This window comes from Epinephelus lanceolatus, chromosome 15, assembly GCF_041903045.1.
Source record: "Epinephelus lanceolatus isolate andai-2023 chromosome 15, ASM4190304v1, whole genome shotgun sequence".
NCBI lineage: Eukaryota > Metazoa > Chordata > Actinopteri > Perciformes > Serranidae > Epinephelus > Epinephelus lanceolatus.
In genome coordinates, this window is record NC_135748.1 from 29,396,452 (window position 1) to 29,457,329 (window position 60,878).

A 60,878-nucleotide genomic window follows, 5' to 3' on the forward strand; every position below is an offset into this window, starting at 1 on the left:
TCTTGCACCAACGTTTGTCGTTATCTAATTTGAAATGTACTAATTCCTTATTCTTGCGGAGGGAGGGCGAACCACTGACTTGAACAGCTGCTTCATGACCCAAAAAACTGTCAGTCTTTCCCTGGAATAAATTGTGGAATATACCATCTTTGGGTACAGAGGGGAGCTGGAAACGTGCATTTCCGGGAACGCGGGTGTCGCCGACAACTCCGCCCTTGTCAGCTACATTTAAATTAGCAAGCTAACATTTTAAACTTTAAATCTGTAAACGTGTGTTGTTAAAAGTGTCAGAAGAGGTGTGTTTGAGGGATAAACTGGAGCCGGGCTCACCCGTGTTTCGGCGCCGTGTTTCTGGAGGACCCATAGTAGAATCAATTCAGCGAGAGGGGAGCTTGAAACCGTCGACTCATGCTTTCCTCCGAGTCTGAGAGAAACACAGTTGAAGTGAACACACAGACCAGTCGGCCGCACTACATGCTCACAACAGGCAAGCTCCCGATCACTAACGCAAAACAACAGCAGCCTCTCTGCGTTTAATTATCACGATACTTTACCAAACATCATGCAAACACCTCCAGGAAGCTGCATGTCCCTGCACTGTGACGGAGGACCCTCATGCTACAGCATGTTTAAAAGTATAAGGTCACTGTGAGCTCACTGTGGAGTGACACAGACACACTGCAAACGTTAGAGTATATTTTTATATGTTCAGTCAGTGTCTAACATGTGACATGTTTTATGACACATGCATATGTTTTGCATCATTGCAGATGTCATGGATGCAGATGATACTTTAACCTTCATCAGGCAGAAGCGCCTCTCAATGTGATGCTCAAGATCAGGAGTGAGCTTCAGCAGTCCCGCGCACGTGTTTGAGCGTGCGTGTGAGTGCGTGCGCGTGCACCTGTGTGTGCCACAGAGGTCCCATATTCAAGTACAACTTTATTGTTTTGAATTTATCGTGTAAAATATGGAGCAACACAGATAAAGAAAACAGGATCAATGGTCTAACGTCAAGATGATGTCATATAACAGTTTGTCCTGTAGTGTTAAATAGTGTGTGGTTGTTTTCTGTATTTATTGATTAGTTATTTGGGCTATAAAATATCAGAAAATGGAGAAAAATGTCAATCGGTATAGGTGAAGAAGCAACGTCCATTCCAATAGAAACATGAAAGTTGCAGAGGACTTTTATTTTGACACAATATAAGACATTTCCACCATAAATTGGTGCAGGAAAGGCAAAAATTGATGCACAAAAATTCACTAAAATGCAACAAATTAGTGAGTTTGAAGTGTTTGAAGCTCAAACATTACCTGGGGACAGACCCCAAATTCCCAGTTTCATATGTGTCCCCTCCAAATGTTGAAACCTGATCTCTGCTCTTGTCAAAGAGTGTGTCCTGAAGCCCAAGACAGCACCTTCAAATGTCTAATTAGGTCGACAACCCCAAATATACTCATTTTTTGGTCACAAAGGAGTAAAGGAAACAGTTGATATTCACCGGCACACCTGTGCAACTGCTCGTTAATACAAATAGCTAATCGGCCAATCATGAGGCAGCAACTCAATGCACTGAGGCATGTCGACATGGTCAAGACGACCTGCTGAAGATCAAACCGAGCATCAGAATGGGGAAGAAAGGTGATTTAAGTGAGTTTGAATGTGGCATGGTTGTTGGTGCCAGACAGGCTGATCTACTGGGATTTCCACACACAACCATCTCCAGGGTTTACAGAGGATGGTCCGAAAGTGAGCAGCAGTTCTCTGGGTGAAAATGCCTTGTTGATGCCAGAGGTCAGAGGAGAATGGCCAGACTGGTTCAAGATGACAGAAAGGCAACAGGAAGTCAAATAACCACTGGTTACAACCAAGGTCTGCAGAAGACCATCTCTGAACCAACAACACGTCCAACCTTGAAGCAGATGGGCTACAGCAGCAGAAGACCACACCAGGTGCCACTCCTGTCAGCTAACAACAGGAAACTGAGGCTACAGTTCACACAGGCTCACCAAAACTGGACAATAGAAGATTGGAAAAATGTTGCCTGGTCTGATGAGTCTGGATTTCTGCTGCGACATTCAGATGGTAGGGTCAGAATTTGGTGTCATGAATCCATCCTGCCTTGTATCAACGGTTCAGGCTGGTGGTGGTGGTGTAATGGTGTGTGGGATATTTTCTTGGCACACTTTGGGCCCCTTAGTACCAACTGAGCATGGTTTAAACACCACAGCCTACCTGAGTATTGTTGCTGACCGTGTCCATCCCTTTATGACCACAGTGTACCCATCTTCTGATGGCTACTTCCAGCAGGATAACACACCATGTCACAAAGCTCAAATCATCTCAAACTGGTTTCTTGAACATGACAATGAGTTCACTGTACTCCAATGGCCTCCACAGTCACCAGATCTCAATCCAATAGAGCACCTTTGGGATGTGGTGGAACGGGAGATTCACATCATGGATGTGCAGCTGACACATCTGCAGCAACTGTGTGACGCTATCATGTCAATATGGACCAAAATCTCTGAGAAATGTTTCCAGCACCTTGTTGAATCTATAACACCAAGAATTAAGGTGAAGGCAAAAGGGGTCCAACCTGGTACTGACAAGGTGTACCTAATAAAGTGGCCAGTATTTAAGAAGCTGGAATCAGATAATTTTGACTTTTTTGTCTTAAAAAAAAAAGACTCAATCTGATTGATCAACTATGAAATTAGCTGTTGGTTAATTTCCACCTAACAGATGAATCGTTGCAGCTTTAGAGTGTGGCGTTCAAGTGCTTCTAAAACCTATGCAACGGCACATTGGCGGAGCACATATGCTCTGCTTCCCACTCATTTCGCTTGCAAACATTCAGCCGTCTGTCTCCTGTTGCTCCTCGCTGATCGGCTCCTGTGCATCAGCTGGACGTGCCTTGCTCAGGGGCGTCTGTTGACAGAGATTGCACGCACACAGTATAAACTGAAACCGTCATACATGTTAGCATCATTGGTAACAGTTAATCCAGGGCAGCAGCAGCAGCAGCAGCTCTGGGGGTGAAGAACCCCACACACCCACTGCTCAGCATATATGAGTCAAACTGGTGCATATGAATGAGAAAGTTAACATTCCCTGGAAAATATAAATGTAGAGAATGTGTTTGATGCATCGGCAGCAGAGCAGAAATCTGGTATTATTTAGGGTCAGATTAGAGAAAGCATCCTGACCTTTAACCACCATCGGGCTGCAACACCTGCTGCAGGCATCTGGGTGATCAGCTGATGTAAACCAAAGGGTTTTACATAAACTTCCCTGTAGTGACAGCACGTCATCGTGACAGCGTGCATGCATCGCAGTGTCTATGTCAGTATTTGCATGCACGTACAGTACTCACACGCATCCTCATCTGAATGTGCTTCGTCGAGGGGGGGGTGCGCTTCCACGCCACCAAGCCCCACTCGCCAATGTCACCTTCATGGGTGGCTCCATCGTAGGAGCATCCTTCAGAATGTAACAGATTAGCTTTGCAGGCAGGGATGTTGATGAGGTCATCACTTCCCAAGGTCACACCTACACAAACCCAGCTATAGGCCCACTGGCATTAAACCCCCCCCCTCTCTCTTCAGATCCTATAGAGGCTCCACTGTACCTCCCGCCTGCGTGCACATCTGAATAAGGCAGAATAAGCCATATCCAACAGGATAAGCCTTATTGTGATAGGCTGCTTCGGCCGCTTCAGGCTTCCTTCACCCTGCGAAGACTTGAGAAAGGGCCGGACAGCTCTGCGTTACAACACTGAACATCACATGTAGTGTGACTCCTCTCACAGTGTCAGTTCCTTTGAGTTGCAACATGTAAATGAATCAAACATTTTGAGTTCTGATGCAAAACATGGTGTCACTTTCTCCGATATACCTCTTTATAGTACATGCCAGTCGACAGCGAGTGCTTCCTGACCCTTGAAACTTCTCTTCAAAGCATCATCAATCATCAATTTTACATTAATTAAGATAAAATATTCACTTTAATGCACTTATTCAGCGCCCAACTTGTGTAGGTCGGCTGTGAAAGCTCAGAATGACGTTACAGAAATGTCACTGACCAACAATCTGTTGTTCTTTGAGGAGCAAGTAGCAGATGTCCCTTTGCAGCCTTGTGGTGCGTTCATGTACTGTCGGAATCATCTGTTACCTTCATGCGCCGCCTGCTTCGTCTTGCCAACAGGAGATCGGCCTCCTCATCTGAACTCTGTTCCCAAACTCACCTGTATTTTTCAGCAGTATTTCTCCACCAGCCAAGACCAGTGGTGCGTTCAGGTGCTATTTGGATGCCTGTCCATCTACTTTCAGCAGGTTTTTACAAGCTAATGAGGAAACAACATGGACACTAAAAGAAGATGTGTTATATTCAACATGTTGATAACAAAGAGCACAGGAAGTGGACTGGGTGAGCCATGAAATTAGATCAGGAACCAAAGCCCCGTTTCCACCAAATGCTTTCGGTATGGTATCTTTGGAACCAATAGTACCCCTTCAGATGTGGTACCTAGACACTAGCGTGTCCACCACAAACAGTACCCTCATATGCAGACATGCCTGCAGCCTTTCATCAAACAGAGCTCGCCTCCGTCTTGTGATAAACAGCCACATGATGAGAAAGACATCAAAAGGTTCGATGTTTTCCATAGTTACATGTTTGACGCACCTACAACCAGCCAGTAACAACCACACAGCTTGTTTTAGCGTCCATGTTGTTTCCTCATTACACTCCAAAGAGTCCCTGAATGCACCAGCGGTCTTGGCTGGTGGAGGTCTTGACTCAAGTCTGATTTAATCGATCCTGGTTTGTTTATTCAGTCGTGTTGCTGCACTGTGTTAACGATTCATGAGATGTTCGACAGGCTGACCCGGTACATACCGGACACTTTTTGTGTTTGTGTCACTCAAAAAGAATTGTTGGTTCATTTTCACCCATCACCGCTTTTTCTTTTTAATCCTGACATGCACATTTCAGCATGCTGCATAGTTTCAAGCTCTATGTTGCAACAAGTGAAGATCAGATCAGCTCTTTTAGATTCTATCACTTCCTGTGGTCATATATTTCAATGTGACATCCAAGAAGTAAAGTATGAAAGAAAAAGCTAAGTTCCTGTTACGCTGAAGGTCTCAGGCTTAAATCTTTCCCTCTGCCCGTCTGCTAGTGTAACTTTGCAACACTGTGCACCAAAGTTAAGACATTGTTCACATAGAAAACATAAAGAATTGAACACAAACAGGGATTACAGTTCTTATAGATGGCATCAGCCCATGGGTGAATTATGAGACAGTGGGCCCCTGGGCACAGACATGTGAAGGGCCCCACCACCTCCTCTACATGTAGTCATTCTGTGTCCCTTTTTGTACCCATTTTGTATTTTTTTTTTTAAGTCAGGTTTGTTTGAGTAATTTTGTTGGGGTTTTTTTGTGTTTTGTGTCTCTTTGTGTTTGTTTTGTGTTTCACTGTCGTTTTGTGCCTTTTTAGGGAATGTTTTTTTTGGTCATTTAGTATCTCTTTACAGTCATTTTATGTCTCTGTTTCTTTTGCCCCTTTTGTAGTTATTTTGTGTCTCTTTGTACCTGTTTCATGTTTCTTTGTGATTTTGTGCTTTATTTTAGGTAATTTTGTGTCTTTTTGGGTAATTTCGTATCTCTTTGTGTTTGTTTTGCCCCTTTTGTAGTTATTTTGCGCCTCTTTGTACCTTTTTTGTGTTTCTTTGAGGACATTTTGTGTCTTTTTTAGCCATTTTGTATCTCTCTATGGTAATTTCGTGTCTCTTTGTGTTTCGTTGTCATTTTGTGCATTTTTTTAGGTAATTTTGTGTCTTTTTTGGTCATTTAGTATCTCTTTACAGTCATTTTGTGTCTCTTTGTACCCGTTTTGTGTTATTTTGTCCTGTTTTTTTTTTTTTTTTTTTTAAGGAAATTTCTGGTCTTTTATGGTAGTTTTTATCTCTTTACAGTCATTTGGTGTCTGTTTGTGTTTGTTTTGCCCCTTTTGTAGTTATTTTTTGCCTCTTTGTACTGGTTTTATGTTTCTTTGAGGTCATTTTGTGCCTTTTTTTTGGCCGTTTTGTATCTCTTCACGGTAATTTTGTGTCTCTTTGTGTTTCCTTGTTCTTTTGTGCCTTTTTTTTTTAAGCTAATTTTGTGTCTTTTTTGGTCATTTAGTATCTCTTTACAGTTATTTTGTTTCTTGTACCTGTTTCGTGTTACTTTGTCATTTTGTGCTTTGTGCTGGTCGTTTTTCTCTCTTTACAGTCATTTTGTCTGTGTTTGTTTTGCCTCTTTTGTAGTTATTTTGTGTCTCTTTGTACCGGTTTTGTGTTTCTTTGAGGTCATTTTGTGCCTTTTTTAGATCATTTTGTGTCTTTTTTGGCCATTATGTATCTCTGTACTGTAATATAGTGTCACTTTGTGTTTCTTTGTTTCCTTGTACCTGTTTTGTATCTCTCCGAGATCATTTTGTGATTTTTTGGTAATTTTGTGTCTCTTTTTGGATGTTTTGCCCCTTTTTGTACCCGTTTCATGTTTCTTTGAGGTCATTTTGTGTCTCTTTTTTGTTTGTTTGTCCCCTTTGTAGTTATTTTGTGTTTCTTTAAGGTCATTTTGTGCCGTTTCCGTTCACGTGTCAATTTGAGTTACATTTTGCAGGTGAAGGCCAGCGAGGGCCCCTAACACTTTGGGCCCCGCGGCCTGTGCCCGACAGGCCCGTTCAGTAAACCATCCATCCTTCAGCCTCTCTCAGTTTCTCCATCTCTGCTGCTCTATCAGAGGAAGATTCTCTCCTCCATCAGGTCCTCTTGGGGTTGTGCAACTGTTCAGCATTAGCGCAGCGAGCATGCAGAAGACGGACTTGTACAACAGCTACATCTGTATGTGTACTAATTTTCCTCCGCTGATTCTCCATAGAAGGCGAACCTCCCCGCTGTACAGTGCTTCATCTCTTTCTGTATTCCTCTCCCCTCATGAGACAATGAAAGCATTCAGGCAAATCTGTTTCCACAGCCTGCGAATGAGAGACAGCCAGCTTTGTTTTGCACACACACATATGCGTGTGTGGCAGATAAAGAGCAAATGTGTTTGCGTACGGACGCGTTTGTGTATCCATGTACGATTGTGTGTGTGTTGTGTGTGAGATGCCTGCGTCATGCGTTCGCCATGTGAGTCACTTGCTCTTGTGTGGGGCTTTAAGTAGTGAGTAAGAGCCCTCTACTCCCTCGTCCGTCTCCGCTCTCCGGGGCCCCGAAACACACAACCAGAGCTCCGCCGCTTCCTCCTCTGCCTCTACTTCATCTCTGCTCATCGCCCAACAGGTTGCTCTGTCAATAATGGACGCTCACAAAGCACTGGGTGTGCACTAGTTCTGAAATCTGAGATGCATTCAAATGGAGACAAACACGAGAGCACAATCACCTGCCTTTCTATTATTCCACATAAAACATACATTTTTTTCCCTCCTCTCTGTCAGAAATCTCAGCACGCATTTGAATAATTGTTCTGTCCAGAACTGTCTTCTTTGGTGGCCTGCTGGGATAATTGCAGGTGAGCCATGGAGGAGATGGAGAGCAGCAGTGCACAGAGAGATAAGTAAACACACACAAGTGACGTCTGCGGTTGATGACTAACACAGTAGTGACTCCACTACTCTCTTTCTCTCCTCACAACTGCTGGAATAAAGGCTGCTCTGCTCACTATGGCTCTAATTATTCTCTCTGAGCTGTAAAACAGTTTTTATCTAAACAGGACTGTTGGTAGTGTGTGCACAGTCCCTGCTCATATTATTGTAGTAGCTATCATGATGTGAGCAGATTTAGAGCCTTTATTCTGTTGCTTTGTCATTTTTAAGTTCTTTTATGGTGCTTTAACACTGCAAAACGAAAAACAGAAACATTCTGATGTTGCTGCGTGCAGCTGTTTTTGGACTTATCCCACCATCTAGTGGTAAAGCATGTGCTGGTACATACTGGGGCTGCACACTGGTGTGGATGCAGCCTAATAAGTGATGGAGCTGGAACAGTGGGAGGAAGTTTTGGCATGGAAAAGGAAAATATGGCATTGAAAAAGGAAACGTTAGTGCTGACAAAGTTCAACAGAGAAAAATATTAAAAATGATTTCATTTTGATTTTTTTTTTTGTATTCTGATGTGTTCTGATTTTTGTCCTTCACGTCACTCTTGAAAGAATGTGAGTCCAGAAAAGAAATGCTCTCCTTGGATATGTAAATCACGCTGTCCTTGCAACTCCCCTCAAACCCTTTCTCTCTACACCAAAACTGTGACAGGAGTTGAAACCAAGGGGCATGTGCAATATTATGCAATATTGTAGTGCAGTATCATTTTCTCAGTCACAATACTTACTTGCATTCTTGTTGTTATATTTTAGTTCATTTTTAGTAACTCTTGTACTTACTCGTATTGTTACTCTATGAGGCACTGGTTTTTGCTTCTGCTCCTTGAGAACACATCCTAACTTGTATATTTGTATAGTTTGCCAGATATTTAATACTCTATTGTTCTAAAACTGGGCCCACTCAGTGACCCAGACCCCGGGAACCCACTGTTGTCTGGTTGTTACTGGTTGTGAACGCTAAATTGTGGTTACTGTACTTAGTCGTACTGTAATTTGAAGCGTTCGATGGCACAAGAATTTCCTTAGAGATAAATAAAGTTCAATTGAATTAAATTCAATTGAAAAAAGAGTGAAAAAAAGAGTGTAAAACAAACAAGCATAAAAAGATTTTCACTAAAAAACACATCAAAATACAAAAAATATCAAAATAAAATTAAATGATTAAGGGAATACAGTTCTTACAGGTGGCATCAGCCCATGGGCGGATAATGAGACAGTGGGCCCCTGGGCACAGACATTTAAAGGGCCCCACCACCTCTCTTACATGTAGTCACTCTTGTGTCTCTTCATAGTTGTTTTGTGTCATTTTGTTGTTGTTTTGCCCCTTTTGTAGTTATTTTGTGTCTCTTTGTACCTGTTTTGACTTTCTTTGTTATTTTGTGCTTTTTTTGTAATTTTTTTGGTAGTTTTGTGTCTTTTTAGTCATTTTGTGTCTCTCTGTGTTTGTTTGTCTGCTTATTTTGAGCCTATTTTAGGTAATTTTCTGTCTTTTTTTGGTCATTTTGTATCTCAATATAGACATTCTTTGTCTCTTAGTGTTTGTATTGCCCCGTTTTGTAGTTATTTTGTGTGTTTCTTTGTACCCGTTTTGTGCGTTTTTTTGGGGGAATTTTGGGTCTTTTTTGGTCATTTTGTATCTTTTTACAGTCATTTTGTGTCTCTTTGTACCCACTTTGTGTTTTTGTTTTTTTTTAGGTCATTTTCTTTATTTTTTGGCCGTTATGTATCTTTTTATTGTATTTTCGTGTCTCTTTGTGTTTGATTTGCCCCGTTTTGTAGTTATTTTGTGTGTTTCTTTGTACCCGTTTTGTTTTTGTTTTTTTTAAAGGAAATTTTGTGTCTTTTTTGGCCTTGATGTGTCTTTTTGTGTCTCTTTGTACCCACTTTGTGTGTTGTTGTTTTTTTGAGGTCATTTTCTTTATTTTTTGGCTGTTATGTATCTTTTTATTGTATTTTCGTGGAGATGGACCTTCTCAGGAGTAGGTCCAAAAGCCAGTTGCCTGCCCTCAAACGGGTAGTGGTGACATCTTGCCGACTGCAGCCAACCCCCAACGACCCCCCAAACAAGCCTTAAGTGTCACTGTTCCAGCCCTTTGATAAATGAAATCACAAGAGGTCAGTAAAGATAAAATGATGAACATACGGGGCAGATATACACTTGATTAACTTTATTTCCTGAAACACAAGTTATGGTGAGTACACACACACACACACACACACACACACACACAAAAATCAATAAAATAAAATAAAAAATTGGCAGTTCTGGGTGAAACTATATTGGCACAAACAGAAAAGTGCTCATTTGGACAGAGACACAGATAGAGGTAGAGATACAACACAGAGGAATTAGAAATCAGGATGCTGAAGGCCATTCATTCATTAAATTTACAAAAATAACACTTAGAGATTATAAACTTCTGAGGAACAACAGTAATTAAATAGTACCATTATTTGGGATTACTTCTGTAGCACCTTGTTGTTTTCTGTATCACGTGTCCCCGGAGCTGATGTAGAAATCTTCTCCTTCAGTGTTTCCACACAAACTTTACCTGCAGTTCTCCGCGGGGCGACACCAACCAGATCCACGAGAGCGGGGACGTAAATTGGAATGTTTACTTTATTGAATGCACTTCACCCCTCTCTTGAAAAGCAGCACCACGTAGAACCATAACCACACCGATTTTATCCTCCTCCTCCTCATGTGGCTCCTTCCTCATCCTCCTCTTGTTCAGGCAGGCTGCCGGGACAGGGCTCCATGGTAACAGCGACGCCCATGCCGCTGCGTCCAACGGGCATGTCGGTGACGCACGTCCATTCGTTTCTGTCTGGACAGTAAAACTCGACACTGGACAGGAAGCCGTGCTGGTTAAAGCCTCCTGGATGGACACACACACACACACACACACACACACACTCATTTAATAAGGTTGTTAATACACCAGTTAGTGAACTGTTAAATGATTCTGTCTTTAAGTTATGTATCTGTCAATTAATAAATGGATTAGTGGAATTGTTTTTTAAAAATGGAGATTATTACATTATGATTTTCAATTGATTTTATTCACTAACGCGATTTATTTCTTCCTGATGTGACATCTCATTTGCTGCTGCTCGTCTGTTTACTCTTCACATTTGAACCATGCTTTACTCTAATTAACAACACTGAGTCACTGAGCCACACTGAGCCTCCTGACCTCCTGTCGACCAGTTAATCAGAATTATCTAATCACTTCGCAGGTCTGTACTATTATTGCCTCTACCTGCATGAATGTTGTCTAAAAGAACATTTCTTCCTGGGCTCGGCGGCGTCACAACTGCAAGTCTCGTAACCAGACATAATAATACCACAGATATGAAAGGTTTTTCTACTCTACGATGACGACTAACTGAAACTTCTTTTAACTCATAAGACTCAAACATAAGTGTTTGTGGAAGTGGCTGCACACTCAGCCCACAAAAATAAGACGGTACAACAGGCTTAGATACATGAAACTGAAAATGTACTTATTAGTGATGGCACACAAGACAGGCTTGACTTCAAGCAAGCAACAGTCATCAATACAAGCATCAATAAAAACTGTAAACTAAAATACACGGGTGGAACATACAATAAAATATAACTACGAAAAAAAGTTTAAAGAATTAAAAAAAAATATAAATTTTTAAAAAAAAAAATCTAAGAAAAAGGAAAAAAACAGAAAAAGCCAATAATGAAAAATATAAAATAAATAAAAACACTTAAACATACATAAAAAAAAGACCATCTAGCGATAGAATCACTCCAGCCAAGATGCAGCAATCGGCAATCTAAAGCAAATGTCCAACAAAGGCGTAAAGTGGTTGGGCCAATGGTCCCTCCCCTGCGCCCTTGCTTGCACCACACCCATCTTCGAACTCAGCCGCCAGTGTGTTTTCAGCAACACACCTGTCGTTAGCCAGGGGTATAAGGCGTGCAGCCAGTGGCCCCTTCCCTACTTCCTACGTCCCTACATCCAGCTCCCTTGCTTGGACCACGGCCATCTTTAAACTGGCCTTCATTTTGGTCTCAACTACACACCTGTAAAATTTCGTGACTGCATGTTGCACAGTTGCGATGTAACTGCAGTGAAAAAATCTGCCCACAGACAGACAGACATATAAGCACCTGGCAAAGTACTCAAAATGGCTTCTGTGGTAGTTACCGCTACAATTATGTCACCTGGACCACATTTCGCCATGACGACACACACACACACAGACTCATGAGGTTAAAACAATACCAGCCAACACAGGTAATCATTGATCAAATATTTTTGTGAGTGTGTAATCACTAACACTGTTTGAATTTTCAATTTGTTATTTTTTGAGCAGTGATACAACTGACCGAGGACAAAGATGCGCCCCTGGTGGACCGTGACTCCGTGTGCGCTGCGGCAGTACTGCATGGAGGCCCTGGGCTCCCATTGGTTCCTGGCTATATTGTAACGCTCCACCGAACACAGCTGGTTCCGCCCATCGTAGCCTCCTATGGCGTACAAGTGAGAGTTCACACACACCAATCCTGCAAAGACACACAGAGAGGGAACTTAAAGGAACATTTTGACATAATGGTGACAAAATGGCTTCTTGGCTTTCTTGCTGAGAGTTAGATGAGAAGATTGGTACAGCTTTGTTTGGTAAATACGCAGCTAAAACCAGCAGTCCGTTAGCTTAGCTTAGCATACAAACTTAATACTTTAATAATTAAGATTAGCCTTGCTGAAAGTCAGATGACAAGACTGACACCACACCACAAATATGAAGCTACAGTCAGGAGATGTTAGCTTAGCTTAGCATAAAGCCTGAAGTTAGGGGGAAACAGCTAGCATTGCTCCATCTGAAGGTGACATAATCGGGTCCATGTCATTGGTTCGACAGCCCATTGGTTCGACATCCCATTAGTCCGACTGTCCGCGGTGCTGAACGGCTCGCGGCGGGCGTATGGTGCGGAGCAGGCTCACGGCTTATGTGTTTATCACTTTCTTTTTCATTTTAACCCACACCATGATCTTTTCCTAACCCTAACCAAATGGTTTTTGTGCCTAAACCTAACCAGACCTTAACCACAGGGCATCATGATGATTTCGGAACGGACTTCGGAACAATGAGTTTAATATGGTCAGAACAATGTGATGTCGGACCAATGGGCTGTTGAACCAATGGGCAGTTCCCAAATAATCTGCCTACGAGCACATCTAAAGCTCATTAATCAATACATAACATCTTATTTACTTAATCAGATTGGCTCTCATGAAGACAGGAGTACAGACACACTCACCCAGTCCGCTGCGTATAGTGTTCATAGGTGCCAGCTGGTTCCAGGTGTTCGTGTCCGGCTGGTATTTCTCAGCAGTGTTCCAGCGGCTCTGCCCATCGTATCCCCCGACCACATACAGAACCCCCCCACACGCCGCCACTCCGGCACCCAGACGAGCCACCGACATCGGGCAAACAAAGGACCAGCGATTAGACTCGGGATCCCACCTGTAAACCACACAGAGGATGTGCCGTGCGTGTAGTCAGTGTGATAATCTGTTGACAGTTCCTAATGTCGGTACATATCAGTCAATTAAAATAATCACATCAGTGTATCTATCGGTGCTGCAGAACGTGAGATGATCCACGGGGCAGCGGCTGTGTGAAGCGGCCTTCTCAATCTACACGAGCCAGTCACCTTTAAGTGGATTAGGTTAAGCTGGCAACCATGTTTGGCAACTATTGACAAGCTTTATTTGAAGCCAAAGAGTTTGTAACACCGCTGAGAGCAGACAGAGACAAGAAAGTCTACATGATCGGGGAGTCCAACAGACGTCTCTGAACAGACTGTTAAATTTTAACTCTTTGTCCATGGTGTCTTTGAATAAAGGTCAAACTGATCTCATCTCATACAGTAAGATAAATGACTTATTTAACATATTCTTTTAAAGGAATAGCCTGCCCTTTTTTTAAAGTAGGCTTTTCCATTTGCTGAGAGTTAGATGAGAAGATTGATACCACACTCACTTCTGTTAACTGAATAGAGTCAGGAGACGGTTAGCTTAGCTTAGCATAAAGACGGAATGGAGGGGGAAACAGCTAGCTTGGCTCTGTCCAAAGGTATATACAGTTTATATGCAGTATGCAGTTTATATACAGTTTATATGCACGTTTCTGTCTGTGGAATGTTTCTGTGTGGCTGCAGCATGGGGGTGAAAAGTTCAAGACAAAAGGTCCCACTCTGGAGAACAATAAAGTTCTTATGGGGCCTGTTTGGGTTCTAGTGCACGGTGGCTAAGTAGTGCCAATAATTCCCGGGTAATTTTATACACAGCAGTTGAACCATTTTGGCTTTGTGCACCACTAAGGCCCCGTTTCCACCAAACTCTTTCGGTATGGTACCTTTGGAACCAAAAGTAACCCTTCAGACATGGTACCTAGACCCTAACATTTCCAGTCTTAAATGTGGGCGGGGTTGTTAGCACTCACTGTATTTCCTCAAATAATGTTGACGCAGAGGGAAGTCTGCACCTCGTTTATCGTTCACAGAACGAGGCTGCACGTTGACATTTTCAGGACAAAATAAAACAGGCTGCAGTGAGTGTCTCTCTCCATGGGATATTTAAAAATAGCAGGTTTGTGTATTTAGTCCTTCTCAGACAAGCTCAGGGGTTTAGAGTTGCCCACAGGAACAATGCTCCACGACACTTCATATAGTCATATAAAAACTAAAGTGATGGTCACAGTTGTCATATAGAGTGCTGATTGAGTCACGTCATCAACTCATGCATTGAGCAACATTACAAGTTAACATTCCACCTTAAAAGTCGCTGGCAATCAGCCCAGTGAATTAAGTTGTTTTTTTCCCCGACTCCAGCTGCTTATTTTACAGTTATAGTTTACTAATAAAACTCCACGGTATGAACAGTGGTTACATGAGCCTCAAAACCAGCCACAAGTCAGCCCTGAGCAGAGTGACCGTCCTCTATTGACCAATCAACAGACTGCAGTGTTCACAGCTCCACCTTTTAGTACCAGATCTGTGTGCTAGGTACCCCAACAGAGGGGGGACCGAAAATGGGGACGGGAAGGAACAGTTCCATTGGTACCATCCACAACTTTTCACAGTGGAAACAGAAAAAAAGCGCTTTTGTCTTTATGCTTAAGACAAAAGCACTTGCCTCCTCCAAGCTGTGGCTCCATATTTAATGGGCAGATGTGACAGTGGTATTCGTCCTCTCATCTTGGCAAGAAAGCAAGCATTTCCTAAAATGCTGAACTGCTCCTTTAATACTGGAATAACAACAGATAATGATAGAATGATAAAAACTTTCTTGTTGTGAATCTTCGTATTATTTGCATTTTACAAAGTACTGAGTCATGATGAGGCAGGTCGGACTACATGTTTTCAATGGTTAATGATTAAATCAGTTCTCAGCACTGGGTGTATTCTACCTGTGAACTGCTGATAGGGTGACTGACATTACATGACCTGGCAAAGTGCCTTTGAGAAAATCACTAAATGCAAGTCCCTTCTTGAGACACTGACCCCGTGCTCTGACCCCTAAAATCACAACACACAGCGAGGCACATTCAAAGAAGTATAACTCCCTGTTGAATGTCTTACATGTTGCTTGGATTCATTTGGGAGACATCCTTAAGCGCAAAGCCTTTTTTTTTTTTTTTTTTTTTGTGCCAACCATTGTTACTATAAATGCTCTAATCTCCTTTGATGCGTTTCACATTGAATTTTCATTTCAATAGTTTTATCAGCTTTCATTATATTTAGCAGCTTCTCATGAAGACACTTCCAAGTAGCGTCTGATGAGTTCTTATAATTCTCTTGTGACCGCCATCTTTTAGAAATCTATACCCTTCAATATAAAAAGGAGGTTACGTCTGAAGCACTTTTTCAAAAACAGCTAATAGTATCAAAAGAAACTTTCATGTGGCTCTGTTATTAATTGACTGAAAGTGATTTATAACAGCATGAACAACTCCTCCCTGCTTGGCGGTGGCAGCAACAAAGATGTGAAGCATTCCCGACCAGATCGACATTCCTGGGAAGTGTGTCTCGACATGTTTTTGAAAGAGCCCGTGTTGTTGTCTAATTAGGCTAAGAGGAATACCTGCGAACTTCTTGACTGCTCTTTAGGTTGAATGGCAGCTATTCATTTCATCCCTCTCTGGTGCCATTATCCATACTTACACTGAGGTAAATGCACTTAATCTAGGAATGTGTGCATAGTGGGGGAGGAAATCCACGCTCATTACATTCATCCCCATAAATAAGATGTCATTAAAATCAAATTACCTCTCAAGTGCCTAGTTAAATAAATAAATCCTTGCACACTTCTCACCTCTCCACCGTGTTGTGATGCGTGGAGCCCTGGGAGCCCCCGATGGCGTAGATGCAGCCGTCCACTACGCCCACGCCGACCCTGTTCCTGGGGATGTTGAGGGAGGCTCGCTGGCTCCACTGGTTGGTCATCGGGTTGTAGCAGCACAGGGCGTTGGACTCGGTGTTGTTTTGGAGCGACAGGTTCCTGCCTCCGACCTGAACAGAGATTACGTTGATCTCTTAAACTTGTCAGAACAAACATGAGTCCACTCAGGACTGACAGGTGGAAGAAGAAAAGCGAGAAGAGGAAAGTGGGTAAAATAATTACAGGATTAGACATTATATTTATGCAGAAATGTGCCAGTACAGTGACACCACACCCGTGTTAGCTTACAGTTTTTAGCTTCCCAGTTTTGTATTCCTCGTATCATAACATATAATTATGTCTTTACTCAGAAATTAAAACTCTCATTTCATTGGTGGTATGACACAACTGGTGCAACCTACAGTGTAGAGCAGTCCAAACAGCGTACAGGCTCCCAGGCCACTGCACGCAGACCCCATGTCAGTCAGTTTTAGCCACACATTCCTTCTGGGATCATAAGCCTCCATGGTTGCCAGTGAATGCTGCCGGTATCTGGACAGAGATGAGAAAATGGTACAGTCACTCTATATGCATACTCGATTATTGATGCATTCTTTAAGAAGTACACGACCAAGGCCGATGACTTAAAGGTCCAGTGTGTAGGATTTAGGGAGATATATTGACGGAAATGATATACAATACAATAAGTTGTTTTCTTTAGTGTATAACCACCTGAAAATAAGAATCCTTATGTTTCGTTACCATAGAATGAGCCGTTTATATCTACAAAGGGAGCAGGTTCTCATCTACAGAGTCTGCTATGTTGAACCCTGATGTTTCTACAGTAGCCAAGAATGGACAAACCAAACACTGGCTCTGGATAAGGCCATTTGTGTTTACACGTAGTTAGAAGCCCCTCAGTGATGAGCAGCATCGGAAAAACACTGATTTTTTATTCAGTGTCTTTACCAGTTTAAATCACTTGGTCCGTTTGTTTTGGAGAGGAAGAGACCTTTGTGGATAATTCAACTCACGGTAAAAACCTCCCGAACATTAAACACTGAAGGACTCCTAAACAGGAATTTATGCTTGGCACATGGGAGAAGTTTCAGCGAGCCCGGTCTCATTCCAAAATTGTTGAAATCTATCGCTTGGGCAGTGACTTGCAGCGTCAGACACTGATGAAAAAAGCCGTCCTTTAACGTTGGCATGATACGTGGCCGTTTGCTATTATAGTTTAATTGTGCTCTGCAGCGTCAGGGGGAAACGCAGTGGGACAAGAATTAAAGTCAGGGTGGTGGATTGGTCCAACAAACACCAGCTTTCACCCGGGAGAGTGGTTCTTTGCGACCCAGCCTCCATGTTTAAAACAGTGGAGCAAAAACTAAGCATCTCCCACCAGTTGGAGCAAACTTTCTCACTCTACAGCTAAACAGTACACTAAAATATGTTTCTGAAAAAAAACTGAGGTGAGAAATTGTCAATGCGGTTACAGAATCTTAATTCATATGATAGACAGTTTGTCTGCTGTTCACGAGCAGTGATCGACATGACTGATTGCGTTAGAGACTCCTCCACTCTGATTAGTTGTTCTCCAACAGCGCGTAGATTCTGCTGATACATGTGTGCATGTAGGCTGAAGCCAGAACCTGCTGTCATGTTTTCTGCTACCTTTTCTTCACTATCATTTTCTGTTAACCTATAACTTACGCCATCACAAGTTGATACGATCATCCCCAACTCAGGGCCAAAAACCCGATTTTTCAGACATGTTTCTGGCGGCATTATGTAAATACAAATATCGAGGTGCTACAATTGAATAAAAAGTCATACAAGTATGAAATCTGGCATGGAGTATCCTGAAACATTGGGGAAAGTAGCAAAATAAAGCCTTTTTAAAACAGGAATTGTGCAGGAAAGCCCAATCAGTCTTCTTCAGCATTACCAGTATAAAAACAAAATCGGGGAGTGCAGCAAAATGATGCCTACCTACTTTTGTTCATACAGAACACGCCTTTTTCAGGGCAATGAGGGGCGTGAGCAAGTAACAAAATGTGTAACTCAGTGTGTGACGTAAACAGTAACGTGGGAGGGAAGCTGCAGCTGGTCAGTCCTGTGATTCTCTCGTAAGTCGTTCTTCATCGTTCCTGTCATCTGGCCTCTTCGTTTGCGAGGGCAAGGAGGGCGCGCAATTCTTTGTCTCCTCAGTTGGTCATCTTTACAGTGTCTGCTACTCGCTGCTCGCTAATTCCCGCCATCAGCTGTTTCCTGTTTATCCACCGCCAGTGGGTCGCACGTGCATCGTCATCAACACAAGTCTTCAACAGCCCCTCCCGTTGCGGAAGGCCGCCTCGGTCTTTTTAAACTTAAAAGGTTCCGCCAATATGACTACCCTTCGAGGTGGAAAATTGGGCACCTCGAATCAACTCGCCAATCTGGCTCTGTGTGTATAAATGCTTGCAGCTTGCCGGCAAAACGGCCCAACATTCACGGAAAATCTGGCAGTGTGAAAGGGGCTTGCTGCCATTCTGAAATACTGTCTGCTTGACACATTCTCGTAAAAAAAATGTTTTTCAGCACTTTATGCTAAATGTCACTTCCTCACTTGTACATGGAAAACTTCCCAAGCTCATAAGCTTCAATTTGAGGCCAAGATGACCTTTCTATCTTAATAATTACACTTGCTGTGGCCTGAATGCATGGTGAAACTTTAATTTTAGACTGGCCGTCTTGGTTAAAAACTCACCTGTGCTTTAAAAAATAAGAAAATAAGTCAACATACAGTATGCCACTATAAACAAAGGGCTTATGAAATAGGAGGGTGGCGTGCATGCATGAACTCAGAGAGCAGGGCACCTCTGTAAGCAGCACAGAGTGGATGACCTCCTAACAGCCACTGGGTGGCAGACTTTTTTCTGAATCTATGAGGCACTTTCATGGACCTCTATACTGTGAACACAGCTCACTCACTTTAATATATCTCATAAAGTGTGAGAAATGACATCACTAACACAAACTGTTGTCTCATAATCAGTTTCTGATGGCCAATGTCAGAAATAGGTCCCAGAGTGTGTGTTGCTACCTTCAGAGTATCTGTGCAACCAAAGCAATGCTGTCAAGGAAACTGTAGGAGATAAATACCCGCCAGCCACATAGATGAGTTGAGTTCCACGGTTAGGTGCAGGAGGCAGCTTCCTTATTGTCATATCCTGGAAGATTTTAGACAGGAAGTCCTTACAGGAGTTGGCCTGAAATCAAAAGAATGGTCAAAAGATAAAACATTTAAAGAGACAGTAAGTGAATGAAGAAAAAAAAAGACTTCTGGAATAAATACTAATACAGAACAATATTTAAAGATATGCTATGCAGGATTTTTCTGATGTATAGCCTCAAATATACACAAGTAATCCCTCTTCATCATCAATTGTGACCTATTAGAAGTGTGTGACGGTATATTTATCTGCCCTCTGCCTGTATTTTCTTCTTATTCTGCTGTGTTCGGGAGGTTCCTGGGCAGAGTGTGCAGGTGACGTTGGGATCTTATAAAAAGGTAGCGACCAAGTGACAGACCGTGAGCAGCATACAAGAAGAAGCTACAAATATTACAGTAAAGTGAAACAGGGAGTGGACAAAGCTCGTCTCATAACAAGAGTGAATCTGCGGTTGGCTTTCACTTTCACTAGCGATACTGTTTATGATCAGTAACTGACAATCCCTGCATATTCTTATCCATCCACTCATTTCCATAACAAGAGAACATAAATTGAGGCTGTAGTTTACCTTGCTGAGGATGGGGCAGGACAGGAGCTGGTTCTTTAGGAACTTAGGAGGCAGGGCGTAGATATGAACCGCATTCAGGAGGGCGTGCAGGTACTGGGCTCTGCCCTCCATATCCCAGCGCACCCAGTCAGTGCAGGCCTTATACACCTGACAAGGATTTATTGAGACATATCAGTTGTGGTTTGCTATGTTCATTAAGAAACACTCCTCAGAACTTCAACCAACAGCATCTGTGCAGATTTCTCAAGGTATGTCGAACCTTTTTAGCATGAGCTGACTGTTGTGTGAGACATAAAACACAAACAAACAACAAACAAGTTCATAACTCTGACTTTACAGACCAAAGTTACTGCAAAGGTCCAGTGTGTAGGATTAGGGGGATGCACTGTCAGAAATGGAATATAAGAAGCACGTTTTCTTTAGTGTATAATCACCAATTTTTGTTACCTTAGAACGAGCTGTTTATATCTACATAGGGAGTCGGCCCTCATCTACAGAGTGCACCATGTTTTCAGTACCCAGAACAGACAGACCAAACACTGGCTCTAGATAGGGCCATTCGCATTTTCACGTCGGCCACAACCAACACACCTACATTTTTAGCATGGATCCTACGAACTGTTTTGTAAGAAACCTTGTTTCTTTTGTGGACAACTTGGCTCTTGGATAAAACCTCCTGAACATATCGATATTAAGTTATCAGAGAAAAAAGGTGAGCACACATTAGCAGGTGCTGTGACATGCCGAACAACGTCCTAGAAACACTGATTTGTAACGTCAAACTGCTTTATTGAGTGTTTTTACAGGTTTAAATCGCCAGGTCTGTTTGTTTGGGAGGGAAAAAGCCTCTGTGGATAATTCGGCTCCTGGTATAAAAAACTGAACACTGAAGAAATTCTAACCGGGAGAAGTTTCAGCTGGTTGCAATGTGAAATCCTCACCACTAGATGCCACTAAACCCCCCCTACACTTACACACTGTTCTTTTACGTTTCTTCAACTTCTACATTTTATGGTAAAACTTCAGGTGTGCACAGTCAGAACATCTTACAATATGCAGTACTGTTCTTATGCTTTGACCCAAATAATGCATGCATTTCACGGATGCAGTTCAACAACTATTAGGAAAAAAATGAGCTTCATAAAAGACAGAACATTCACTGAATGTTCCTTACGTGGCTGTCTGTCATTTTTTAATTAGTCCTTTTAAAGCTACTCACCTCAGACTCACAGAGCACCTTGAGACTGTCCTGACTGATGAGCTCCAACAGCTGGCAGTGAGACAGGCTGAAGAACTCATCTTCTTTAGTCACCTGGGACAGAGGGACACAAGAGCACAGCCACATAAAGACACGCTGACAACTGAATATGCATATTCTAGTCATTTTTCAGATTGGATTTACTTACTGTATGTGGATATCATTTGAAGTTAAAATATTCAGTGGTTCATATGAGCTGGTGGGCAGGTGTTAAAAGACACAAGGAGCATTCACACACTCACCAAAGGTAGTTTCCATCATTTAAAAAAAGCTACAGGGAAAGAGTGCACAAGTTTAAGCCTGAAATACTGATGCTGTCATCAAACCAAAGTGCCAAATTACCTGACCTTGGCTCAGGTAGCCATGAAACAGTGCAGCTGTACTGTTCCCAAAGATATCATATCACATGAGCACAGCATTTAATAAAACTTAATCAGTGTCAAGGACATTAAGCAGAGTACTAACCAATGAGATGTGCTGATGCTAGGGCGTGACTTACTGGTATGCATACAAAATGCATATAAACTGTAATGTTCTGTAGCTTCTTTGGTGACTTACCGCCTGCTATGTACAGTTCATGTAAAATCAATCAACAACTTTAAGATCTAAAGACAGAATGAAGCGTGCTCCAGTGTTGCTGCTGACCCTGTGCCTGTCAGGGGCTTTGGTTCGGGCAGAGACGGCCTCTGAGTCTGACATCAGAGCTGAGCTGGGGGCACTGAGAGCCACGGTGGAGGAGCTGAGGTTGATGGAGAGCAGACTGGCAGCGAGTGAAAACAAAGTACAAGCTCAGGAGAACTCAGCTGAAGATCTACGAGCAGAGCTGATTGCGACCAAGATGGAGTTACGTCACTTCAAAGAGCGGGCAGAGGAGATGGAAAAAAAGATGGCAGGTAACAATGGAAGGAATAGGAAATTATAATCTCATGGACATTCATCTGATTCTCTTTTATTTAATTCACACCAAGCCATCAGTAGTGCCCCCAAGGGTGGTGGGCGGGCAGGGCCTCCCTGATACAGTTGCTCCACTGGCCCCCTGTCAAAAATAATTAGAGGCCGATGTTACTGTCTTTAAGAAGTTGTGGTGCACTGACTTTTTAATCCAGCATGAAGATACTGGTAACTTGTGAAACTAGACAACCTAAGGCATCCATTGGTACCAACCATGGTGGCATAGCTTGTTGGGAAGGGGGTTGAATGACGCTCCAAACAACTGGCATGGCCATTTTCTAAGGGGTCCCTTGAACTCTCACGTCAAGATATCTGAATGAAAACGTGTTTTATGGGTACCTACGAGTCTCGCCTTAACTTGAAAAGGCTTGTTCCCAGTAAATATTCTGTCCCTTCAGCCTCTGCACACTGAGTCCATTTTTTTCGTCCGAAATTGTTACACATCTAAAAATATATACGACCCCACATTGTGTCAATCGTGTTTACACACTGAGTCTGAAACTTTCGTCCGTCATTAAAATTTTTGGAACAGGTTCGATTTTTCTGCGTTTTTTGCATCCATCAGAGCCTTTAGTGACGTTTGATCAAGAATCAGTGAAGAAAATATGGCGGCGGGACACAGCCGTGACAAGACAGAGGAACGGGGATCACAGAATCATTTCATAACTCTGACAGCTCACGCTCAACAGGACAGATAGTAATATTCAGGTGCATGATGATGAAGAGGAGGAGGATGTGGACCGCACACAGATTACACACACAGACATCAGATTACTAGTGATGTTAAATGTAAAATAAGAAAACAAAGTATATCAGTGTGCATTTTCTTAACTCTCATATTGACACAGCATCAAAGAATTCATGCAATTCAGTTGTCACTTTTGGTTTTGGTAAGCCACCCAAAGATTTTCAGTCGCCCCATCTGGCCACCCCTGTGAAAAATTCCGAGGGTGCCACTGTCAAATCCAGCTGTCAGCTACAGGAGCATATCTATCACCTGGTGTGAGCCAACTTGAACAGATGATAAATAAAGAACGGGCGCCACATGTACGTTTCATGCTCTGTTTTCACAGGTGGACCCAAAGTGGCCTTCTCTGTGGCTTTGACTGGAACAGTGGGAACCTTCAATGCTGAAACTACACTGATATACCCGCAAGTCATCACTAACATCGGCAATGCTTACAACGTCTACACAGGTATGTGTTTGTGTGAGTGTTTACTATTTAACGTAGGTTTAGATATGTTGTTTTCATGAAGCTCTTTGTTTGTGCTCCACTGCAGGTTTCTTCACAGCCCCCGTCAGTGGCGTCTACTTCTTCAGGTTTAATACCATGGATGGACGGAAAGGCTACCACATGGGCGCAGCATTGCACAAGAACAACCAAAGAGTTCTTTTAAACATCGCCTGGAATCACCAAGATGACCACGAGCATGTGTCCAATGGAGTTGTCCTGGAGCTCTCTCAGGGCGATGTCGTGCACATGCGTCTTCCTGCGTGGTACAGAGTCACTGACTGGGTTGGACATCACTACAACATTTTCAGTGGCTTCCTTCTTTTTGCCATGTGAGAACAACGTGGCAGGAGTGTGTGCATGTGTCATGTGGTTGTGTCACGTAAAGTAAAGCACAAATGAAAATAAAGTAACCTTCATAAATACCTGATGTGACTGTATTTCAAAGGAAAACTTGTGTTTGCCCCTTCTGTATTTGCACCTCACCTCACTGAAGTGTGTGTTGATGTACTCTCGACTCCGCTGGTGCAGCTCCGTGCAGCCGATCTCCTCAGCAAAGCGGGCGATGCCGATGACATTGGCAGGCTCCAGGTGCTTAGTGAGGAAGTCGCAGCACGCTTTGGCCACATCCTCCATCTGATACCTTGTATAAAACAAAGAAGAAGAAAAAGAAGAACATTTAACTGGTGAATCCTGAAAGATAAAAAAAAAGTCAGGGTAAAGAGGTCTTGTCTGTGTGCTTACCTCATGGCAGCCAAAAGAACGTGCAGCACACACTTCTCTCCCACTGTGATGCGGGAGGTGTAGGCAAAGTCAATAAGTCTTCCCACCACCTCGGGGCAGACGTCGCGCAGGGTGACCTCCGAGGCGCGACACTCTTTGAAGCTGCTGGTGAACATGGCTCTGAAGTAGGGGCTACAGGAGGCCAGCACCACCTTGTGCACCTAAAAAAAACATGTATTGAATGAAACGGAAACAAAGTGTTGCAGGAACAAGTCGTAAAAAGCAGAGATTAGTTAGCATGTTAGCACTCCCTGTTCCCTCGTGTTGAAGTCAGTGGGGTCTGGTTTACACAAGCTTAAGGGATTTTCACGTTTTGTTTTACTACATAAAACGTGTCGATAAAATTCCCCACTCCCCACTTTTTTTTTTATTTGCCATAGATCTTATTTTCGCAATAATCCAAATACCACTGGCTTTTTGTCAGGGGAACCAAGGTCCATGCACCGCCCTATACTTGGCCAGTGGCTGAATGATAACCAGTGCTGAGGAAGGTTGTTGAGTCTGAGGGGGCCAGTGCTGTCCTGTTTGCTGTTGTGTGCTGGGGCAGCGGGTTGAGGGTACCAGGCGCCAACAGACTCAAGAAACCGATTGGCAAGGCCAGTAACATCGTGGGGTCGGAGCTGGACTCTCTGGTGGCAGTGTCATAGAGTGGGATGCTGTCTAAGATACGTGTCATCTTGGACAATGTCTCCCACCCACTCCACGAAGTGCTGGGCAGACACAGGAGCACATTCAGTGACAGACTCATTCCCCCAAGATGCACCACAGAGCGCCACAGGAAGTCATCCCTGCCTGTATAACTCCTCCCTCAGGGTGTCAGCCGCTCTGGGTCAGTAGACTGGCATCTGGACTTCATTTCTGCATTCATAATTCATAATTATCTACTGGATGCAATTATTCAAATGTGCAATATTTTTCAGTATATGACTTCTCATGCACATAACTGTACATATTTCTTGTGTTAACATTTACTCTATTGATGTATTTATCATAGTTAAATTTCACATTTACAACCTCAGCACAGTGATGATATACAGTTATTTTTTAATATTTTAATATCTTAAGTACCAGTGTTAAACACTGTAGCATAATGCACATATTATTTTAATTTTAACAAACACCAATTTAAAAACATTAGTACTGGCTAATGGTACAATTGTTATTTTAAATGTTGGTATCAGTAAATCGGTGCATCCCTTGTTCAATTAGAAAGTTAATTTGTACATTTTATTATTGTTTATACTTCTGAACTAATTAATTTTAATTATCATTATTATTATTTTTTAACTTAATTAATTTTTGGTTTATTTATATTTTGGTAATAAACACGCAGTACTTTGACTGCTGAGCTGCAGCAAACAACATGGTGGGAGAGGCCTGCCTAGGGCACCAAATGTGCTAGGACCGCCACTAATGCTATTAAACTTTGTCTTTAATTGTATTTTTGGTTCAGATCTTCTGAGCTTGTACTTTAATTTTACTACATTTAGTCCGTTTCAGGGCTTCCATACTCTGCTTGTACCTTATAAGCTTATAAACTTTTACTTCTAAACAAATTTTGAAACAAAAATTCCACAAAATTGCGCAGAACAGATCGTTTATTTCAAAAAGTGCCTCACCTTGAAGTCCACTGTCCTCTCCTTGTATGTGATGTGCAGCACGAGATCGCACAACATCTCCTGCCGCCTGAACTCCTCCATGACCTCGAGGGATTTGGAAGCATGCGTCTCAACTGTGTAGTCAAGATATCCAGACCCGTGCATAGAGGGGACTGCGATAGCCGAGAAATCAGAGTCACGTGTGGGGCGTTTCTTCCTCATAGGGCAATGCATTCTGGGAGAAAGGTATTCCAATTTTTTTTCTCAGTAATTACCTGTTCAGTCTAACTGTCTTGTTCAGTTCAGAGTTGCTAGTTCTTATCCCATTGGGGTCAGACTTTCAGCAGAGGAAATTCCTTTGGTCTTTGTACAGGCTCCAGTGAGCAGATGTCCTGAGTTCCTCCATTTTGCCTCAAATTTAACACAAAAGTCCATTCAGTAAGTAGACATTTCCCAGGGTATTAGGAATGTGGACAGCGTAATGGTACTGTCCATTCCCCGCCACAGCCAGCAGGCAGAGCAAGAAGTCCAGAGAAGAAGCCAGTTGCCACATAAAATACGTTCAACTCATATGTTTCTCTGCACAAAAATGGCAGGTAAACAAACTCGCAGACTGATGGTGAACCACATAATACTCCCTCATCCACAGATCCGGGCTCCAACATGACTGACAGCCTTTGAATCAGGATCAGACAGTTCCAAAAGTACAAGTCAAACCATGATGATTAAATCGCTGCTGGTCCAGATTTTACAGGTTTCAGGTTTTTGAAAGTGATCCATTCTGACATTTCAGAGAGTCCTCTACAATTTCCACAGGAAAAAGGGGGAAGTGGTTGGCAAATGTGTGTAGCTGCACAATCAGATGTATCCTGGCAGAGATTCCTTCTGTTGTGATGCTTATCCTGCAAAAAAAAACAAAACAAAACAGATTGAGTTAAGAGAGATGGGGGACTTTTAGTGGTTAGAAAAGAAACTAATGGAATCAAAATCTCATGTAAATGTGACGTTTTCCCCTCGAGTATGAATGCGTGTGGGTGTGTAAGTGTCACACACCCAGTGTTTCACTTCCTTGCCGCTGAAACAGAAAAGACGTACTCTGTTGAGCTGCTCTCAACCGCAGCTTTCGCCTTGAGGAAATGGCTTTCTGTATTTTTAGTCTGGTTTATTCAAGAAAAGATTCTCTTAAAGTGAAATATTCACATGTTCAGACTGTAAATGGATAATCTGGAATTAATGCTCCTCCATTTTTTATGTTATTTCATTTCTAAAGAGCTGCTTGAATAGATTTATTTTATTTTAAACTAAATAAGATATATAAAAGTTTAGGCTGAACTTTGGCAATATGGTCCCTCTTTAAAATACTGACATATATCATTTCACAGAGTTTATTCTGATATAAGGGAAACCTGTTGGTGGCGGTGGTAGAAAAATCAATCAATCAATTGAAAGAAAGTTAATCTACAACTATTTTGATAATCATTTAAGCAAAAAAACGCCAAACTTTTGATGATTCCAAGTTCTCAAATGTGAGAATTAGCCACTTTTATAAGTCTTACGTTGTAGTAAATTAAAAAAATTGTGGGTTTGGGATTATTAGTTGGACAAAACAAGACATTTGATGATGTCAGTTTGTTGGGGTTTTTGCATCAGGCACCCGGTATCCGAGGACACTTGATCCCCAAGTCCAGTTTATTTGATTAGTGTAAACACTGCATTAGTGTGCCAGGGCACAGAACGCTGATCCACCAACTGTATCAAAACACCTAAGTGGACTGCTGTTTAACATGACTACAAGGTGTTTTTAGGCGATTATGAAACAGTATCTATGCACAAGAGTTGTTGAATGGTAAAAACAGACATAATGAGAGTGGAAGCATCAGACGAATATCCAAGATCTTCTGGCCAAACAAAATCTCCAACCTTCAACTGTGCAAGAAAACAGGTAGCCGGAGCATCACCAAGGAAATCACACACAGATGTCTGAGATGGCAAGGTCATGTGCTAAGAATGGAACAGGGCCAGATCAAGAGAGTCATCTTAAAGGCCAAAACACACCAGCAGCGTACGATGCGTGTCAAAACAGCTGCCCCCATTATTTTCTATTTACAAACCCACATCGGCAGCGCCGCAGCACTTTACGCTATTGTCCTATTTTTCCAGTGTCGCTGCCCATGAAAAAGCGCTATTTTGTACTTCCCAGCCTAGTTGACTGGAGTGTGCAATAGAAATCCGGTTGACGCCCCGCAGCGCAACGCTTTTTGTGCGTGTTGGAGGCGGCACTTGGCGGTGTGTTTTGGCCTAAAGATGGACACCACCAGGCAAAAGAAAATCCAAAAGGACCAAAACCACCTGGTGCAGAATTGTGACAGTGGAGTTGTAAAAGATGAACGTGTCATGGGGAGAGGCGCAACATGCTGCCAGTGATCGAATGCAATGGAAAGAGTTCACTGAAGCCTTATGTCCTATAGGGGATGAAGAGGCGTAAGTATGACACAGTATCAATTTAACACTGATTCCGCTATATCAGATGGCAGTACAGCCCAGATCCGGCTTCATTGCCACCACCAGGTCATGTCCACAGGTGTGTCATTTCCAAGATTCCCAGTCAGAGTCTATGTAAGCAGCAGCGCAATGCATTCTGGTGGTGCCCTGTTGCATTTCCAGAAACAGGGCATCCACTCTGCATTTCCATGAAGTCGAAATAAGGCTACTTCATACAAATCAGGGGCGTCTGGTGCAACTCGCCACCTCTGGAAACTCCTAAAAAACTTTTAAACTAACCGTACTGATCTAAAAATGAAGACAGATTTGGCAACTGCATGGCTCTGCCCTCAAATGTTTAGAAACACACTTTGTTGAACTATTTTCGTAACGTAAAAGACGGCTGGCTAACAAGCCACCATGTTTGTTTGGTTGAAATCCAGTGGCAGACAGCCCTCATGCCTTGTGGCACATCCATCGTCCAATGCTGGTAAGTGCTGCAACTCCTCGTGTCTAAAAAAATACCCCTGTGGACTTGTAGTATTTGACCGGCAGTTAGAGGCTCTGGCATGAGGTGAAGAGCTCTGCACTTGACAGCAGTGGCTCCTTCAGCCAGGAGCAGAACTTTTCCTCACTGCTATAGTGGTCCCCGCCGGGGCAGCAGTGTCCATCTGCAGTGTCCTATTCTACACTGTACAACAACAAAAATGTCACGAAGATGATGACACAATTCAGGTATGGAACAACATTACTAATGTGAAAGGTGAGTGACGGTTAAGTGGAGAGGGGGCAATCATACTCAGGTATGGTACTAATCAATCCTACCTGATATGAAACCACCCTTAGAGGCCAATGATTGGTTGATTAATCAAGAAAACAGCTGTCAGATAACTCAACAATGAAAATAATCAGTAGTTGCAGCCTTAGATCACAAGACCTTAAAGAGCTGGTTCAGTCCTTCGAAAATAAGCTTGACAATTCGTCAGTCAGAACCAGCTGAAACTCTCTTTCCTTCCTCACTTCTTTAAAAAGCTCAGCTGAACGGCAGGCTGTAAATAGTCACAATCAAAGTGTGTGAGTCACAGCAGAGGGACTGAGAGTCTGCAGTCGGCAGCCGGCTAACAAACATATCCAGAACATACATTCACACTATTTAAAGCAACACAAGGTATGAATGAATTCCTACCAGACACCAGACGCTGTCGCTGACCAACCGCTCTGCTGTTTCCTTAAATCACATTCACTTCATCTTAAAGGAGTAAAGAAATGAAACCACTCCCTTGTGTCATCTGTGATCCGACTGGAACCTGTTTGACCGTCTATCTTAACTTAATGAATGTCAAGAAAGGAACACACTAATACAATTACCTGCCTCTTACATAATGCGAGATCCACAAATTAAAAGTACACAAACCCTCAGACACTGACTGATCTTGGCATTTCTGATTAAATCTTCAAGGCTGTGTTTGCATATTCATTGATGATAACCCTATAATGTAAATATAGAACAGGCATCAGTGAGTTATGTTTTCATTAGTCTCGCTCACCAGACCTTTCTTAAGAAAAGAAAGGTCTGGCTGGGCCGACTCTCACTGTGAGATTGGAGAAAAAAACGCCCCGGCTGCTTGTAATTCTTTCAACCAATCACAATCGTTCTGGGCGGTGCCACAGCAACGGTGCGCTTGCAAAAATATTGCCGGGGGGAAACAGGTTTTGGTGTAACACGCCCATAAAAATATCGCCTACAGGATGCGAACCATGGCAGAAAAATGGCTACATCCCCGCAAGATCAAACACCGCAAAAGTTAGTAAAAGGCGTGTTGAAAACGGTTGAAAACTGCTACACAACCGGAGTTGGTAGGGCGGGACTTCAGCGGGTGGCTTGTTCCGCCCAATAAGAGGCTGATCTCTGCAGCAAACTTCTGCCCACTCAGACTATGTTTTCATTTAAAGATCTTTTGACCAGCAGAAGACGTGATGTAATCACTGTATGTGGGTATTATGGTGCGTTTGTCTCTAATAAAGCACTGATTGTGGGTCTCATTAGATTTTTGTCAGTCAAAGGTCCAGTGTGTAGGGTTTAGTTTGGATCTGTCAGCAGAGATGGAATTTAATATTAATAATTATGTTTCATTAGCGTATAATCACCTGACACAAAAAAAGCCCTTCCTATCTACATAGGGAGCGCGTCCTTATCCAAGGAGTCCACCATGTTGTTTATACAGTAGCTCGGAACGGACAAACCAAACAGGGATGCACAATATTGGATTTTTTTGCCGATATGCTGAGAAGTAACAACCTAATGAAAATGAGGCAGGGAAGTAAGTGTATATATCGATATCGGTATTAGTTATCTGTCAAAAGGTCAGATTTATGTTATCTGACTCTAAATTGCAGGCTAGCTGTTTCTCCTTGCTTACAGTCTTTATACTATGCTAAGCTAACCATCTCCTGGATGTAGCATTATACATATTTAATGGACAGGTGTGAGAGTGGTATCAATCTCCTTATCTAACTCAAAGCCTTTTTCCCTAAATGCTGAACTACTCCTGAAAGATAAACATGTTTGATAAGGATCCCTTGGTTAGGTTATCAAAAAAATGTCATCACATGCGAGCAGAACGTTTTACAATCTCAGAACCCAGCGGCTATCGTCTAACAATGATAAAGCCACTAGGGCGAGGGCAAATATTTTAGGCTGATCGGGTGTGACAAGCAAATATCCGAGCCCAGACTTCCTCTTCCGTGTGCCAGTAATTTCAGGTAATCTCTATAAACAGATATCTGAATATGAATGCAGAAAAAAAAAAAGAATAAAAAGCTATCGTGTCTTGTGACTATAGCCAGTGGGCTCTGAGAGTGTGCTTCAGCCAATGCGTTCCGCCTCTCCACACGGTCTGTTTACCTGCTGTTCAAACGTGACTGCTCAATACAACTCGACCTACAAACCCACTATAATAATATAATAATATAATAATAATGATATTTATTTAGCACTCATCTAAACAAGGTTACAGAGTGCTTCATGAAGTGTATAAAAATCACAAAAGTACAAATGAGATATTAAAAAGGAAAGTTTTCTTTTTTCTCTTTTTTTTTCACAAATATATTCATTGAGGTTTTTCGTTTTAATACAAGAACAATAAAAACACACACCCGTAATACAACGATAATAATGAGAACATAGAAAGAAAAGAGAAAGAAAAAAAAAGAAAAAGAAAAAAAAATAACAGATAATAATTGAGCCATATGTGGGGAATCAAAAAGAGTGGAGTTACAGTCTACAACAAATAAAACAAAATATATAAAATGGGTAAGCAAAGGTCAATTTTTCTAGGGCTAAGCTGTGAGAAAGTTTTGATAGCAACTGTGTAGTAGAAGGCTTTTCTGTGTTTTTCCAAAAAATGGCTATGGTATATTTGGCATGAAGGAGAGATAGAATAATCATATTTTTTTTAGTGTTATTGAGTTTCAGGGTCATTGGGAACAAACCGAGAATGCAAAGTTTCGGACAGAGTGGTATTGGGGTCAAAGCTATTTTGGATAGTATAAGAAGTACATCCTTCCAAAATTCTTTAATCTTTGGGCAACCCCATATGCAATGAAATAGTGTGCCTTTTTTGGTGTTACATTTCACGCATTGGTCTGGGTTGTTATTATCAAAATGGTGCAGGAGGGCCGGAGTTACATAAGTACGCATTATCCATTTGTATTGCAGGAGTCTAAATGTGGTGTTTGACTCTGTGGTTCATGACAGATGTGTTGCCAGTCATCGTTTGTAATTTCCGAATCTAGATCATTGCACCAAGCTAGTCTCTTCTTTTCTGAGGACTCTTGTGAGTTAGTTTTCAGAGGGTTATATAATAAGGAAATTTGACCACGGCTACTTGAGTGATGAACTACTATTTTTTTCCAGCTCATTGAGGGCGGGGCATATTTGGACTTACTGACGTCATACTGTTACCCACGGCAACAACAAGCATGGCTCAAAGCGAAATTACTACTGACTCCAAAAAGAGGAGCAGCTTCAGTAGTGTGGAATAAACTGTGGCGTCCTGAATATTTTATGAACAGCTCTTCTCAGACACTTTCAGTGAGTTACTGCTCAGAGGGAACTCATTCAGCGGCTCCTCTGGCAGCAGCACAGCGTCTCTCCCTCTCCTCTCCTCTCCTCTCCTCTCTCGCTGTACGCACACAGGAGTCGGTGTCTTCAAGTGATTTCATCATAAACCTTTGGTAATGTCAACCTACGTGATGCTTGTGGCTCGACAAAAAACTCCATATATGTGACTGTGATAGTTGTGGTATCATAACAGCCTGTCACAGGTTACGGCATGATGATTAGAGGAGAAATGTCAGAGCATAAAGGTCCAGGCGGAAAAAAACAACTCAATTATTTAGGATTTTACTTAAAGAAGGAAATCACCTTTTGATTTACATATATAGATCCCAGGGGACATGGTTTGTATTTGGGAGCTGTTTAAATGTGTAATTTGTGGTAGATTTTATTTTGTTGAACTATTAATATTGTATACAGAATCTGAATCTCACTCTGAGTTACTGTTGTTGTTCACAAACTAAATATGAGAGATCATATTTGTTTAGTTTTTACTGAATATTTGAAGACAAACTGTAAAACTATATCACATATTGTGTTGCAATTCTATTTGATTAAATTTATACTAATATATACATATATTTTTACTAATTTGTCATATCATCAAAAATATCTTTATCACAAAAAATACCTTGAAATATTGTGATATCATTTTAGGGCCATATCGCCCATCCCTAATTCTAAATAGATAAATAAATTCTGTGATACTGCCGAGGATCGGACCGCCAAGGCCCCCGCCTTTGTCTGCTGCCCAAGGAGCTCGGACATCCGAGCTCGGACATCCGGGAGGGACTCGGAGTAGAGCTGCTGCTCCTCCACATTGAGAGGAGCCAGTTGAGGTGGTTCGGGCATCTGGTAAGGATGCCTTCCGGACGCCTCCCTTGGGAGGTATTTCGGGCATGTCCAACCGGGAGGAGACCTCTGGGCCGCCCCAGGACACGCTGGAGGGATTACATCACCCGGCTGGCCTGGGAACGCCTCGGGGTTCCCGCGGAAGAGCTGACGGAAGTGGCTGGGGAGAGGACTGTCTGGGCTTCTTTGCTGAGGCTGCTGCCCCTGCGACCCGGACCCGGATAAGTGGAGGACGACGAGTATGAGTACGAGCGCGAGTATGAGTACGAATTCTGTGATACCCTGAAACTGTGATATGTTCTGAGGCGGTTATCATACCGTGAAAATCTCATACCATTGCAACCCTAGTCAGTGCTCTGTAATGGAGACACACAAAATCATACTATGTCTTTGGCATTTCTGTACTGCAGTTTAATTTAGCGATAATATAGTCCCGTCTGGAGAATCAATCGGACTCTGCTAATAGAAGAAAAGGAAGCTGTTCAGCTGTTACTTTGAGGAGGACTGTATCTTTAAGTACTCTGTCTCACATGATCAAAAGGCATCTCGAAATGTGGCGGACAGACACGCTTTAATTTGTTGAATGCATGCAGTCACCAGCATCAAAAACACAGTATATTTCTGTTACAGGCTGCTGATTAGAGATCAAGATCAACAAATAACTCAATTCTCTTACCCTTATTTTTCATTTATGCTTTCTAAGTTTGGAATATTTCATCATGCTTAATTGCAGTGCTTCAGATTTACCTACAGATTCCACGATACAAAGTTTAGCTTGTGTCTTTACACAACACTGCAAACCCTTAGCGTATCGGGCAAATATCTGCATTCCACAGGCTATCTCTCGCCGCTGCAGCTCGAGGCAGAACAAATCAGCTCTTGAGTTAGAGAGCGAGAAAATACTTCTGCTATGCTGCCTGTTAGCTGCAGCATATGCATGTGTGTAGAAAGCCTGAGAATCAACAACAGCTGATCCCTTTTGCGCATGAAAGAGACAGACTCTGATCCTATAGCGACAAAACCACTCTGACCCTGTGAGAGCCAAAGCAACAGACTACTGATGTTTTCATTTTACGAGCATTATTTGTTTTTGTGTACCAGCAGCATCGATCAGAAACTGTTTTACTGAGCAAAGCACAGGAAGGTTACTGCTGGTTTGCAGCTTTGCAGAGGTTGCACAATCCAATCTGCTCCCTCACCTCTCGCCCTACAGTCTGTCAGTCCGCTGGTCATATGACCAAAAGTGTGAGACGGGAAGGGAGGGAGAGCGATGCAGAGAGAGGGAGAATTTGAGGGCAACATACTGTTAGCAAGGGGAGAGGTAAACAAAGCAGGAGATGGCAGGGACTAAAATGACCTTAGGTTTAACTGAGGGAAGATTTAAGAGGGAGAAAGGGGAGTGAGAGTCATTAATACAGCTCAATTCTCCATAAAGGGCCATTGTTCTTTCTCGGATATATCAGCCTGTCCTGCTCTCCTGATCAGGCTTTAACGAGGGGTTAACAGTGAATGACTGTACAGTAAATACTACACAGAGCCTGGCTACTATATAAAGCATTGCTCAAGCCTGCCGGAACAGTGTGTGAACACAGTGACACAAGTTCTGGCAGGTTTACTCATTTCACCTATCAGTGCTTGTTTGACCAAGGTCCTGAGTGCTGTTTGGTTTTGTCAGGTTTGTTCCTCAAATGCCTGCAAGTGAGAAGATGATTCATTGATAAAAATGATTTAGTTACTGATTGATTTCAGGACAGAGATGTGTCATCCTCATTAGATTCAATTTGTACTTTTGAGCCACTGAAAAAATACGAGAATTATAAAAGGAAAAACCAACACAATCATCATGACTCATCGATTTTGGCATCAAGACTGTTTGTTTTTCATAAATCACAGGCCTGGCTTAGCGCAGAATTTATAAGAAGTAACCAGAGAGGCCGAGTTAACCATTTACAGACTGTTTCTGTTGGCAGATGGTCGACAGCAGTTCGGGAACACGTCAGCCTGTGCAGTCAGCTTTGACCTGAACGTTCAGCATGCAGACAGGACTGTATAAGGAGTGTAGACACGCTTGTTTAACTTTGACAGAGTGTTGTCGAAAACTGCTGAGCTGCAATGACCACACATCTTTTGCAATGTCTGGTATCAGCAGTGGCACAAGCTCTTCTGCCTTGTCATCTTTCAGCTGCCCTGAGGATGATTAGGGTCAAAGGTTTCTGATGACAAGAGTGTTTTTTTAACATTTCATGATGATGCTGTTGATATTTTGGAAATAGATAAATTTAAAAGCCTCCCCTGAAGACATTTAATGGTTAGAGACTTCAGTCAGGTGCTGCACACTAATACTGTAACCTCAAATACACTTGAGAATGAAGATTTAAAGGAATACTTGACTCACAAAATGATCATTTGTATATCAGTTACTCGCCCCATGTTACCTTAAATTCACAAAGAAAACTTTGTTTTACTGGTATGGGACCACGGTGAACGAAGAATCCAAAAACAGAGAAAACTCTTGATAGATTGAAGTAATAGGGGTCCATGTTTAACAACTCTCACACAACTCCTGCAGTATAATCAAAGTCTAATTTATCCAGTCATACGCTCAGTGTGAGATGCAGCCCCCTTTTTTAATCCATTCATTCAACAGTTTCTCTGTTTTTGGATTCTTCGTTTACTGTAGAGGAGAAAAAGTTACCACAAGGTGAGTAATTCATAAAGAAACAATCATTTTGTGGGTGAAGTATTCCTTCAACAGTGCCCACTGCTGCCTCCTGACCACAAACTCACCACATCAGAAACACTGAATAAACAGTGTGCTGATTTACAACTAAACAAAGGAAAATTCCTTTGTTATCTGTGGTTAAAACAAAAGTGTGTGCACAGCAACATTTAGGAACATGCTGACCAGACATGATGACGTACTGACACATGTGTTGTAACAAAACATGTTGTAATATTCCAGTGTGTGTTGTAGTCAGTGGAGCCAGAAGTGATTATTGTCCTCTTAATTCATTTGAGTAACCAATGGAACGTTTGGTCTATAAAATGTAAAAAACAAACTATAAACCAAGTTCATATACTTGCAGAACTTGGTTGATGAGGCTGTCAAAACTATTAATCGGCTAACTGATTTATCAACTAATTGCTTAAGCCCCAGTTTATTTGTACAATATTTCATCCTTTCCCTTGATGATGTTATGTTGTTATACATGTTATGTCTTGTTATATCTGTTATGTTATATCTTCTGTTATATCAACTCTGTCACGTTTTATTTTATTTTATTTCATTTGATATCATAAAGATTAAACAATCTGTTAATCAAGGAAATAATCAAAAGAGGACTTACTATGGAATATAATGACTGCATCCTTCTAGAGCTGCAACTAAGTTTTATCTTTATAATAGATGAACATGCTTCTTTTATTGATTAGTTGATTAATAGTTTGGTCTATAGCATGTCAGAAAAGAGTAAAAACTGCATGCACTGGTGGTATCTAATTATCTAAAGTCCTGTACCTAAGTACAATTTAAAAGTACTGTTACTTAACTTGAGTATTTCCATTTTATGCTGCTTTATATTTCAACTCCACTACACCTCAGAGGCAAATATTGTACTCTTTACTTCACTGCATTCATCTTTAAGCTTTAGTTACAACTTTCTTTGTAAACTTAGACAATCATTACATAATATCAACAACTAAAACAAATACATTGTGATTTACTATCAATGATTAAACTACCAAGCAGTTTATAAAGCAATAGACATAAGCTCCACCTTTATTGACTGCAACATTAAAGCTATAAAACAATAACATGATAAACATTAAACTGAAATGGGGCACTCCGCATAATGAGTACTTTTACTTTTTGTACATGAGTAAAAGTGTAAAACTATAATATACTTAAGTATGATTTTAAACGCATGACTACTTAAGTTAGTACTTAATTACTTCTAGACAAACTCTCTTTTAAATCTTCTCTTAAAAATCACTTACTGTGAGACGTTTTCTTAACTGATGGCACTTTTTATACTATTTTATCCTGTTTACTTTATCTCGTACGTGTTTTTTTTTTTAAGTTATTATTGTTTTTATTGTAATTTTGTTTTGAAATGTGTTATATACACTCAGCAGCCACTTTATTAGGTACACCTTGCTACCTTGCTAGTACCAGGTTGGACCCTCTTTTGCCTTCAGAGCTGCCTTAATTCTTGTTGTCATAGATTCAACAAGGTGCTGGAAACATTCCTCAGAGATTTTGGTCCATATTGACATGATAGCATCACGACCCCCCCCCCCTTGCTTTCTTTTTGTTTTTTGTTTAGTTGTCCATTTTATTTTATTTAAAAAAATATTTTCTATACCTATTTATGTATTATTTTATTGTTTTAAACAGGATGATAAATAGAATGATGCGTTTTATTGTATATATTATATTTTGCAATTTTTGTGTCTTTTTCTATACATGTATGACAAATCACCTTTAAGGATATTTTTGATTTTTGACTCGTAGAATATTTGTAGAATATTGTTTTTTTTTTTTTTAATATTTATTTTATATATTGTGCCAGATTTTCCGCTCTCACTTTTTTAAAATGTATTATTTTGTTTTCTTTTTGTTTTTTGTTGTTAGTTTTATTTTGAAAAAAAAAGGGTTTTCTATAACTATTCATCTATTTTTTCATTGTTGTAATAGAGCGATAAATAGAACACATTTTATTAAACATTATATTTTGCAAATTTTGTATCTTTTTCTATACATGTATGACAAATCATCTTTAAGTATATATATATTAATATATTTTCAATATTTATTTTATATAATGTGCCAGAATTTTTGTTCTCACTTTTTTTAAATTTATTAATTTTTCTTTTTTTTTTAACCGTTAATTTTATTTTATTTTAAAAAAATGTTTTCTAAAACTATGTATCTATGTTTTTGTTGTTTTAAATAAATAGAAAATACATGAAAAATAAATAGGACTGATAGAATATTTGTGGAATATTTTTTTTATATTTTTTTCCAGCTGTAAACAGACGATGATTTAAACTTTTAATCACTTATTTCAGCTGTCAGCGATTAATTTTCTTTGATCGACTATTTAGCAGTTGTTTCCGCTCTTTAAAGCGTTATATTTTACGCAGACTGACATAAAGTTTCAATTCCCCCTCAGGAGTCTGCGCACAACCGAGGAAACAAACTGAGAGGTCGACAACTAAAGTATAAAGCACCGGATATCTTATCTTGCCCTGAACATAAACACTGTTGTAACTGCGACATGGCAACACAACAACTGTCTCGAGCGCTGCTGTGAGATCCCACGCACAATAACGTTTGAATATATCAGTGATTTGTCCACAGGGCGCGTCCACTCAGCACATGAACCCGACACTTTCCACTTTAAAACACATCCACTCACCCAGAGCAGGGCTTCAATGGCAGCTGGTAAACTCCATGTCACATGAGAGAAGCACCGAAATCACTTCAGGGAGTTTCCGCTCGACTTGTCCGACCGCAGGAGGTCTTTCCCCGGCCGCTGGCTGAAGCTCTCCGCCCTGTCAGGAAACCAGCGGATCTGTGTTCACGGTAATGTGCGGAGCTGCTGCTCTGCGTCGCCACGGGCACACATCCAAAGGCTGCTATGCTGGTGGAGGAGGAATTTATGCATCAACATGACTCTGCAACTCTTGAGTACACTGCAAACAATGTACGCATGTACAGCGACCTACATGGCAACAAGTCAGGAGAAGCATTCCTCAAACTGAAACTGAACCTCGGCCAAAGTAGGACACATGCAGGAATTATTATATAACTGTTACCCTGCTGAATACACGCTGCTGCAGGAGCATATCAAGAACCCCCCCACTTATGCATCCGCCCCAAACAAACACACACACACACACACACACACACACACACACACAGAGGGCTACAAAGGAAATCCACAGCAGTTCCCAGGAAGTTTGATCAATGATTCATGCAGAAAAAATAAAACAGACTCTGGATCTGCCCTGACGAATCATCTTGGCTGATGGTGACATGTAATCTATCAGCAGTAGGAGGCAAAGTAAATCCCATAATACCATGTACAGTTTGAGGGATTTAAGTAAAGGACACTTTATCTGCTACAACAATATCCCACGAGGAAGTTATAACATTAGACCCATACAGAAATTATACAGCAAACACCACTAGGTATGATACAGTCTCTGTTAAATAAATACTAAATAAATGCAATGTTTTTTGTTTTTTTTTAGCAGACCCCATAGTCTTTTACTATAGGCCTTTACCAAATGTTGGTTTGGTAAAGGTAATTGCAGAACATGAAAAAAAATCAAAATGACAAATCATGTAAATGAATACTTGTAATACACTGGGATACCAACATATATCAATTTATGATCATGGAGTTAGTCCCAGTATTATTTCCTTTGAAAACATCTTAAAATGGTGAAAAAATCATATTGATATTTGTATTTTTTTTCAACAGATACATAATGACATAACATTAAATTTATGGTATTGACAACAGTGAATATTCACTCTTTTTTATTTCATACAAGATATATATTCATTATCTTACAATCACTACCTTTACTATAAAAGGTCACTTCAATGATTTGGTCGAGCATGGTTTTAGACCGTAAAAGAAATCATACTTAACAAAATTATTTCAGTTTTTCTACTGAAATAATTTTGCTAAGTATGATTTCTTTTACGATTTCTGTCCGATGAAAAACACGTTTCTCCACTTTTGATGATTTTGACTTTCTACACGCTTTTTGATGGACACTTCTGACAGCCAATGGAGATACGTGTTGAACAGATGATGTAATAGACGTCTTTCCATTGGTCATTTGGATATCAAACGCTAACGGTTGCTAGGGGATATTATGGACACTCCATGCACTGTAGAAAGTCAAAATCGTCATGTTGGACAAGCTTAGTTTCACTACATTTACCATAAAAGGCCAAATAAAGCGTTTGGTAGAGCATGTTTTTAAAAAATTATATGACCCTTATTAGATTTTTAGTTTTTGCCTAAAGTTACATAAATGTGTTCAGTGAGACCTCTGAAACTGTAACATCTTGCACAAACATGCCTACCTTTGAAAGTCCCACCACACACAGCCTCCTCATGATCTGGAGTGACTTCTTTGTTACTAACTTCCTGTAGGAGTCAAATTGAAAAGACACAGCGACATCTAATGGACATATTTTAGCTTAATATACCTAAACCGAATGGTAGAGATAACTCAGTCAGGTTGAGTTAAATTCAACATATTTTTCATTAAGACACAGTGACTCAAATAGTGCTCTACCAAATGGTTGAGCAAGACCTTAAAGGTTTAAAAAGGGGGGTTGGGGGTCCTCCTGGAAAAAAACCCACAATTTGAATCCCATTTCCTGTTTTTTAAATACATTTAGGAACTATGGTAAACAAAATCCAGCAAATAATTACGTTGGTCATCGTTAAAAATTCTGCTAGAATAGTCCTAGATATGCCAAATAGTAGGTGGGGAATAGGCACAACAGGACCCCCCCACCCCCAATGGAAATTACACTTCAGTTTCCATCATGAAGACAGCAATGTAACACAAGACAATGCAGTGCCAAAAAATAAATAAATCACATAGCTAAATTTATACAGATAAAGTGAGACAAAAAACAAAAAATACAAATGACATTCAACACAAATACAGCAAAAATGGTGTGGCTATTTACTTTCTGTTATGTTTCTTTAAAAGAACATGAGACCAAACTTTCTTTTGGTAATTATTGGCCCTTTAGGTTAGCGATTCATCCACTCAGCAAAATAAATGCAAGTCCAATCAAGTGTATCACATACCTGATAGTAGGAGGTAGGTGGTAAGATGGTAGCAGAGACCTGTTTCCTAATAAACACAGTTGGGGACATTCAGGTGGTGGTTTATACAACGCCTACCCAAAACTTCTGAGCACTGGTTTCCTAAAGTAGAAGCAAAAGAATAACAGTGAAAAAAAGGAAAGCACTTTCATTTTTCATTTCATTTTGACACCTCCATCTAAGGAGGTATCAGTCATTTCAATATTGGGGGGACACGTAAGACATGGGGGGTAGGAGGTCCTCCTCCAGGAGTATTTAAGTGTCAATAGGCCTGTTTCCACTGCAGGAACTTCGGGGTAATTTTACAGGGCCGGGGTCGTTGGTGCATGTCTCCACCACAGGAACCACCCCCGAAGGACAGAGTTCCGGAACTTTTACAAGGCCTAAACAAGTCCCTGCCTCGGAGTAGGTACTCAGAACGGCCCCGAGAAACTCCTGGCTGGGGCTTGGGGATTACTTGGTGCTGATAGGATATACTCAAGGCGGGATGTGACATTTTGTAAATAACAAGATGGTTATCGTAGTTTAGCTAGGCTAACCGTTAGCCATTAGCGGTCTCTGTAATAAGTCAATAGGCCCATTTCCACCGCAGGAACTTCGGGGTAATTTTACGGGGCCGGGGCCATTGGTGCGTGTCTCCACCGCAGGAACCACCCCCGAAGGACAGAGTTCTGGAACTTTTACAGGGGCTAAACAAGTCCCTGCCTCAGAGTAGGTACTCAGAACGGCCCTGAAAAACTCCTGGCTGGGGCTTGGGGGTTACTTGGTGCTGACTGGATATACTCAAGGCGGGATGTGACGTCAACAGAAAGCAACAAAATAGCCGGCATTTTTAAAACTCAGCAGACGAGGGTTAGCTCGTTCATATAGCTTCCGCCGTCATGTAAACAAACTCAAACGGTCAGTGGAAAAAATATTTTTTTCCAGCGGATATCTTAGTTACAACATGACTGAGCTAGCAAAGCAGTTTTGTGTTGATATATGTAGTATTTATTCAGTTTTGGGAAATCACGATGTCTAGAAAGCATCAGCTGACAGGGACAGCTAACAGCGGCAGCAAAGCTAACATCAGGACGTCATCTGCCTCCCGTTGTCGGATACGACATGAAACTACTCCAGTTAGCTCAGTCATGTTGTAACTAAGACATCCGCTGGAAAAAAATATTTTTTTCATGGGCCATTTAGTGAATTTAGTGAGTTATTACAGACACCGCTATCGGCTAACAGCTAATGGCGTCCCTACGCTGCTACATCGCCCCGGTCAAAATGGTCGCGCAATGATTACATCACATCCAGAGCCCGTAACTTTACAGGAACCTTCCTCCTACTCCGCTCAGTGGAGACACGGCGGTTGAGAGGGCCGAGCGAGAGGACGTTCCTGTAGTAGTTCCTGCCCCCCAAATAGCACCAGGAACTTCTTCAGTGGAAACGGCCCTAATAAACGGTCCATGAAAAAAATATTTTTTCCAGCGGATATCTTAGTTACAACATGATTGAGCTAGCAAAGCAGTTTTGTGTTGCTATGTGTGGTATTTATTCAGTTTTGGGAAATCACAATATCTAGAAAGCATCAGCTGACAGGGACAGCTAACAGCAGCAGCAAAGCTAACATCAGAACGTCATCTCTTAAAAGCCTCCCGTTGTTGGATACAACATGAAACTACTCCAGTTAGCTCAATCATGTTGTAATTACGACATCCGCTGGAAAAAATATTTTTTTCACGGATCGTGACTGGAGTTATTACAGACACCACTAACGGCTAACGGCGTCCCTACGCCCCTTTGACCGCCCCGGTCAAAATGGTCGCGCAACGATTTCATCACATACAGAGCCCGGTAACTTTGCAGGAACCTTCCTCCTACTCCGCTCTCTCAGTGGAGACACGGTGGTTGAGAGGGCCGAGCGAGAGGACGTTCCTGTAGTAGTTCCTGCCCCCCAAATAGCACCAGGAACTTCTTCAGTGGAAATGGGCCTAATCACTTCATTTCCTGCATTCTGGCATTCTTGTTATGCACCAGTTTGTGCCTTTTTGCATAATTTTAAGGTGGAAATGTCATTAATTTCGTCAAAATAAGTCATTTGCTACTTTCATGTTTTTATTTAGGTGGACAAATGCAAATATTGAGGGGGACGTGTCCCCTGCGTCCCCCTGAAATCTACGCCTATGCTTCCAACACTAGTTATAATCCATATTTTCAACTTTAATTGATGTGTGATAATATGTATAATTTTGTTGTGTGAAAATAGCCTGCAGCACCTGCAAGCTATCACAATCCATTCATCGAACGCGCTTGTTGTGGTCATTGATAAAAATTAGGCCTTTTCTTTCCTCCAGTTCCTCCTGCATGGGAGATCTCCAGGTTTTAGCAGACCAGCTAGGAGACATAATCCTTCTCTCCAGGGTCTCCTCCTGCTCAGTACTGCTTGGAACTCACTCAAAGGAGGGGGCAGACTAGATGGCAAAGCCACCCTCAGTGGCATCTGAAATGCTTTTGGTCTCTATCCAAAGCTTGTGACCTTTGGTGATGTTTGGAACAGACACTGGTTAATTGTTTGAAAAAGTAAATCTCAACTCAAGGTCTTCCTACTAGCTTGTTCTGGTCTTCAGCAGTGGATAGACTTTAGTTAGTCATGAAGTTGGCTCCTTGGATCTCTTTTCCACAGTGGCTTAGAACTTGAGTGAGAAAGGGGTTAAGAGACGCAGTTAAAACCTGGAAAGATCTAGTAAGTGGACCTTTGGTTAGTAAGATAATTTTATCAGACATACTCATAATCATTGACTAGGGACAACCATGTATCTCCAAATTTGGAGATACAGTTATGTGTCCTTTTATGGGTCCAGAAAATTCTCCCACTTCTCAAAATAAATGAACTATTTAAAGACCAAATTGTTGATGTGAAAGCTGAAACAAAGCTGTTTTTCTAACTGCATGAAAGGTTGTTGTTTTGGGAGTAAGCTGTTCAGTGTTTGGTGAATTGTTCGTCTCACTGGTCTATTGCAAAATCTAATCCCCTAACTGTTGACTGGTTCGATTAAGTGAATGCATTTGTTTGACAGCCTGACAGTCGCTGTACAGACAGAACTCCCTGAAGAAAAACATGAATTTAAAAAGATTATTCTCAAGAAAGAAGAAAAGCTTAAGGGCTTGTTTCCATTGTGCTCCCCTGTGTGATCTTTTTATCCCTGAGATACATAATCGTCTCACTGCCCTCTCCCCCTTCACCTGGTGTCTCCTTCAATAAGGGACCACACTCTTAGACGTGTAAGAGCTCAACCTGACCACATCAAACGCAGCCAGACCTCAGATGACTCCCTGTCCGCGGATATCTCACACAACAAGAGAGGTGACAAGTCACACCCTTGGCAAATGGCCACAGTGAACACGCTTGACGTAATTCTCAAAAAACCAACCGGCTGCAAACTTTGTGGGAATGGATGACTTACATCAATCGATAAACTCCTCCTCAACAAAACTTCACCAAACAACAAGCTTTTCAAAGTTTTTTGTAGCCCATGCTGACTCGTTCAGCGGTTTCCCATGATCACTTGATTACCTGTGATAAAGGAAGATGAGTTAATTATATTTGCGCTACACCATCTGTGAATCCTCATCATATGTGTAAACATCCCTTTATTATTCCCTTAATTATTTCAGGACCTAACTGCATTCAAACTTTATGCAAATCGTCATGTGATCATGTATAATAAGAGTGTTTGTCTTCAGCCCTCTGGCAGTTCCAGTTCAGATGGGTGTGTTAATTTTTGCATGGCAGCATATTTCCAAAGGTGTCAGCTGTGACATATAGGAAGTCTACAGTGAGGCTGTGTAATTATCCGGACACCTCACACCACACCCACCAGAACATGAAAACAAAAATGACTTGCAGATTTGATGACAGGATGGATTGTATTATATTATGATAGTATGATAGCTGCAGGAGGATGGCCAGTGTGAAACCAGCTGCTATTTCACGTGTAATTTATGAACATTGGACTCTTTTTAAAATTGGCAGATGCTATTTGCACTAAGATGTTCGTAGCCAACAATGCTGTTTACACCTTTGTGTCCTAGCAACGTCAAAAAACATTACATTACCATGAACAGGTCTATTCAGTGTGCACTCAGCAGCTTAATACATCCTAAAAACTAAAAACAGAAATTCTAAAAATAACAAGTCACTCTCACATGACTTGAACTCCAGTCTCCTGTGTAAAAGTCCCATGCTCAACTCACCTATCCATCACATATTATTACATCTATGGACTGTGTTACCGATTATACTACGTCACCTGACTTTATGGCAGTTAAATTTCAGAGAATATCTGAGCTTGTTTAGCCTACCCTTACCCTCTTTGCCCTAATAACAGCCACTTCTGACCTTGATGCGACAGTGTGATGAGTATTAGCCAATCACAACATGCAGTGGGATCGATAGTTGTCATAAGGATGGGTGTAAACAGCCGAATGGCTGCTGTGAGATTTTTATCACTTTTTGGTTGGAATGCAATTTAATATTTGTTGCTCAATTCACTCCGATATATTTGTCTACTGTTTTGACCTTCTCATCTTTTGTCTTTGGAGTCAGGTGTTGCTTTAAGGTGAGTAAAACAAATTGCGCGAGTTACTTACATGTAAAGCCAATGTAAAGACGTGATAAGACATGAATTCCTGCTGGGCAGCACGATGGATGCGACATGAATGACTCGAAATATGCTAATTAAGCAGCGCAAATGAAGCGAGGAACATGATTTCACGTAATACGCTTTTTGCAAGAGTTGAAAAATCTGAACTTAAGTGACTGATTCGTGCTGCGATAGACAATCAGCATTGAGATTCTCCAAGGATGTATGATGCCAAGGACGTATCAGCGGAAGTTCATTCATCAATTCAGCGATTTCACATGCGTATAATACAAGTTATTTGTGTGTATGAAGTGGGTCACAAAATATTCTAGCGTTCAAACTTGTGCAAGCAACTCGAATTTTCACATCGCATTGCATTTAGTTTGAACACAACATTAGTCATTAGTTCAAGGTCCACACAGTTTAATACATTCAACGTCATACTTGCCCATGGCCACATTGCCAAGCTAGTTCGCTGTCTCTGTCAAGTACATTGCTGTCCATTTGTTACCAACTCTACAGCTGGAAATGGCAGTTTAAAAATAAAAGCTCAGTGCCAGAAATTTACCGCACTTCAAAAAAGTTTTTTTTACAAACTTGAAACGTTTGCGAGTCACTTGCTGTCCATCCAGAATGGACCCGCCAACCCGGTCTCACTCAGAAGATATGAAATCCGGCGCTTTGGCAGTGACTTGCGGCATCAGACACCTACGAAAAAAGCTGACCTTTAAAATCGGCATGATACGCAGCTGGTTGCCATTATAGTTTAATGGCAACCAGCGGCATCACGTGGAAACGCGGCGGGACAAGACTAAAGTTAAGGCAGCAAAAGTCCGCATGTGGCAGATGGGAGGCCTGGTGGATGGGTCCAACACATGCTGACTTTCATCCAGGAGACCGGTGTTTGCATCCCATAAGATTATAAAGCCAAACCCTGTTCTCTTTTTCCTAAACTCAAACACACGCTTTTGTTGCTTCAACCTAACCACGTGCATTAGCTGTTGAAGGAAAAAAACCCCCTGAATTTGCGGTGTTGTACCGACATAGGGCATTTATTTTGAAAGAGTCCATGACCAAACGTTGATATTTAACGAGGTCGAAGTGAGAATGTGTTGGACAAGCGACCCGCTTTTGGACCACGACCCAACAGTTGGGAACCACTGCTTTAAGGCATTTGTTTGCCTCTCGTCTATTTGTCTGTCTCACTGTAGGTTATTCTGTCTGCAAACACTCTGAACTAAAACAAACCTCAGCCTTTTCCTGGCACAGTAAACACATGTCTCAGATTATGGACAATGGACGCCACTGTCATTAACAGTAATAGGCTTTTGTTGCCAAAAAACATATCAGGTGACTCATACCTGATGATTCATTCTGTGACACAGAATATGCAGATAAAGGTGTGTTGAGTACATTTACAGGGCTGCGCCTGCACGTGTGTTCCCACACTGTTAATGTTTCACATGTTTTTGCGACTGTTTGCTGAACTAGATGAAACCACTCAGTCCTGATAGAGGATGTTTTCTCTGAACATTAACTGTGATTGTTGTTTATCAGGAATATTTAATGTCAGAGAGAGAAGTATTTGAAGAATACTTCACAGGGGTTTTAATATGTTGATAGTCTACTATTATACAGTTGTCTTCTATTATACTAATGTTTTATACCGTAAGTTAGTTAAATCACTAAGAACGTACTATACTTTATTAGCTGATCATATTTTATGTACGCAAAATCTTAATTTGTTCTTGAGTGAAAAGGACTGCCTCCAGCAAGGGAGCTCAAGTATCTCGAGATCTTGTTCATGAGTAAGGGTAGAATGGAGCGTGAGATGGATCGGCGGTTTGCTGCGGCATTTGTGGTGATGCAGGTGCTGAGTGAAGCTTTCAATTTACTGGTCCATCTACGTCCCAACCCTCAACTATGGTCATGAGCTCTTGGTAGTGACTGAAAGAATGAGATTGCAGATACGAGCAGCCGAAATAAGTTTCCTCCATGGGGTGGCTGGGCTCAGCCTTAGAGATAGGGTAAGGAGCTCGGACATCCAGAGGGAGCTCGGAGTAGAGCCGCTGCTCCTTTGTGTCGTAAGGGGTCAGTTGAGGTGGTTCAGGCACCTGATCAGGATGCCTCCTGGGCGCCTCCTGCTGGAGGTGTTTCGGGCTTGTCCCACTGGTAGGAGGCCCCGGGGCAGACCCAGAACATGCTGGAGGGATTACATATCTCATCTGGCCTGGGAACACTTTGGGATCCCCCAGGAGGAGCTGGAAAGTGTTGCTGGAGAGAGGGATGTCTGGGATGCTTAGCTTGGCCTGCTGCCCAACTGGGAACATTTATCTCTCTACAGAAACAGAAAGACGTATTTTTTGTGACAAAAAGCTTCTACAGTGAAGAAAAGCTTCTCTGTTTTAAATGCTGCAATGCTGGAATTAAAAGTGGTGATTTCCATTCAGCTAGATTTTCTTTGTTTCTTGCAGATGAATACCTGCATATTCACCTCCTGCACAGACACTGTGCTCAAGTCCATTCACTGCTACGAGGAAGTAACAAACAAAGTACAACAGCACGGTGACACAGCAGAATGCAGGCCACATTTCAGTTCTCTCAGAGTGATCACTCTTCTCTTTCCTTCCTCCCTTCATCGAGCGCCGTGCTCTCTCCTTTCCTTCCCTTCCCTCAGCTCCACCAGTCCTCTCCTTCATTTCTCAATTCCCTTGTTTCTCTTTTTACACAGCACAGAGGAGTAATAAGGGAGCAGCTCAGATGATTCTTGGCGTCAGATTTTACTTCACTGCATAAAACAAGTGAAGCATGTCAACCTCCAACAGACAGATCTTGTTTGTTAGAGAACACACTTTTTAAATTAAGATGTGAAAACGCTGCTGGGTTCCCATCAAGGCTGCTGGTGCTTGGAAGAACCGCAGGATTTTTTATTGACCTTTGTGTTAGTGTGATAATGAGAGGGGGCGAATTTAACATGATGCTCTGTGAATGTGCTGCCCTCTGCTGTGTGAAGACAGAAACACAAACACATGTGGAAAACAGTGGTTAAAGGGCTACTCCACCAATTTTACATGAAGTTCTGTTACAGCCTGTGGAAAGAGTTGTATGATTTCTTATGTGGATCTAAGGGGAGACGTTTGAGCTTTGTCTTCAAATTTGACGTTTTTTGTTTATCAGGAAGCCTGTACAGACATGTATTACTCAGACATAAAGAAATAAACGTTAATTTTAGAGCCTAAACACAGTACAGACTAAAATAAGCAAAATTAAGACTTAATAAATATCTGATCAAAGAATAAATGGATGAGACCACAAATCTGGTCAAATATGTCAGTGTTTGGAAACTGAAAGCTGTCAATGAACAAAGAAACTTTACTCTATCATTTATGGTATTAAAGGGGAAGTTTAAGGGGGAATATTTGAAACATTTGAGTTCAGTAGGTTTTAACCAAATACACACTTTTATTTTTCAGGCTTATAGTTAATATTAAAATTACATATAAGAAATGTGAAATTGTTTTACCATGTAAATAATGTAGTTGTATAGATAGATAGATCCTTTTTTGTCAACAAAACTTTGTTTGAGCAATCCAGTCGCATAAGCCTATCACATTGTTCTCATGACAACAAACACATACATATCTATATTTTTAAGATATATAATAAATACTAAGTAAAAAAGTCAATAAGGTAGCCTATAATTTTTTTCAGTGGGGAATATGAGACTTTAAGATTTTTGGAAAAGAACAGACATGCGGAAATATTTTGGTCACAAAACTACAGCATGCAAATAAATAAATAAATAAATAAATAAACAAACCCCTATGCATCTAATGGCTAGGACGGGAATAAATTTTTCTTATTCTTAAATAAATAAGAAATAAATGAACCGCTTGGTAACCAGACCAGGTGTCTAATTCAGACAGGCATTTATTGGTCAAAATGTGCAGCCACACTGGGCTAGTAAAAGGGACTGGGCATTTAATTGGGACTAGACTTTTAAATGAAGTTTTACGGTAATTATATCATAGCTTAAAATAAAAGAATAAATGACTAAATAGAAAGAAAAGAAAGAAAAGAGCAAACTCTGACTTGATGTCATTAAAAGTTGAACCTCTCTATCTTCTAAAAAACACGGCCAAACAGACAAATATTTATAACTGCAGCATTTAAAATGTTGCGATATTATAAGATGCAGAAAAACAACAATATACACTAAAAAATACAGTGATGGAAAAAAGTTTTCGGACACCCTTAAAATTTTACACAATCTCAAATATTATCATGAAATATTTGTGGAAAAATCTTTTTTGTGTTTCAAAAGGTGTGGCTGCATTAGACAGATACAAACAAATACAAATTATATTTTTTTGTTTATTGTTTACAAGAAAAACTAACAAAACTAAATTCTTGACAGTTTCAATATGTCAGTTCTCAACATTGTCGGTATCAAAGTCAACAAATAACAGAGAATGTGTTCAAAACTGAACAAAAAATAAATAAACCATCACATCATCAAATTAGTATTTAGTAGTCCTGCCATTGGCACGTAGTAGAGCTCTAATCCTGGCTGGCATGTTCCCCACGAGCCTTTCACACTGTTGAGGGGTAATCTTGTCCCATTCTTCTTGAATTACTGCTTTTAATTCTTCTAAATTCTTTGGTTTATGCTGCTTTGAAACAGACCTTTTGATAATCCACCACAGATTTTCAATGGGGCTCATGTCCGGGGATTGAGCTGGCCACTCTAAGACCTGGATACTGTGCTCCTGCAGCCAAGCTCTACTGGCCTTGGATGTGTGGCAAGGGGCATTATCTTGTTGAAACATCCAGTTTTTACCTCGACGGAACAGTGCACGCGCAGAAGGGAGCATGTGGGTTTCGAGAATGGTACAATACTTGGTAGAGTTCAATGTGCCATCACAGACAGTGAGATGACCAACACCAGCAGCACTCATGCATCCCCAAACCATGATACTGCCTCCACCATGCTTGACAGTAGGTACTGTACATGCTGGAGATAATGCTTCGCCTGGCCTTCTGCGTACCCTCACATTAGTAGGAGGAAGATAAAGCTGGAAACTGGACTCATCTGACCACAAAATCTTCTTCCAATTCCTGGCTGTCCAGTTCTTGTGTGCCTGGGCCCAACGACACCGGGCTAACCTCTGTCTCTCATTGATCAGGGGCTTCTTGATAGCCTTGTAGGACCTTAAGCCATGATCTAAAAGTTGGCCATGTACAGTGCGGGTGGAACACTGGACACCAGTTTGGTTTGACCACTGCTGCTGAAGCTCCTGTGATGTCATTCGGCGGTTTTGCCTGCACATGCGGATCAGGATGCGGTGATTTCTTGCTGAAGAAACCCTTGGACTCCCAGATCTTGGTTTGTCTTCCAAGCTGTTGGTTCGTCTGTATTTCTGCAGAGTGTATCCAACTGCTGAAGGACTGCATCTGCACTCCCTGGCTATCTGGCGGCAGCTGTACCCTTCCTGGCTGAGAATCTTTATCTTCAGGCGTGTTTCCTGCGTTAGGTTCCTTGTTTTAGCCATTTTTGTGTCTGAAGAACTTTCAAATGTGCTGGCTTTATGTAGACACGAAGCTTGACAACAAAAATTGTGTCTTTTAATAAAAAGAACGACCTTCATCACTGGTACCAAAATGACCCAATACTCAAAATTTCTTATGTATTTTTATGGAACCAATCAATTTTAAGTTTTTAATGGCTTTTTTAGGATTTATTTAGTATTTTGGCTGTGACTGTACTAAAAGAAATTGCACTTGAAGACCTAAGAGTGATTCTTAATGCAGTATTTCACAAATGCATGGGGTGTCCGAAAACTTTTTTCCACCACTGTATGCCTAAAGGAAGAGGTCACTTTAGAATGAAAATACAGACAGTACTTACTCACCCTCATGCCGACAAGAAGTCCAGTGTAGTTTTTTTAATCTTCCACTTCCCATGCAAAAGTTGTGATCTATAAAAACAGACTTGATGGGAGAAACTTTGATCCAGGCTTACAAACATTTTGGAGACAGGAAATTGGCGACACAGATTGTGAGGTGGAAGCCTGTTTGCAGAAACTGTCAAATATTTTTGGGTGCACGTTTTTGGCTTTTATTCATACGCAATTTTTAGAAAGGATCCTACGCACTGTTTTATAAATAAGACCCCCAGGACAGTGGATGGACGCTGTAGAGGAACTATATTCCATGGAAGAACTGACCTTTCCCCTGAGGAGTATAGCAAGGACGCATGTGGAACACTGGAATAAATGGACAGGCTATAAGAGAAATGAGGTGTTACTCGGCCAGCTGGTCTGAAGACATGTATCAAAATGTTGTAAATTGAAGGCAGGGGTTCCCCCCTGATGTTTCGTTAATTGAATAACTGCAAAATTAATCAACATAAAGTTCAAATAAATGAATAAATAAAATGAAAGCATGTTGACACCATGCCACCTTTAATAAACATCCACTGTCTATAGAGTCACTATTAAACCACCATAACGGGAAGATTCCTCAGATGAGACCGTAATCCTCTCCTTCTCAGTTTTACAGTGGTTTATGCCTTTATGTTTGATGCCCATCACCAACAACACATTGGGTCCAGATGGGAAGAGGCAGAAAGAGAAGGACTGAAAGGGAGAGACGGAGAGATAGAGAGAGAGCACGGTTGATGTACATCTGTCATGCATTATTGCTGCGAATGCCAGCGCTGCTATCCTGGCTTTAGAAACTATGTGAGGAGGGGGTTGATAGGGTCCTCCTTAAATCACAATTTGAGTCCTACTCCTCTTCGCTGCTCCGTTTTAGTGACTATATCAACACACTTTCCTCTCTTTCACACAAAAAACATTGTCTCTTTCTCAAACGTCGGGTGCTTTCTTTCTGTCTCCCTCACACACACACACTTTTAAACACACCAATACACACACCACACACTATCCCCCTATGAATTCCTCAGGAAGGAGTCAGCCTCCTTCATTCCTCTGGACACAACTTTTCCTTAACAAGGTACTGATGGTCTTGACCTCCTCTTCAAACAAACCCTTCCCTCCAATCAGGGAGGATTGTGGAGCTGGGGCTCAGTCGAGGCCTGTGGGTATTACAGAGGAAACGTCCTGATTCTCCTTGATTACTCCCTCTCTCTCTCTGTCTCTCTTTCTCTGTGTGTTTCCCCTCTTTCTGCCCCCGCTCCCTCTCTCCCTCTCCAAATATCTCTGTCTCAGTGGCTTCTGGCTCTCCCGTCGTCTCTAACCCAATCTCGAACTTTTCTTTCCTGTCTCTGTCTGTCTACTCACTGTATTTTCTGTCTCGTCTCGTCTGCATCCATCCCTCTGATTGCTCCCCGCTTTGCTGTTCAGAGTTTCCAGTCTCTGGATGATGAGCTGGTTATCCACTTTGTTAGCAGGAATTCAACAAATCCCTTTAATCGGGAATTTAAGGAGACTTTTGGGGTGTAGTGAAAACTGCATGTATCACAAATTGCCCTGTTGACATGTGGGCACACATATTGACGACAGTATCTTCTCATGCTACAATATACTTCTACTCCACTACACAGAGGGAAATATTGTTCTTTTTAATTCACTACATTTCTCTGAAAGCTTTAGTTACCACTGTAAAACTTCAATTAATAGCCCGGGCATTTATTTGCTTAAATCACTAAAATTAACCAAGCTGGTCTCACTACGAAGTTGTCGATATCCAGCGCTTTGGCAGCGATTTCGGCTTCAGACACTGACGAAAAAAGCTGTCCTTTAACGTCGGCATGATACGCAACCAGGTGCAGGACAAGAACGAAAGTTAAGGCCGTGAAAGTCCAAGTAGGGGGGGCAGTAGGTGTGGTGGATGGATCCAAAAAACACCTGGACTTTCACCCGGGAGAGTGGTGTTCGCGTCCAATAACATTATAAAGCAACACTCTGTTCTTTTTTTCCTAAACCTAACCACAAGTGTGCATTGTTGTACTGATGTAGGGTGTTTATTTTGAAAGAGTCTGTATGTAAACGTGAATATATTTTGAAAGACGACAATGCATGTAACAGGCAGAACTTGACATGGCGTCCCAGAACGTCAACAACCAACGCACCCGGGGTACCTTGCATGTTGTATCTGGACGTGGATAGTGACACAAAATGTGACGAGGTTGGAGTGAGAATGTGTTGAATTAACAGGACTTCAATTCCTTTCAGACAAAACCGTTGCTCAGCAAAGATCAGGAAACACAATGAAATTGTTTATTTAAACCAGTATGAATATTACTTGTATAAAAATTAGGCTTCCAACAATATATCAATTATCAGTCATTCATTTGATCTAGCTCCGACAGACAGCGCCTCAGAGAAAGAGAGAATTACGACACTTAAGGATTACGGCACCTGGCATACCGACACACCACCACTTTATCCTGTTAAAAAAATACTCATATCTTGGATTAATCTTTATAAAAAAACCTTTGATTCTGATCTGAGGACCCTTATGGACTAAATGAATATGAATACTCAAGGAATGGACACATCATTTGAGGTAGCCAATGACCAGGTTTTATACAGCTGAAGAACTTTTATAAAAACAAAAATGAACTGCTTGGTAACCAGACCAGGCGTCTAATCGAGACAGGCGTTTATCACACCGAGTAAAAGGGACTGGGTATTTAATTGAAACTAGGCTTTTAATTTTTTTAGATTTTTGCATAAAAAGCATAGGAAGAGTTTTTAAAATATGTTTTGTTATGAATTTATCTACACAACTGTTACAGTACAGCTGAAATGATCAGTCACTTAATTAATAAGCCGATTGGCAGAAATTAATTGGCAACTAGGCCTATTTTTTAATGTTTAAGTCGTTTTTGTTTTTGTTTTTAATTAATTTTTTGCAATTTTTTTCTTTTTGGGTGTTTTTTTTTTTTTTTTTTTTTTTAACGTACACGGTTCTGACTGTACTCACTCAGTGTTACTTCAGTAACATTTTCAGTGCAGGGCTATTTCTACAGTGTGGTATTAGCACTTGTACTTAAGTAAAGGATCTGAATACTTTCTCCATTACTGCATATAGAGTAGAATAAAAATGACTTTATTGTCTAATTTTTGCATGCAAAAGGCAGATTTTGTCTTTGGTTTGCGTATGCAAAATCTGCTTTTAAAACAGGCACATTGAAACATATGACATAACATCCAGAAAGGTCACATTAAAGGACGGAATCATGGTTATTTATAAAAACTATGTTATTAAAATTACTCCTTTAAATCCCATTTGACTGTTCAGATAAAGTGAAATTAAGAACTGACTTAAGTTTCTGTAAACTTTATCAGGATTAACATTTTCAAAGGGTATTTGATTTTAAATCTTTTGCTGTTTTATTTTCCTTTCCTTAATATTGTTATCTTAAAAGAAACACAGGAGAAAATATGTATGTTGAAAACAAATTATTTAAAAAAAATCACATTTTTTTCTACCAATTCTCATTTTTTACCCCTGTTCTTAGTAAATACATCCTATTCCAAAAATGACATGGTCTCCACATACATCTTTGTTTTTTTGCAGATCATTTTGATTAGATGTATTTATTGTGTTTATGAGACCTTTTGTTTAAATCTTGATTATGAACGCATTCATCATTCTTAGTTGTAATATTGACAGAGAGGCACAATTCAAAATATTATTTATGAGGAGAAAAACTTCCTTTAACACTGAAGTTGCTCAGAAGAAGTATATTTGTAAGACCAAGACAGGTCTATGTGTCTCTGCAATAAAGAAAGAAAGAAAGAAAGAAAGAGATTTTCAAAAATATGTATATTCTTATAAGTATGTTTATTAAATGTGGAGTCAAATTCATAAGATCTGCGGGCCAATAATACCTGCCTGCCTTCCTGACTTTCTCTCGGAGAAAATAAATATTTTGACTCAAGTCTCAGAGATACAGAGTCAGAACAATATATGTGAGCAATAATGTTAAAAACATCCCACTGGAGAACATTTATTCCATAAATAAGATTTATGTTGTTACACATTTACAGCCATGATGGCAGCTCTGTGTGGCTTTGGCAAACTTTGAGCTTAACACCAACACACGCACAGTGACAAAGCTAAAAAGCTGATATTCACCTGGCAAAGTTTAGCGTGTTAGCATAGCCACATTTTCTAAAAGGCATTAAACCTAAAGCACAGCTGAGGTTGATGAGAGGTTTATGGTCGTAAACCAAATACTGGAAAAATTCGAAGTTTGACCTGATGGTAGGCTATTACAATCTATCCTGAGGGGAGCATGAACGTGTGTACAAAATTTCAGTTCACCTCAAAATCAAAAGTAAGTATTTTTCCTCTAGCACTATTTATTAATCTAGATTGTTTTGGTGTGAGTTGTCATGTGTTGGAGATATCGGTATCAGTAATGCACGCTTCCTTCTGCACAGTGAAATGGCTGGCAGGTGTAGTTCAGTAGAAAGACAATAGTTCCCTCATGAAACAAGGTCTGTGGATTATCTTGAGTAACCAGGTTATGATTTCTGGAAAGAGACATTGCTGTTGAGTTTTTCAGATTAATTTTTTTTGCGCTTTGAGCACCACAAGCTGAGTGCCATCTAGTTCCTTAATATTTGAGAGAAGACAGACATCTCCAACACTCAGCAACTCACACCAAAACAATCTAGCTCTACAGGTAAGAGGAAAAATACTGATTGTATTTTTTTGATTTTGGAGTGAACTGTCCTTTTTGGCACTAAAGAAAAAGTCAAAGACATTAGGAATTAGCATTTGGAGACCATGAGTGTCTGTACACAATTTAATGGCAATCCATCCGCTTTAAATTGAGATTATTCAGCCTGGACCAAAGTGGTCGACTGACACAATGAGCCTGTTAGCTGCTAGCATGGCCAAAAAGCTGCACTTAAGATGGAGCCTCATCATCTCTCCATCCTGTTGAACATGTGCCATTGGTTTACACTGAGTCTGTTTTCTAATGCTGTGGTTCCAGCTAAGGAGATGTTAAGCCTTTTGTCCTCGAATGACTGGCATTATTACAGAGCAGCCCTCCTCGTCTAACTTCAGCACCGCTTTAACTGCGCTCTTGATCTTTCTGACTTTCCTTGTCTCACTCTTTGTCACCATCTTGTTGTGTTTCTCTGCCTCTCAACACTTGGTCCTCTGCTCTCTGTCTGCGGTGTTCTGGATTAAGGACAGTCTGGTTGGAAGATGTGGTCCTTACAGTAAATGGCGGTGTGTGTGTTCGACTGTGTGGCACGTATTTGTGCGAGTTCGTCTTTGTTTGCATGTGAGAGAGATTACACGTACTGTATGTTAATGTGAAAGATGTGGTGTGGGCATAAAATGGACAATAGCGGCATAAAACACACAAGCCGAGATGGTGACACAACATTGTCACAGATGGGGCGAAGACAGTGACGACTGTCCGTCATAAATCAACTATTCTAACGACGACACTGAATACCAGATGACCGGGAAGTGACACAACAGCCGCAACAGTGTCACAAAATTCTTTTCACATTTCCTGGACAGTAACTGCCAGGGCATGAGCGGGAACTGCCCCTTCGAACAAGAGTCCCCTCTGAGCAAGGAGAAAGGGGGACATTGTAGGCCAGGACCCAAAGGTCACCATGGCTGTTAGGCTCACACTCTGCCTGGACTCCTGCTGACTCACCGCTGGTCCAACCGGAGGAGGAGGACCAGGACTAATCTGTGTATGTGCTGGGCCACCATTAGTCAAATGTTAGTCACAGCGCCCATTCAGGTGATGGACATGAAGAGAGTTTCTGTTCTCCAGACACACTCTGGGGCCCAAATGTGGATTTCTCAATCTCAGTGTGACCTGATGTAACTGATTTTCCTCTCCCTGCTGTGTCTCCTGACTCTCTGTGCGTCTCCAGAGTCTGTTGGAGATGCTATGGTGACAGAATTACTGCGTAAGAGGACTCCCACTGAGGTGCCGACTGGCTTTCACTCCGCTGATGCCAAAACTGTGCACAAGGGCAACTCTTCTTCTGTGGAAAAGAGCTGCTTCCTAAGCACTACTGGATGCTCAGCGCTGATTGGCTGACACATTATCTGCACTGTCATATTTCTGAGGAAAAGGTTGTTTCACGTAATCATATCACTCCTCAGACAACAGGTCTTGTCTGTTTTTTGATCAATGAAGAGGCAAAAGACAAAAACAGACATCCTCTCTTCCTGGTTTCTGTTGGAGAGTGGTGGTTTAAAAACATGGACAATTTCTCCCACAGTCAATCTTATTTATCTGGACACTCAGACAGCACTTACATTTTGAAAGCCGCATTTAACTTTTGTCTCTTTCGAAGGTTTTCATAGTGTAAGAGAGGTGACGAATTAAAGGAATAACCTGAATAAATGAGGAGATGCTTCTATGCCATGGACTAGGGATGCACCGATCTGATATCTGGATCAAATATCGGACCTGATATCATCAATATAGATGGATCGGGTATCAGAAAATGCAACCTATACCTGAGGCGATCCTTTCCATGTAAATCTATTGCGACACAAGCTATGTCATACGTCATGGAGCGAAGGAGAGAATCTGCTGTGTGGAGGTATTTCACACTATTTCAACTGCTGTTGCACAATTGTTTTTTCATGGTCCGTGTTTTTGTTACATTGTATACATTTGGTCCCTTGGTTTTGCATTCACATTGCAATTCTGTGAGTGGTTTAAAGAACTTTACATGACATAGTTACGTTCATCTACATGGGCTACATCACCTTATATTTGACATCGATTGTTTTATAAATGGGTGGGTGTCTGACGTCAGCGTGTTGTCAAGTAGGCGGGTAGAAATCCCCTCAATGTTTAAAAACATTACCTCATAAAAATGGACGAACCGATTCTAATAATCGCTAAGCTACTCATACTATTATGGCATTGCTATCAGCTGCAGCACCAATGTAGAGCACAATACTCGCGGCTCGTACAAAAACTAAATATAAATCTACATCTTGTATGAAGATGTCGTCCGCAGGAAGGAGGAGGAGACAGCTAGCAATGTTAGCAATGCTGAGAGCCCTGCCAACTCGGGAGCGACCAGTGTCGAGGTGAGTGACCATAGACGGCTCATTTTTGATGGTGGACTTGACTTCTCTCCTGGTGGAAATGAACAACCGGCGCACCAGAATTTCCTGTCAATGGTCCGAAAGTCCGTACCATCCAAAAAAATGCTTTCATACTAGTAACGGACTGGACCATGGTTCCGTTTGGTCCGTACTGAGACCACCTCTTTTGGCTGGACCAAATTTCGGCTGTTTGGTCCGCACCGTGGTCCGGGGGTAGTTTTCACACCTGCGGACCAAACTGGAAAGTCCAAAAGTCCGGACCAAACGACCTAGGTGTGAAAAGGCCCTAAAATATGCCTTGCTCTTCCTCCTTGCCTCGCAGTTGGCCACACTTGTTAAGAAAGGGGCGTTGCTCTACTGCAGTCCACTCTAGATGATGTGCAACACTGTGATTGGTTTACAGACATCCCATCAAAAAGGTCTATGCATTTTGTTGGAGTCAGATGAGAGTATTCATAGGTGTAGACATCCTAGAAAAGTTATGTCCATTGGAATAGATGGGGGATCTGAACAGGTTGAGTATAGCATTTTGGATTTTTGGAACCAGAAGTGCGGCGGTGGAGGAGCGATGGATGGATCTGACTCAGACTATGGGGACATCTCACAGACAGCCTGTCACTCAAAGTGGCCCGCTCTTAATTAACTCCAAGCCTCAATAAAATGCAAACAAGTGAACTATACAGTTGTCACGAAGGGGGAAATTAGCAATTTGTACCAGGCTGTAAACATGTTTATCTCTACTGTAAGGTTGGGAATTTTAATATGGGTGTCTATGGGGATTGACTCACTTCTGGAGTCAGCCTCAAGTGGCATACAGATGCACTGCATGGTACATAATTAACTAACCTTGATGTTCTGAGTGAAAACCTTTATCTTATGATGAAACGTTTCTTTTCTGATGGGCGAGGTCTCTTCCAGGATGACAACGCATCCATCCTCAGGGCACAAGGGGGTCACTGAAAAGTCTGATGAGTATGAAAATGATGTGAAACATATACTATGGCTTTCGCTGTCACCAGATTTCCATCGAATTAAACACATATGGGAGATTTTGGACTGACATGTTAGACAGCGCTCCCAACCACCATCATCAAAACAGAAAATGAGGGAGTGTCTTTTTTGAAGATGTTGTTCATCCCTACGGAAGATTTCCAGAGACTTGTAGAATCAATGCCAAGGAGGAAGTTTATCCTCCAAAAGGTTTTTAATGTATGGAAGAAATTTTGACTTGTCAAAGTAGGAAAAGCACATGTATAGATTAAATTAATAATGACTGATTTCCATTTAGTTGCTTTAGTTTCAGTGTCCAGTATTGTGCATGCTGGCTAACTGCCATGTTTACTGGGACACTTGAACAGAGCAGAGCCATTGTTAATGTTATTAGTAACACCTGTGCTTCTCCTGTTGTGACAAGTCAAAATGTATGTTGAAATAAAAAACTGCCCATTGATCTGATTTGTGGTTTGGATAATCTACCCAGCATCTCTGTGTATTACCAGGACTGTTGGGATTCTTGTTCACATATTTGATGAAGGTCATCTAGACTGAAGGTATGTGGGTGTTTTGGGGTTTCATGCTCTGACTCATGCTTAGTCAGTGTCTATTTAGCAATAGTGACATTTTGACTACAACAGGACCGCAATCGTGACATCGTTAAGGCAACCATGCAAAGGAAGAGTAACCTTTTGTTTTTTAAAATTTCCTTTACATAGATCTCCTTGGAATAAACCACAGGGTCATATTACACATATCACGGACAAAGAGGTGAACTTTCTCTAGAGCCAATTTCCACTATATATACTATACTATATATACACCAAAGGTCAGTTTCAAATTATGTTCAGACGGCTTTGTGGTGTTGTAGGCTAGTGCTCATTTTGCTCTGAGATTAGTCTATTGCAAGTTAGACAGCTTCATCAAAATAAAGACTGACTTATTTTAAGCCTAAAAGGTTTGTACCCGACCCCCAGGCTGAACTAAGAGCCATGTTTAAATGATAACAGTCAGTGACACCTGCTGACCAATGGCAAATAAATGACAAAGACAACCCAGGTCTCACAATTTGTTATATGCTAAGAAAACACGTTGCATGTATTTTGAAAGGAAAGAGTTTCTAGAGACGGCATTCATATGTTGGAAGTATTCAGCAGTGAGTGCATGTCCTTGTGACT

General features: G+C 41.3%; 2 protein-coding genes across 2 annotated transcripts; one reads left to right on the forward strand and one right to left on the reverse strand.

Moving 5' to 3' along the window:
- Nucleotides 1-9,806: 9,806 nt before the first annotated feature.
- keap1a (kelch-like ECH-associated protein 1a) lies at nt 9,807-38,760 on the reverse strand. Its single transcript, XM_033642809.2, has 12 exons — nt 38,549-38,760; nt 25,700-26,580; nt 24,042-24,241; nt 23,784-23,940; nt 21,076-21,168; nt 19,857-20,003; nt 19,218-19,324; nt 16,499-16,628; nt 16,011-16,207; nt 12,953-13,158; nt 12,020-12,196; nt 9,807-10,532 (listed from the first exon to the last, which is right to left on the reverse strand). The coding sequence occupies exons 2-12, from the start codon at nt 25,910-25,912 to the stop codon at nt 10,354-10,356; spliced, it is 1,806 nt and encodes a 601-aa protein (XP_033498700.2). The 5' UTR covers nt 25,913-26,580; nt 38,549-38,760; the 3' UTR covers nt 9,807-10,353.
- Nucleotides 21,731-23,777, forward strand: LOC117267126 (complement C1q-like protein 2). The gene is made up of 3 exons (XM_033642810.2): nt 21,731-22,007; nt 23,139-23,261; nt 23,347-23,777. Exons 1-3 carry the CDS (start codon nt 21,731-21,733, stop codon nt 23,631-23,633), a joined length of 687 nt encoding a protein of 228 aa, XP_033498701.1. The 3' UTR covers nt 23,634-23,777.
- Nucleotides 38,761-60,878: the final 22,118 nt, after the last annotated feature.

What these genes read in the sequence shown, in the direction of transcription:
- LOC117267126 (XM_033642810.2), top strand. Translation starts at nt 21,731, where the DNA reads ATGAAGCGTGCTCCAGTGTTGCTGCTGACCCTGTGCCTGTCAGGGGCT. An exon ending in GATGGAAAAAAAGATGGCAG is followed by an intron (nt 22,008 to 23,138) that starts GTAACAATGGAA and finishes CTGTTTTCACAG; the next exon opens with GTGGACCCAAAGTGGCCTTC. An exon ending in TGCTTACAACGTCTACACAG is followed by an intron (nt 23,262 to 23,346) that starts GTATGTGTTTGT and finishes GCTCCACTGCAG; the next exon opens with GTTTCTTCACAGCCCCCGTC.
- keap1a (XM_033642809.2), bottom strand. Translation starts at nt 25,912, where the DNA reads ATGCATTGCCCTATGAGGAAGAAACGCCCCACACGTGACTCTGATTTC. An exon ending in GTTCTTTTGGCTGCCATGAG is followed by an intron (nt 23,941 to 24,041) that starts GTAAGCACACAG and finishes GTTTTATACAAG; the next exon opens with GTATCAGATGGAGGATGTGG. An exon ending in CTCATCTATGTGGCTGGCGG is followed by an intron (nt 16,629 to 19,217) that starts GTATTTATCTCC and finishes ATCTCTGTCCAG; the next exon opens with ATACCGGCAGCATTCACTGG.